Source organism: Pongo abelii, chromosome 23 (genome assembly GCF_028885655.2).
Source record: "Pongo abelii isolate AG06213 chromosome 23, NHGRI_mPonAbe1-v2.0_pri, whole genome shotgun sequence".
Lineage (NCBI taxonomy): Eukaryota > Metazoa > Chordata > Mammalia > Primates > Hominidae > Pongo > Pongo abelii.
This window is the reverse complement of record NC_085929.1, coordinates 30,073,535-30,124,502: the sequence shown is the minus strand read 5'-3', so window position 1 is coordinate 30,124,502 and position 50,968 is coordinate 30,073,535. Positions and strand designations below refer to the sequence as shown.

General features: G+C 53.9%; 2 protein-coding genes across 3 annotated transcripts in view; one reads left to right on the top strand and one right to left on the bottom strand.

The window, feature by feature from the left end:
• Positions 1-3,855, bottom strand: part of LOC100441416 (glutathione hydrolase light chain 1) — a 5,785-nt gene extending 1,930 nt beyond the window's left edge. Inside the window, exons 1-3 of one of the 2 annotated variants that reach the window (XM_063722926.1) lie at positions 3,732-3,855; positions 1,560-1,709; positions 897-1,033 (exon numbers count right to left, since the gene is read on the bottom strand). In XM_063722926.1, the coding sequence (XP_063578996.1) occupies positions 897-1,033; positions 1,560-1,617 (195 nt within the window). In that variant the 5' untranslated portion in view covers positions 1,618-1,709; positions 3,732-3,855. Of the gene's footprint in view, positions 1-896; positions 1,034-1,559; positions 1,710-3,731 lie in introns of those variants that run through there. The other variant, XM_054543147.2, reaches the window with a different exon arrangement.
• Positions 3,856-13,022: 9,167 nt separating this feature from the next.
• LOC100443613 (leucine-rich repeat-containing protein 75B-like) lies at positions 13,023-34,357 on the top strand. The gene is given in 8 exon segments (XM_063722940.1): positions 13,023-13,075; positions 13,283-13,396; positions 16,101-16,252; positions 23,803-24,152; positions 24,155-24,175; positions 27,094-27,222; positions 28,711-28,826; positions 30,639-34,357. Coding segments are annotated over 8 exon segments (1,461 nt in total). The 3' UTR covers positions 31,165-34,357.
• Positions 34,358-50,968: the final 16,611 nt, after the last annotated feature.

Below are 50,968 nucleotides of genomic sequence, written 5' to 3'. Positions count from 1 at the left end.
CACAGGGAAAGCGCTGAAACCACAAGCCAGGTAAGGGGAATCAAGAGGCATGAGGTATGGGCAGAGTGGTCAGGGAGGGCTTCTTAGAGGAGGCAACATGTGAAAAGAGCCTGGAATGCTGCCTAATGGTCAGAGGCAGCGAGTGGATGGAAGAGCTGGCCTTAGCCAAAAGGGAGGGCAGAGGGACATGCTGTAGTGGCCCTGTCCCCTCAGAGAGACAAGACACCAGGTCACTGGCTGCAGAGGGAGTCAGAGGTGCAGAATGCTCACGGGGAAAGAGAAGACACCACCAGGGCAACTGAGGCTCCTCCTGGGAGGTCACTGGTCAGTGTTGGGGGGTCTGCAGATCCGCCCAGGAATGCCAAGGACCCGAGTAGGTGAGGAGGGATGTGAGGATCCTCAGTGGGAAGAGATATGACAGGGTCTCACAGGGACCCAGCATGGAGCTGGGGCACCTACTGAGTGAGTGGGTCAGGCAGTGCAGGGCTGAGGGTGGCATCTGGGAAGCGTTAGTTTGGAGTGACAGGGAGTGGGTGGCCGAGGTCTCTGTACACCTGGCTCTCTACCTTTCACCCATCCATCTCACCATGCCTAAGGGCTGCAATGCCCCCATGCATTCCTCATCTCAGCACTGAGCACTCGAGAACCACAGCATGTGCAAAGGACCTGAGGTAGGAGGGTGGTCACTAATTCCCCACACTGTCAGTTCTGTGGGGCAGAAGCCAAGACTGGGGGTCACCCACCAGTCCATCCGAGCACACAGTAGGCCTGCAATCAAAGTTTGTGGCAGCAATGGATACATAAAGCATATGTGAGGTTGCAGCTGCCCTGGGGAGCCCACCTGGTACCTCTACAGCAGTCCCCATGCCTACAGTGGGCCAGCTCTTGCCCCTTACCTCAGTCACATCCACAAACTTGGGGTCCCCAAGCAGGGTCCTCTTGGCGTAAGCAAACCGGAAAGCCTCTACGATGCGGTGGTACGTCAGGCCCTTCTGCTCGGGGGTCTCCACGCTCTCCCGGGAGAAGTTGTACCCTGGTTGATCAGAGCCAGGTGCATGTTGCTGAGCCCCGGAGGCTCTGAGGGGCTCAGAGGGTTAACACCTGCCTGAGCCACTTTGCCCACCTCAAGGAGCGTTTAATAACCAATAGCAGCAGCTGCTTCAGAAGGCTGTGGTGAGAGTGAAGTAAGGTGAGGGCTCCTAAGCCTGGACCTCGCATCACGCATCAGCTCTGGCCATGCAATGACCAAGTGGCAGGGCCACCTACTGGACCAGGGTTGCCCTCTGGACCAGGCCCTGCAGCCCTGAGCTCCTGCACCTCTCTCCCTCCTGATGACTCCTGTTCCTCCTCCAACCCTTGAGCATTGCCCGCTTCAGCCCTGTCGCTCTGCACTGCCTCCTTCAGGACATGGTGAGCTGTGACGCAGGGACACTTCCTCCGGAGCTCAGTGATGGAAAGATGTGGCATGGGGGGCATGCAGAGATGCAGCAGGGGTGGGGCGTGGGGAGAGAGAGGCAGTGTCATGGGTCCTACCACACGGCTGTGGTGCGACCACTCACTTTTGAGGATGTTGAGGATGAGGGCCAGCACGGGCCCACTGAGCGGCGCACTGGGCATGTACAGCACCGCGTCTCCCAGGCTGATGTTCAGTGGGTGCTCGATCAGCTCAGCACGGTAGTTGTTCAGGTCCTCAGCTGTCACAATGCCCCCTGCAATGGGACAGCAGCTCGAATGGGCGCTGGGATGGGGCTGCACCATCGCGTGGAGGACGGAGCTGCAGCAGTGGTGTTGGGGGCAGGCACGGCTGCACCACGGTGGTGGGGAAAAGCCTGTACCTACCAGCGAGGACAGAGTGCACTACTGGAGGGGTGGGACTGTGCCCTGGGAGGGGGCCACAGGCAACCTCACCTCCTTGGGAATCTCACCCCCTCCTGAACTCCTGTTTCCCTGACACTGCTCACCACCCCACAGCCAGGCCGGGGCCACCTGCCCTCTGCCCGCTTGGCTTACTGGCTTCCTGTCTGCCTTCTCTCACCTGTGGCCAGAGAGTGTTTTCTTTTTTCTTTTTAGAGATAGGATCTTGCTCTGTCACCCAAGCTGGAGTGCAGTGGCTTAATCACAGCCTTGAACTCCTGGGCTCAAGTGATCCTCCAGCAGATCCTTCCCAGTAGCTGAGACGAAAGGCGGCACCACCACACCCAGCAAATTTTAATTTTTTTGTAGGGTCTTGCTATATTTCTTTTCAGTATGCTTTGAATTTTTTATGTCTTCTGGTTCCCCACCTCCACCCCCAATATATTTATGTAGAGTCTCAATATTTTTTTGTAGACTTGCTATGTTGCCCACACTTGTCTTGGACTCTTGGCCTCAACTTCTACCTCAGCCTCCCAAAGTATTGGGATTACAGGCGTGAGATACCAAGCTTGGCCTCAGAGGGCCTTCTTTTTTTTTTTTTTTTTTTTTTTTAGATGGAGTCTCGCTCTGTCACCCAGGCTGGAGCGTGCAGTGGCGCGATCTCGGCTCACTGCAACTCTGCCTCCTGGGTTCATGCCATTCTCCTGCCTCAGCCTCCTGAGTAGCTGGGACTACAGGCACCCACCACCACGCCCAGCTAATTTTTTTGTATTTTTAGTAGAGACGGGGTTTCACCGTGTTAACCAGGATAGTGTTGATCTCCTGACCTTGTGATCTGCCTGCCTTGTTCTCCCAAAGTGCTGGGATTACAGGCGTGAGCCACCGTGCCCGGCCTTTTTTTTTTTTTGATATGGAGTCTCGCTCTGTGGAGTGCAGTGGTGCAACCTCACTGCAACCTCAGCCTCCCGGGTTCTAGCGATTCTCCTGCCGTAGCCTCCCAAGTAGCTGGGATTACAGGCACAACCCACCATGCCTGACTAATGTTGTATTTTTAGTAGAGACAGGGTTTCACCATGTTGGCCAGACTGGTCTTGAACTCCTGACCTCAGGTGATCCACCCACCTCGGCCTCCCAAAGTGCTGGGATTACAGATGTGAGCCACCGTGCCTGGCTCAGAGGGCCTTTTCTAAGTGGAGAATTCCTGCCGGTGTCCCTGCCGCTTGGCCTCTTCTCCTCATGATGAATGGATAGAGGGAGGGAGGCTGTTAATTCTCCCAGAGTCAGCTCCAGACAGACAGGGTACTGGCATGCCAGTTTCCAGCCTCAGTGGTAAAGGTCAACACGCTGATCACCCTCCTCCATGAAACAGTGACAAAAATTACCTGAAGAAAGCCACAGCCAAGCTCCGGGCCCCTGCCCCACAAATCCCCTTCCCCATGCCTCTCTCAAGATGACCCTCATCCCTTGTAACCCTCTTGGTGAATCAAAGCCCCTCCCTCTACCTGGGCCGTAGCCCAGCTGTTCCTCTGCTAGGAATCCCTTCCTCTCTCTGCCTAACAAAGTTATCTGTAGCCCAGCCGCCACCTCCTCCAAGAAGTCCTCCTGGATCTTCAGGCTGTATTCTAGTGCTTCCCTAGTCCTGGCTCTTGCCTGCACCTGCATTTACCCCACCAGGGACTTGCTCTCCTGGACTGCATGGCCTCTCTCAGTTTTGACATAAGCAGGAGCTGTGGACCCACATGGCCAGTCACTGACCCTCCTCCACCAGGAACTTCCTGCAGGCTCAGGCAGGACAGGAGGACCCCATGGCTCTGGGCCACAGCTCAGGGTTTCCACTGCAGAGTTCCTCACCCAGGCCCCTGAGGTTACCCACTCACCGGCCGCCTGGATGTCCTTCACAATCTGGGCCGTGAGGCTGCCGTTGTAGAAGGCCTGGGCACCCTCGATGGCCAGTGTCTCGTAGGTGTCAGCCAGCTGCGGCAGGGTCAGTCTCTCCCCCTCCCGAAGCACCTTTCCATCCCGGCAGAACACCTCACTGGGGCAGAGGGGGCTCATGTGAGGCAGCAGGTGGGGTGGACTCAGCTAGACCACCCCCCACACCTGTCCACACAGGAGAACGGAGCAGAACAGGGGCAGCGCTTGTCACAGGTGGGTGACCCTGTCACTCAGCACTCATCCTCCCAGTGTCCCTTCTGGGAGCCTCCTAGTGTCCCTTGCCACTCAGGACACATGGCCAGCCACAGTGGCCACTGGGACCCCAGGCTCAAAATGTGTCTCCACACGTGGTGGGGAGGGTCTGTATCTCCTCATCCCATTATCAGCGCAGGGTCCTGAAGGCAGAGGGCCGCTCCACTGCTGCTATAGCCTGCAAGGTCCTTGGGATGTGCCTGCACTGCCTGTGTCAGGGGCCGCACCCACAGACATACCACAAGACAGGCTGCTGCTCGATGACGGTCCGCTTGTTTTCCAGGGCTGCCGCCAAGCTCTTACCCACGGGGAAGCCCTGGCGGGCCAGCTGGATGCTGGGCTGGAAGAGGCGAGCCCAGGGCAGCCGCCCATGCCGCTGGTGTGCCAGCTCAAAGCCTCGGATCTCCCCAGGCACCGCCACCGACAGCCCCCCTTGGAGAGAGGGAGCCACAGTTAGTGTCCCTGAGTGGGGGATATCGGGATCTCTCGCAGGCAGCATCCCAGGCACAGTCCTTGACTTGCTTTACAGATGGGGCAGAGGCTTAGGAGGAAAGATATATTTTTTTCTTTTTTGAGATGGGGTCTTGCCATCTTGCCCAGCCTGGTCTCGAACTACTGGACTCAAGTAATCCTCTCACATCAGCCTGAGTAGCTGAAATTACAGGCGTGAACCACCATGCCCAACAGAAGGGGATGTTTAAGGCCATATTTGGGTTCGACAGGTAGGAGTGTACATGGACCAGGGATGTCTGAGGAGGGCACAGGAGGGGAAGCAGTGGCATGCGGCTGGGTTTTGCTGTCCCAGGATGAGGTGTCTGTCTGTGCAGGTGCCTGCATGTCTAAAATCCTGTGCCAGGCCAGACCCCCTCCCATCTCGCTGACCACAAGGCCTTATCCTGTAAGACTCATGGGCTCCACCAGAATGTGCCAAAGCAAGAGCAGGTCCCACCCTGACCCAGGTCAAGCACAGGCCACCCTCAAGACCCAGCCAGCCCCAAGAAAGGGCTCCCTTCCTCTTTTCTACTGCCCCAGAGAGGCAAGGCTGAGCCTTAACTTCCGTCCTGTCCCCTCTCCCAGCCTCAGTTTCTCCATCCAACTATAAGGGATGTCTGTTTTGAGACAGGGTCTCACTCTGTTGCCCCAGCTGGAGTGCAGTGGTGCAATCACGGCTCACTGCAGCCTTGGCTTCCCAGGCTCAAGCGATCCTCCCACCTCAGCCTCTGAAGTAGCTGAGACTACAGACATACCCCACCACACTGTCTATTTTTTTTCTTTTCTTTTCTTTCCTTTTTTTAGATGGAATTTCACTCTTGTTGCCCAGGCTAGAGTGCAATTGGCTTGATCTTGGCTCACTCCAACCTCCACCTCCCGAGTTGAAGTGATTCTCCTGACTCAGCCTCCCGAGTAGCTGGGATTACAGGCATGCACCACCATGCCTTGCTAATTTTTATATTTTTAGTATAGACAGGGTTTCACCAGGTTGGTCAGGCTGGTCTCGAACTCCTAACATCAGATGATCTTCCCTCCTTGGCCTTCCAATGTTCTGGGATTACAGGTGTCAGCCACCATGCTCAGCCTAATTTTTTTTAACTTTTTTTGTAGAGACAGGGGTCTCGCTATGTTGCCAAGGCTGGTCTCAAACTCCTGGCCTCATGTGATCCTCCCACCTCAGCCCCCCAACATGCTGGGATTACGGGTGCACCTAACCTATAAGGGGTTTTGCCTTCCAGTTCTGACTTTCGAGGAGGTCATTGGAAACAGACCCCTGGGCCTGCTTCCCCCACTGAGCCCCACTGCCCATAGGAACACTACAGACACTGACCCTTTGCCCAGAAAGGTACAACTATGGCCTCTGCCCCCGGGTACTCTCCTGCTCTTGCCAGAGATGATGGGGCCATCTGGCTACTCCCAGGCTTGGCAGCTGCGGCTCTAGAACTGCCTCTCCCACCCTGAAGCCTGGCACAAGTTTCCAAGAGCTGGTGGTTTCAATTCCTAGAAGCAGCACATACATCCCGGAAGGTCTGACACCCAGCACATGATTCCTTTCACCCTGCAGTTAGACTGAGTCTTGCTCTGTCTCCCTGACTGGAGTGAGTGCTGTGGTGCGATCTCAGCTTACTGCAACCTCCGCCTCCCTGGTTCAAGTGTTTCTGCTGCCTCAGCCTCCCAAGTAGCTGGGATTACAGGCACATGCCAGCATGCCAGGCTAATTTTTGTATTTTTAGTAGAGACGAGGTTTCGCCATGTTGGCCAGGCTGGTTTCTACCTCCTGACATCAGGTGATCCACCCACCTCAGCCTCTCAAAGTGCTGGGATGACAGGCATGAGCCACTGTGGGCCCAGCCAAGACAGGAGAAGTTCTAATGTTTGATAGCAGACCAGAGTGACAATGCTTAGCAACAGTATTTTGTATATTTCAAAGTAACTGGAAGAGAGGACTGTGATGCTAACATCCAGAAATGAAAAATATTCAAGGTGACAGAGACCCCAAATACCCTGCCTTGATCATTATATACTCTATGCATGTAACAAGCACTCACATGTACCCATAAATATAGAAAATATCATGTATCAATATCAGAAAAAAATCTTCTCCTGACCTCAGGCCAATCAGGCTCTCATGCCACCACACTTGCCAAGCTCTCCGGCAACCCCCACACTGCCAGACCCAGTGCCCCCTCTCAGCTTTACTGGGCTCATCACTCTCCCTGAGAGCCGCCCCTGCATCCCAGCATCTGGCTCCATGCGAGTCTCCCCCGCCTGCCATCCTAGCTCCTACTCTCCCCTCTGTCTTTGCTCTCTCTCCTGGTGGTCTGCCAGACATCTGAGCTTCAGCCTCCATTTATGCACTGACAACTCCCAAATTGACCTGCTGGCCTGGACTGCTCCTCTGATCGCCAGACCTGAGTATCTACCTGCCTGCTCGAAGGAAGCATCTCAAATTTCAACGTGCCCAAAAACAAGCTCCTGCGTGTCAGCTCAACCTGCTTCCTGAGAACCCTGCCTGTCTCCATTAGGGTCATCCCATCCTTCCAGGTACAGACAAAAGATCAGGGGTCCTCGGGGATGCCCTACACAAGCATCACACCCAACCCGTCCTCAAATCCACAGGCTCCACTTCCAAGTGTGTCTGTCCAGCGTCAGCCACTTCCCACCACCCTCTCCAAGAATTATTGCGGTGACCTCCGGACAGGTCCCCACATGCTCCCTGCCCCTTACACAGCAACCCAAGGGGTCCATAGGCCAGATCCATCCCCCTCCACTCACACACTCCACGAGCCCCCACTTCCCTCAGACAAGAAGCAGAGGTTCACCATAACCTAAGAGACCCCACACAACCTGGGCCGTTCCCCTCGGGTCACTTGCTGCAGCCTCCCCAGCTCCCCACAGGTCTCTGTCCCTGCCATCACACCTGGATCACTTGGTCTTCCCCCAGACACCACACACCACTCCCCTGACCCCACCTTTGCCTCTGGGTCTTTGCTCAGATGTCCCCTTCCCTAACTAGGTCACCCTCCATAGAGTCCTAGATTTTGAGGCCCTCCAGGTCTGTTTTTCCACAGCCCGTAACACACCTGCACCTGCCTAGTTTCTCCTCCCACCTGGAATGTCACAGATTTCATCTGCCGTCTTTGTTTTTCACCCCAGCTTCAGGAACAACACCTGATTCTTTAAGAGATGCTCAATACATTCTAGTTAAATGATTCTAAGCGTCCACAAAGTGCCAAGCCTGTGATTCCCGCATTCTCTTACCCTGAGCAACTTCATGTCTAAAGATGCTGAGTTTCTCAATGAGTATTAAAAAATAAAATCAAAGATTCATTGGGCGCGGTGGCTCATGCCCATAATCCCAGCACTTTGGGAGGCCGAGGCAGGCAGATCACAAGGTCAGGAGTTCGAGACCAGCCTGGGCAACATAGCGAAACCCCATCTCTATTAAAAATACAAAAACTTAGCCAGGCATGTTGGTGGGCACCTGTAATCCCAGCTACTTGGGAGGTTGAGGCAGGAGAATCGCTTGAACCTAGGAGGCAGAGGTTGCAGCGAGAGGAGATTGCACCATTGCACTCCAGCCTGGGAAACAAGAGCGAGACTCCATCTAAAAAAAAAAAAAAATCAAAGATTGAGTATGTTGCAGAAGACTCCAAAGGGCACCACCCAGGACCCCCACCTGAGGTCTAAGACTCGCTATGGTGAGTGTGCCCTGCCCTTCCATACTCCAACTTTTTTTTTTTTTTTTTGAGACGGAGTTTCACGCTTGTTGCCCAGGCTGGAGTGCAGTGGTGTGATCTTGGCTCACTGCAACCTCCACCTTCCGGGTTCAAGTGATTCTCCTGCCTTAGCCTCCTCAGTAGCTGGTATTACAGGCACACGCCACCACGCCTGGCTAACTTTTGTATTTTTAGTAGAGACAGGGTTTCACCATGTTGGCCAGCCTGGTCTTCAACTCCTGAGATAGGTGATCCACCCGCCTCAGCCTCCCAAAGTGCTGGGATTACAGGCATGAGCCACCGCGCCCAGCCTTTTTTTTTTTTTTTTTTTTCGACAGGGTCTCTCTTTGTTGCCCAAGCTAGAGTGCAGTGGTACAATCATGGCTCACTGTAGCCTCAACCTCCTGGGCTCAAGTGATCCTCCCACCTCAGCCTCCCGAGTAGCTGGGACCACAGGCACACACCACCATGCTTGGCTAATTTTTGTTCCCCATTTTTTGTAGAGACGGAGTCTTGCTATGTTGCCCAGGCTGGTCTCAAATTCCTGGGCTCATGCGATCCTCCTGACTTGGATTTCCAAAGTGCTAGGATTATAGGCGTGAGCTGTTGAGACCCTCCCATCCTCCAACTTTTATCCTACAATCTATTGTGCCTCCTTTGAGCAGTGACCCTGGATGGACAGTGGCTTCCCCTCAGGTACCTGGGGAATCTGGGGGCCTCCTCTCCACTTAAGACCAGATTTGAAAAGAGAGACTCCACCTCACATTCTAGAGCGCCATCCCCACAAATGAACAAATGAGTGAATGGGATGCCTGTTGAAAAGGCAGGATATAGACAGCCTGGGTTCAATTTTAGCTTCACCACCTCCCAGCTGTGTGACGCCAGCTGATTCGCATGACCTGTCTGAGCCTCAGCATCCCCACCTGTAAAATGGGAATCCACACAGCATCCCCTACCCCAAAGGAGCAGGGAGGGGTGTGAGGGGCTCATGGATGAAAAGCACAGAGCAGAGCGTGGGCCCCAGTGAGCCCTGGTCCATGAGGGCTGCTAGCATAATAATTATTTTCTCCATGTGCTGCAGAGGGTGGCCCCAGAGGCCTTAGCAGAAACAGCAGAAGCTCCCGGCCCTTTACCCTGGTGATGATGGTCCTGACCACTCATTGTGGGAGGGTGCTGTGGGGCCAGGAAGGGATGGGGGAGTGCTAGAACTGCCCCTGAACCCTGACAGGAGCAGGCTCCTGTGGGCAAGGCCCCTTCCCGGTGGCTCAGCCAGCTCTGCACCCACACCCCAAGCCTGCAGGACTGCTTACCATCTTGGCACTGCTCCGAGCTGTTGAACATGCTGGCAAAGGCCAGCCTGGGGGCCACCTCGCGGGCGTTGATGACCTCAGCTTTTCCTAGAAGGAGGAGCAGGTAGGCAGGCCCGCCCACCCAAACCCTTTATGCCACGTGAGCCTGGGGGCCACCCAGCTGTGCCTTGGTCCAACCCACACCCCCTGCCCCTCTCCCTCGCCTCTCCCGAGGCACTCACGCGTGGTGCTGTTGTAGATAGTGAAGAACAGGCCGCCCCCAATGCCCATGCTGTGGGCATTCATGAGCCCCACACACAACAGGGTTGCAATGGCTGCATCCACTGCAGAGCCACCGTCCCGCAGTGCGTCCCTGCCATGTGGCACATAAAGGCACAAGAATCTGCAGGCTTCCATCCTGGCCCCGCATACACACCCTGCTGCCCACTGGTCCAAAGGAGGATGAAAGAGAAGTCCATTCAAGTTTTGGGTTTTTTTCTCTCTCTCTCTCTTTCTTTTCTTTTCTTTCTTTCTTCTTCTTTTTTTTTTTTTTTCCTTTTTTTTTTTTGAGATGGAGTCTCACTCTGTTGCCAGGCTGGAGTGCAGTGGCACAATCTTGGCTCACTGCAACCTCCTCCTCCCAGGTTCAAGTGATTCTCCTGCCTCAGCCTTCTGAGTAGCTGGGACTACAGGCGCACACCACCACAGCTAGCTAATTTTCATATTTTTTAGTAGAGATGGGGCTTCACCTTGTTGGCCAGGATGGTCTCGATCTCTTGACCTCATGATCCGCCTCCCTCAGCCTCTTTTTTTTTTTTCTTGAGACAGAGTTTCTCTTTGTTGCTCAGGCTGGAGTGCAGTGATGTGATCTCAGATCACTGCAGCCTCAATCTCCTGGGCTCAATTGACCCTCCCATCTCAGCCTCCCAGGTAGCTGGGACTATGGGCACATGCCACCATGCCTGGCTAATTTTTTCTGTTTTGTAGAGATGGGGTTTCGCCATGTTGCCCAGGCTGCTCAAGAACTCCTGGGCTCAAGTAATCCACCCACCTTGGCCTCCCAAAGTGCTGGTATTACAGGCATGAGCCACTGCATCTGGCCTTTGTTTTATGAGACAGAGTCTCACTTTGTTACCTAGGATGAAGTGCAGTGGCATGGTCATGGCTCAATGCAGCCTTGACCTCCTGGGCTCAAGCAATCCTCCCACTTCAGCCTCCTGAGTAGCTGGGGCTACATGTAAGAATCACCACTGCCTGGCAATTTTTTGTCTTTTTTGTAGAGACAGGGTCTCCCTATATTGCCCAGGCTGATCTCAAACTCATAGGCTCAAGCAATCCTATCACCTCAACCTCCCAAAGTGCTGGGATTACAGTTTCCTCTTTTTCTTTTTCTTTTTTTTTCCTTTTCTTCTGAGACAGAGTTTCGCTCAGTCACCTAGGCTGGAGTGCAGTGGTGTGATCTTAGCTCAGTGCAACCTCCACCTCCTGGGTTCAAGTGATTCTCCTGCCTCAGCCTCCTGAGTAGCTGGGATTACAGGCGCATGCCACCACGCCTGGCTAATTTTTTGTATTTTTAATAGAGATGGAGTTTCACCATGTTGGCTAGGCTGGTCTTGAACTCCTGACCTCGGGTGATCCACCCACCTCGGCCTCCCAAAGTGCTGGGATTACAGGTGTGAGCCACCTTGCCTGGCCAGTTTCCTCTTTTTCAAGCAAACAAATGTACATGACTTTTATAATTGGGACAAAAAGGGAAATTGCTATATTTTATTAATAACATTTTTCTTTCTGGCTGGGGATAATGGCTTACACCTGTAATCTCAGCACTTTGGGAGGCCAAGATAGAGGATCACTTGAGGCCAGGAGTTCAAGACCAGCCTGGGCAATAGAGTGAGACTTCATCTCTCAAAAACAGTCTTTTTTAATTAGTCAGATGTGATGCACGCCTGGAGTCCTAGCTACTCAGGAGGCTGAGGTGGGAGGATTGCTTAAGCCCAAGAGTTCAAGGCTGCAGTGAGCTATGATCATGTCACTGCACTCCAGCCTGGGTGACAGAACAAGACCCTGTCTCAGAAAATCAAAAACATAACATTTGTTCTGTTTAAGTCTTTAGGAGGGAACTGATCTTTGTATGTAACATGAGATAGGAGTCTAAAATAGAATAAAATAGTAGAGGCCAGGTGCCATGGCTCACACCTGTATTCCCAGTACTTTAGGATGCTGAGGCAGAAGGATCACTTAAACCCAAGAGTTCGAGGCTGCAGTGGGCTATGATTGCTCCCCTACTCTCCAGCCTGAGTGACAGAATAAGACTTGACCTTTAAAAAAAGAAATAAGCTGGGCACGGTGGCTCACACCTGTGATCCCAACACTTTGGGAGGCCAAAGCAGGTGGATTACCTGAGGTCAGGAGTTCAAGACCAGCTTGGCCAATGTGGTGAAACCCCATCTCTACTAAAAACACAAAAATTAGGCTGGAAGCGGTGGCTCATGCCTGTAATCCCAGCACTTTGGGAGGCAGAGGCAGGTGAACCATGAGGTCAGAGGTTCAAGACCAGACTGGCCAACATAGTGAAACCCCATCTCTACTAAAAATACAAAAGTTAGCCAGGTATGATGGCACATGCCTGTAGTCCCAGCTACTTGAGAGGCTGAGGCAGGAGAATCACTTGAACCTGGGAAGTGGAGGTTACAGTGAGCTGAGATTGCACCACTGCACTCCAGCCTGGGTGACGGGGTGAGACTCCATCTCAGGAAAAAGAAAAAAAACAAAACAAAACACAAAAATTAGCTGGGCATGGTGGCACATGCCTGTAATCCCAGCTACTTGGGAGACTTAGGCATGAGAATTGCTTGAATTCGGGAGGCAGAGGTTGCAGTTAACTGAGACTGCACCACTGCACTCCAGCCTGGTGACAAAGTGAGACTCCGTCTCAATAAATAAATAGAAATAAGTAAAAATAACAACCAAACAACAAAACAGTGGAGTTTATCCAAAGAGACAGAGACTCTTAGAACTGAGAAGAGGAGCCCTGTTGGGTTCTAGGAGCCCCACACCCTGCTCTCAGGGTCACTGTCCCCTTCCCGGAGGCTACTGAGAGAGTCCAAGCAAAGCTTACATGTGGAGAAACTGAGTCTCAGAGGGGCGGCGGTATTGTCCAGGTCCACTCACCCAGTTTCCAGGGCCCATAACCCCATTCCCTGCCCTGCTCACCTTCCAATCTCCGAGCAGTGCTTGGCATCCGCAGCCACGGCAGCCCTGGCGTACACATGGTTGTCAGGTTCCTCGGAGGCCAAGGGCAGCGAGAGACAGAGGCCGACAATGTCCAGTGCCAGGACCACAGCCAGCAGACTCAGCACCATTAACTTCTTCATGGCTCTGTTGCACCCACAGGGTAAGGAGCAGGGTCAGGCCCAGCCTCAGACACACACACACACAACTGAGCCTGCCTAATCTAGGCTGAGCAGAGCAGCTTCCCAGGATGCAGCAGAGAGAGGAGTATGAGGAAGAGGTAGACATGGCAGCCAGTCTGAAGTTTCCTGGTTAATCCTTCAACCCAGCTTGATGGCTTTGTCACCACAACCCCAGAGCCACAAGGGTGAAACCGGAGCACAGCCCCAACCCCATTCACAGGCAGGAAACTGAAGCTTAGACAAAACGGATTTACTGAGGTCAGCTGGCCCCAGGAGGTCTGCAGACCTGCAGGTAAGCCCAGGACCCACCCACCCCTGACCCTGCCAGCCCCCAGCATGGAGTCACTATCCCTGGATATGAGAACGCACAGATCTCTGGCGGCTTCCCCAGGACTGTCTACACTCCTGGACTGGATGCTTACTACCCAGATGTGGAGTTGGAGTCCGTCTCCCACACTGTCCAACCTTGCGGCACAGACTTGAAAATTAGAAAAAACACCCCTTCAGTAAGATTTAATAACCACTACCTGCTGGAGACCTGTCGAAAGAACTATATTTATCCCTATATATATAGCTGAAAGGTGCCAGGCGCCCCCTGGAGTTTGGCAATGACCCCTTGCACGACCGGCCCTGCCCCACCCCAATCCACAGCCACAAACAGAGCTCAGGAGCGGGGCAAGCATGGCCCAAGGACACGGTGTCCCCCAACCCCATCACAGCTCTGGCTCTGCTCCAGAGCTGACCCCCCACCTCCACTCAGGGCTGCCAGATCCTCCCAGGCCTCAGTTTCACCATGCTGCACTCTTCCCTCTTAATTTCAAGAAGCCACAGCTCTCTCAAGAGCTTCTTGGCATAAGTCAGAGGACTCCCCCCAGCCCTCCTTCACCCACCCGCATACCTCACTCAAACCCACTCATCAGCCAAGAAACAGGCCCCCAGCCCAGACCCAGTCAGATAAAGAATCCAGGGCTTTGCCCACCTGTGGGATCCCTCTGCAGGATGCGCCCACATGAGTCTCATCCCCTTGGTGAGCTGAATGAGGCCGGGTTTCAGTGGAAGGCAGATTAGACCAAAGGTTCCCTGGGAGATGGGGCCACAGAGCTGGGGTGCAGCCAGATGCCCACGCCAGGAGGGGCTGGAGATGTAAGCATCTGAGGTCCCACAAAGTCTGAGGAGCCTAGATCACCTCTACAACCCCAGGGCAGGGGATGCCTCTCCTAACAGGCCCTCTCCCCAGCTTGCAGGGGTACAGGTGGGGCTCTAGGAGATGTCACTCCAAGGACCCTGGTCACCTGGACTGAAGGGAGTCACATGATCCAGGAGGGTCCTTCCTCAACCCCCAATTTCAGGGGTCTGAGCAGACAGGCTGACAGAGGACCCCAGACAGTGGGAGCAGGGGGATGAGGCCCATCCGTCCATCACGCCCTCACCTGCTCTGCCCCATTCAATGAGATGCGGTGGGTGCCCCCACAGGGCTGGCAGGCCCAAGCCTCTCAGCCCTCAGATCGAGGTCCACACATGGTCTGCAGCCTGCCAGAATTGTCACTCTTAGCAAGGTGCACGCTTACATTCCTTCTTTCATTCCTTCATTCATTCTCCCATCAAATCCTGCCCCCTCCAGATTCTTCTCTCAAGGAGCCCTGACCTGGCCGGGCAGGAGACAGTATGGTCACCCCAGGGGGAAGAGCCCTAGGGGAGGGGCAGACACCAGAATAGGGGCCTTGGGAATCCAGCCCAAGCTGGGATTGGATTTGGGGAGGACCTGCCAGGCGGAAGGAACCACCTCACCCTGAAGGCCAGGAAATGGAGCCTTTTCCAGGAAGTGAGAGCTGCAGGGGACCTCTTGACCATCCTAGGCCCTTCTTGAGCCCCAAGGTGTCAAGGCTGGAAAAGGAGGTGGCCGAGCTAAGACCTTCAAGGCCAGGCCAGTCTGGACTTTGAGAGCCCTGGGAGACTGGTGAATGTGTCACCGGCCCAGTAACCCATTAACCCTGGCTCACTCATTAAGACCCTGGTGGGTGTCCATTAGCTCCTTGGCCAGTTTCAGGAGCCAGGCAGAGGGCAGGGGTCACGGGAAGAAGGGAGTGCTGATTGGGGTGCTAGGTGGAGGCTGGCTGAGCTGGCTCTCTTGTGTCCTTGTTCCTTGAGGCGCATTCCAGGGCCAAGCTGGCCTCCAGCCAGGGGCAGCTGCAAACACAGCCCGGGGCGGGTGCCGCCCCACCATCCTAGTGACTTTCATCTCCTTATCACCCCTGTGTGCTGGCACCAGCAGCCCACACTGCCTTGGGGGCCTCAGCCTGACAGGAGGCTCAAGGGGCCAGTCCAGTGCGTGGCTCAGCATCCACCCATACTGCTCCTCTGAGAAATGGGCCCACTGTGGCCTCCAAAGCCCTGTCTGTTTCTACGGGCTGGGATCTGCCCCACCTCTGTATCTGGGAAAACAAGGCCCTGGTGGGGCAAGAAGGGAGCTCCTGGCATAGGAACCTGCAGCCTGAGAGGGGAAGGGACCTGCCCAAAGCCACTCGGCAGGACAGTGACCCATGACACCAGGAAGGCTGTGCAAACCACTTCCTGCAACTGGCGTCTCATTGCAGCCCCACCCCACTGACAGGTCCAGGAAGCTGACCACACTGAGTACCAGGAATCACCCGGAAAGCCTCGTGCCCTGAGTGGGCCATGGTGAGGGCCATGGCAGGGTGGGGTGGGGGGGCGCATGGGGGCGTGACATCCCGAACTACAGTCATGAGGCTCACAATGAGTGATCAATGTAGACGGGTCCAGATGCAAGCCGTGCCTGGCCCATACTCCAGAACCACTGGAACAACATCTCAGGGACCCCTGGGAGCCAGAAACCCAATATTATCCTGGACATTTTGTGTCCCCTGCTGTCCTGCACCAAGGAGACACTTGGTAAACTGGCTAAATAGAACTGACTTCAAATCCAAGCATCATAGCATTGGAGTCAATATTAGGATCACGGAATCTCAAGTGTTTGCTCTCTGATCTTCCAGCATCCCAGAAAGTTCGGCTTAGATACCTTCCCCAATGGGGAGCTCACTACCTCCAAAGAGAGCAGGACTGTGTTTGGCTGGCAAGTTCTTCCCCACATTAAGCCCCAATTTGCCTCTTTGTAACACCTGCTGCAGGTGGGCCTGGCCTCAGATCCTGCCCACTGTCAAAGGCCACAGAGCAGAGAAGCAGGGGCCACCCCAGATCCTGTACCTGGTCACAGCCTCTCTGAGCCACAAAAACCACACTGAAGGGATGGGAGGACGACTTCGGCTCAATGCAAGGACTGGTGCCACTCAGCTGTGATGGAGGGAGGTCAGCACAGGTCAACTGTGGGCATGGGCAGAGCTCCTGTGCCCCCAGAGCCTGGCCAACACCCCCAGTGCCATTTGCAGCATCTGTTATTCCAGCACCCACCTGTGATGTGAGGACACAGGCTGCAGCATGGCCAAGTGCGTGGGCCCTTCAGAACTGTCAGCTTGTGAATGCCTGGGAGCACCCAGCAGCAGGGCTGGCCTGGCACTTGATGGACCAAGTCCAACTCCCAAACTCAGAGGCAGGATGGCAGAGGCATGGGCCCTAGAGTCCCTGGGTTCAAACTCAAGCCCAGCCACTGATAGTGTGGGTATCACAGCAGCCTTTCCCTTCCTGGCCTCAGTCTCCTGCCTGAAGAGCAGGGATAACTAGAACAGTTGCTGGGTGGATTCCCTGAGATGGCTACGCACAGACGGTAGGAAGCACCTGCTACTTTCAAGGTCTCACAGGGTCTGGCCAGGTTCCAACACCGGGCCTGTAGGAGCTTCTCTCCTTTCCTGATGAGCAGCTAAGAGCAGGGGCCCAAAGGGCCCCCCTCCTGGCCACCCTGTCCTCCCTGCCCAAGGCACCCTCCACAGGTAGTATTTATCACATCACCTGGTAATTATCTGCAGTGTCTGAAAGCTCCAAGGAGGGGTTGGGGGTGGAGGTAGACTGTCCATGCCCCAGTCCCGACACCATCCCACAACCTGGTCTCCAGGAGAGCCAACCCGCTCCTGTCTCAAGGCCTCCCTGGTGACACGCCCAAGCCCACCTGTTCACCCACAGCCCCCTGTGACTTCACTGATGCCAAAACTGCGCAGCACTTTCCACGCATGCCATGCTCTCATCTGGACTTTTGGGGACCTCCCCCTGCCTCATAGCAGCACCTTCCCGACCTCCCTCGCTTCTTGGATGCTGGGATCAGGAATGCTCTCACTGACAAGTCTGCACCCTGCTGGCTAACGTTTCAGACACGCCAGGTGGACGTGCCCAAGCCTGAGCTAAGCAGCTGCCTCCCCAGACCTCCTACTGCCAGGGCAGTCAGAGTCTAGCCCGGGGCAGCCGCCCCTGCATCCTCACTGGTCCTATCCAGCTGCTCCCGCCGCTATACCTCACTCCCAGCCTCACCTGATCCCCAGTCCCCACGGGCCACCCCTCTCACCCCGAGACTTCCAATCACAGGTCCCAGCCCCCCTGCTGTTTCTCTACTGCAGCCTGGGCACTCAGCATGCACATCTGAGCATACCCCTCCCCCACTGGAAAAAAAACACTCCACTTCCCTACTGGGAAAAAAAAACACGCCAAAGACCCCCTCATCCTACCTTGCTGGTGCCCGTTCTTTCTTCTTTTTTTTTTTTTTTGGAGTGGGGCAGCTGGATATGAACCATCCTTTCCCTTTGCTCCTTCCCGGTCTTTGGGACTTTGCACCGACTCCATTATCATGGAGACACTCTTCAGACACCAATCACAATGCCACCTCCTCCTGAAGCCCTCTGGCACTGCACCTCACTCTGCAGGCCGGCTGCTACTGCTGCCTCCTCCACAGTATCCACAGTGCACAACAATCTTCACTGAATGGATGGATGCCAGCTGTCAGGTGGCTAGCTGTTTTTACTAAAATGCATCTTCTAGGACTTTACACTGAATCTACCTAGCCACCTGACAGCTGGCATCTCTAATCTTGTAATCCTAGCACCATGGGAGGATGAGGTGGGTGGATCACTTGAGACCAGGAGTTCAAGACCAGCCTGGCAACAACTTGAGACTAGGAGTTCAAGACTAGCCTGGGCAACATAGTGAGACCCTGTCTTTAATTTTTTAATTAATTTTTTTTTTAAAGGCCCAAGAGAACAGGGTTTGGGGAGCTTCATGTGGAGGGTGACAGGAAGGGGAACAAGAGCCAGGCACAACGGCTTGTGCCCATAATTCCAGCATTTCAGGAGGGTGAGGTGGGTGGATGGCTTGAGCCCAGGAATTCACAACCAGCCTGGGCAACATAGAGAGACCCCGTCTCTATAAAAATAAAAAAATTAGCTGGGCATGGTGGCACATGCCTGTGGTCCCAGCTACTTGGGACACTGATGGGGGAGGATCACTTGAGCACGGGAGGCAGAGACCGCAGTGAGCTGAGATAGTGCCACTGTACTCCAGCCTGGGCAACAACAAAGAAACCCAACTCATGTGTCCAACTCCACCAGGACAGAAACTTCCATACTTGGGAGTCTTCCAGTCCTCACCTTATGTATCTCTTCATCTGACTATTTATTTGTAGCCTTTATTTATTTTATCTTTTTTTTTTTTTTTTTTTTTTTGAGACAGTCTCACTCTGTTGCCCAGGCTGGAGTACAGAGGCGTGATCTCGGCTCACTGCAACTTCTGCCTCCCGGGTTCAAGCAATTCTCCTGCCTCAGCCTCTCGAGTAGCTGGGATTACAGGCTCCTGCCACCACACCCAGCTAATTTTGTGTATTTAGTAGAGATGGGGTTTCACCATGTTGGCCAGGCTGGTCTCCAACTCCTGACCTCAAGTGATCCACCTGCCCTGACCTACCAAAGGTCTGGGATTACAGGCGTGAGCCACTGTGCCTGGCCTATCTGCAGCTTTTAAAGTTTCCTTTGAGCTACTGACTTTAAGTGATGATAAAGTATGTCTGAGGAGAAAATAAAATAAAACATCCTTTGAAATAAACCGATGAACAGGTCTCCCTGAGGTGTGTGAGCTGCTCTAGCAAATTAATTGAACCCAAAGAGGGGGCCTTGGAACCCCAACTAGAAGCCGGTTAGTCAGATGTTCCCAATGCCCAGACTTGTGACTGGTGGGATGGGGGTTGGTCTTGTGGGACCAAGCCCTCAACCTGTGGTTTCTGAGGCCATCTCCAGGTAGACAGCACCAGAATTGAGTTGAATTGGAAGACACCAGCTGGTGTCTGCTGCAGAATTGATTCTTGCTGGGTGTGCGGGAGAATCCACAAATTTGGTTACAGAAGTCTTCTGTGATGATTGTTGTCTTGTGAGAACAGAGGCGAAACACACTTGTGTTGTGTGTGTGTGTGTGTGTGTGTGTGTTGAGATGGAGTCTCACTCTGTCACTCAGGCTGGAGTGCGGTAGTGCTATCTCGGCTCACTGAAACCTCCGCCTCCTAGGTTCAAGCGATTCTCCTGCCTCAGCCTCCTGAGTAGCTGGGACTACTGGCACATGCCACCATACCCGGCTAATTTTTGTATTTTTTTAGTAAAGATGGGGTTTTGCTATGTTGGCCAGGCTGGTCTCAAACTCCTAGCCTCAAGTGATCCGCCCACCTTAGCCTCCCAAAGTGCTGGAATTATAGGTGTGAACCACCACACCAGGCCAAAAAACACAGTTTGAGTTGGTTTTTCCTCACATGACCTTATTTGGAAATAGAGTCTCTACATAAGTAATTAGTTAAGATGAGATCATACGGGATTAGAATGAATGAGCCCTGTCGGGCACGGTGGCTCACGCCTGTAATCCCAACACTTTGGGAGGCTGACAGGGGTGGATCACCTGAGGTCAGGAGTTCAACACCAGTCTGACCAATATGGTGAAACCCTGTCTCTACTAAAAATACAAAAATTAGCTGGGCGTGGTGGCTGGCACCTGTAATCCCAGCTACTTGGAAGGCTGAGGCAGGAGAATCGCTTGAACCTGGGAGGTGGAGGTTGCAGTGAGCCAAGATCGTGCCATTGCACTCCAGCCTGGGCAACAGAGTGAGACTTTGTCTCAAAAAAAAAAAAATTAAAAATTAAAAAAAGAATGAATGAGCCTTAAATCCAGTAGCTTCAGTTTTGTTTTGTTTTTTTTTTTTTTTTTGAGACAGAATCTTGCTCTGTCACCAGGCTAGAGTGAAGTAATCTCAGCTCACTGCAACTTCTGCCTCCCGGGCTCAAGCGATTCCCCTGCCTCAGCCTCCCAAGTAGCTGGGACTACAGGCACGTGTCACCACACCCGGCTATTTTTTTTTTTTTATTTTAGTAGAGACAGGGTTTCACCATGTTGGACAGGATGGCCTCAATCTCCTGACCTCATGGTCCGTCCGCCACGGCCTCCAAAAGTGCTGGGATTACAGGTGTAAGCCACTGCACCCAGGCACTAGAGTTCTTACAAGGAGGCCATGTGAGCCGGGCATGGTGGCACTCACCCATAATCCCAGCTACTTGGGAGGCTGAGGCAGGAGGACTGCTTGGGCCCAGGAGTTCAAGACCAGCCTGGGCAACATAGTGAGACCCCACTGCAAAAATAAGGAAGGCCATGTGAAGGCCACACAGACACACAGGGTAGATGGTTTCAGAGACTGGAGTGATGCAGCTGCAGCCAAGGAAGGCCAAGGATTGCCAGGAGCCACCAGAAGCTGAAGAGGCAAGGAAGGATCTTCCCCTGGAGTCCTCAAAGGGAGTGTGGCTCAGCCTATACTTGGATTTCAGACTTCTAGCCTCCAGAACTATTCTGTTGCTTTAAGCCACTGAAGTGGCTTTGTGTAATTTGCTATGGCAGGTCCTTACTCTGTCTATGGTTACACATCCAACAAGTGGCAGCCCAGGGGATTTGAATCCAGGCCCTGAGCCTATACCTGTGGTCTCACACCACCCCGCCAAGCTCTGCTGCCTACTACAGCCTCATGACTATTCCTGGCTCTGCAGAAGGTTGACGACCCGTTCCTGTAGAGCAAACACAGAGGACATCCTGTCTCCACAGAGCATCCATCTGCTTCCTTCCTCCTAGTGAATGCCCCCAAACCATTCTGTGTCCTTTACAGTGGCTACCAGGAGCCTCAGTGCCACCCAGCTACTTGCTGAGGTAACATGAACCCTGAGCTGGCCTTTTTCCCTCCTGGGCTTGAACAGTACCACTGGGTGGGTAGAGAAGGGCCCAGAGGCAGTGCAAGGCCAGTTCCAGCCCTGGCTGCAGCCCTCTACCTGCCCATTGGGCCAGCTGGACCTTATGTTCCTGTCATTTGAACTAGGCCACTGCATGAGTGGCAGAGGGCTTGAGACTCCAAAGGTGTGACTGTCATCAATTCTTGTCTCCTGGCAGGTCCCACTTGGAGCCTAGTATGTTCCCCTCAGGGCCTGAGGTCTAGCTGTGTCCTCCCTACCTGATTCTCCAGCCCCCAACCTCCCACCTCACTGACTCCCTAGGGATGGCAGGGCTACCCTAAAGAATCCAGGGCAAGCCCTTGAGCTTCCACATCAGCCCTGGGAACTGAGAGGACAACATCGCAATCCCTCCACCCCATGGAGTCTCAACAAACACAGCTCTGCTGCTCAGGGTAACCCCAGGGAGACGGGCCAGCAGCCTTCCGTGAAGAACACATGCAGGCTGCCGAGGTGGAATCATGCCCCCATGCCTGAGGGGATAGCTCTGCCTCTGGGGGCTGCTGTCCAGGTCAGGTTAGGCCAGAAATTCTCTCCAAGAGCCCACTCACCCTAGGCGCCCCACAAGCAGGCAGAGAAAAGCCCATCCAAGGATCTAGGCCCAGACGCCACCCTCCCTCCCTCTTTTGCTGGAAAAATGTCCTCCAGGAACCTCTCGGCCAGGGACACAGAGGGTGGGAGATGAGAGGCGGGGGCTGGGGCATGCCTCTCATCCTTCCACAGGACTCTAAGCTCTGGGCACTCCTCCATACCGCTGCCTAGGTTGCCCCTTTCATGCCTCCAGGCTCAGCCCTCCATTCCCTCCGTCCTCCCCTCCCCCTGCCCAGTATTCTCACATTTGAGGGGACAGTGCCCAGGCCTGGCTCAGCCTCTGGGAGGATATGGTCAGGATCTGGGAGCCCTCCCAGCTCTGGCTCCAGCCCTGAAGCTGCAGGGGATGAGGGAGGAGGGCTTACCGGGCTGCCTGCTCTGGGCAGGGGGTCTAGGACGTCTCTGGGGCACTGTTGCTGCAGCTTAAAGCTCTGACCGGGTTGGTCGCCACTTCAGTTCAGCAACAGCGCCTTGGCCCTGGGGGAGGGCATGCATTGCCGTCATGCAGGTTTGCCAGGGAGGAAACCTGTGGTGCCAAGGTGGCCCCAGGACAATACTGGCTGTACTGGAGCGAGAGGACAGGCTGTTATGTCCAGCTGGCAGGTGCCAGGGGAGAAGGGGGTGCAAGCACTGCTCCAGCAGGGGTTCAGGGTCCGTGGATGGTCAAGAGCTAAGACATCCTGCTGTCCTCTGCCTTGTCTCAGGGGCCCAGTCCCACAGGATGACAGAGCCTAGCACCCTGCCCTCTCCCCACTGCCATCTCTGGGCAGGCAGTGCTTAACCCAAAGGAAGGAACCTTGAATCTTCACAGGGTAATTAGCAGACACACACACACACACACACACACACACGCACGCACACGCACACACACACACACACACACACACACACACACACACACGGGAGCTTGGCTGTCGTCCCTCACTATATGCCCTCGGACAGTGCTCAGCCCTTCCTGCACAACAGGTACCCTTCCTCACAGGCTAGACACGTGCTCCTTGCTTGGAGAAGTGGGGACTGCAGATCAGTGCCTCAAACGTCCCCCACGCAGGAGATGTGAGGCTCCCAGAGCCGGGATTGGGGCTGCAGGGGCCCAGCAGGCCTCCAGCAGAGACCTAGGCTTCTGCTGAGGGAGCCCTGGGAAGTGGGATACTCCTTGAGCTGGGTGGGTCCATACATCACCCTGGTCCTCAGAGGAGCCAGGGCCCACACCTCACCCGGCCTGTCCCCCAACCCCTTGTCAGGGAGGAAGACTGAAGCCAGTGGCAGATGCAGCCCACCTGCTGCCAGCCTGCCCAGAGCTGGGCTTTAACGGTTAACCTGACTCTTTATCCGGTTTATTTCCCAGGCTGGGGTCAGAGGTGGGGGCCTGCCCCAAAACAAGAAGCAGGTGGCAGTAAATATTTGCCAGTGCAGGAGTGTCCATGCAGTGTGAGCAGGTGCTACACCACAACTGCCCGCTGCAGAGAAGATTTCTTTTTTCTTTCTTTATTTTTGAGATGGAGTCTTGCTCTGTCACCCAGGCTGGAGTGCAGTGGTGCCATCTCGGCTCACTGCAACCTCCGCCTCCCGGGTTCAAGCGATTCTCCTGCCTCAGCCTCCTGAGTAGCTGGGATTACAGGCGCGCGCCACCACGCCCGGCTAATTTTTTGTATTTTCAGTAAAAACGGGGTTTCACCATGTTAGCCAGGCTGGGGGAACTCCTGACCTCAGATTCCGCCTGCCTCGGACCCCCAAACTGCTGGGATTACAGGCGTCAGCCACCGTGCCCGGCCTAATTTTTGTATTTTAGTAGAGACAGAGATTCACCATGCACGGCAGATTTCTAAAAGCAATGGGGGCAATACTTAATACTGGCACACGCAGCAGAACCCCCACCCCGCCTAGAATGCTCTTTGCACCGTCAAAGTGACTATTCCCCAGTCAGCACTGGGGCCACAGGGTAGAGAGGTGCCAAAAGCCACCTCGTCTTGGTCGAGCTCCGCGTCTCCCCTGGCGGCTCCAGGCCCTCGGGACAGAGCTCTAGCGCCAAGACTGACGCATGCAGGGCCCCCTCCAGCGAGATCAGGCCAAACCAAAGAACCCACCGGCCTCGCTCCCGCGCGGGGTGGGGCGGACGCTCAGCCTTCGGACCCGGAGGGGACGGGACGGGACAGGAGGGGGCGGGGCGGGGCGGGGCCGGGGTCGGGGAGGGGCGGCCCCGGGGAGCGGGGCGCAGACAGCCCGGCCTCCTGTGGGTTCGGCGCCGTGGGGGCGCGGCTGGGCCGGCAGGCCGGGCCGGAGGCTGGCTCCGAGGCCGGGGCGGCGGCCGGCTGCGGGCCCGCGCCCTACCAGCGCCGGGTGCGGTGGCTCCGCAAGATCCACCCCACGCTCCGCGAGCTGCCGCCGGAGCGCGCCCGGCAGCTCTGCGGCTGCTGCGCCTACTGCGCCAGGCGAGAGAAGGAGCCGTCCGCCCCGGGGCTGGCGGCCAGGGAGGGTCCGGGGGTCTGGGAGGCGCGGGGCTATGCGTTGTGGGCCTGTATCGGCCGGGAGGCGAGGCAGAGCTGGTCTCTGGTGCGCGCAGGCGGGTTCCGAGGCCGCGACAGGCTGTAGCGCGCGGGGTCTTGCGTGGGCGAGAGGGCTACAGCCTGGAGTGCGGGCTGGGTGAGGTCGGCGGACCGTGTGTGGAGGAGGGGGCCGCTGAGTGTGTCAGGGTCTCTGGGGTTTGAGAGGGGTTGTGTGTGTTGAGGGTGGCCCGGTAGCCTGGAGCTAAGAGCCCAAATTCAGGCCCTGGCAAGATGGGAGGGGCCCGGGAGGAGTGGCAAGTGAGGTCAAATCATCTTGTATTGAGAGATAATGGAAGAGGGTAGCTTCCCCCTCCTCCAGGATCCGGGAGGCAGTGGACCCTGGAGAGAGGACCCAGGGCTGGTCTACGGATGCAGCCTCACCCCAGGACACCATGGCAGCCCACAGAGAGCCACCACATGCGTCACCAGTTATCCAACAGGCAGCTCATGCCCTTAGAGTACACACCACCAGCATCTGTGCATCACAACACTCGTTCCCGTGGTGGCTCTGCTCCTACACACACCAGGTACACTAAACCCAGATCCCAACCCCTGGGTTGTCCCAGGATGCTGGTGCCCCCAATCACCTGGGCATGCCACTTCCCTCACCACCCCGTCCCCATCCCCTGCAGCAGCTATCACCACTACCTGCCCCATCCTGTGAGCAGGAAGTCAGCCATGCAGGTGTTCGGCCTGCGGAAGGTAGATAATTAGAAATGGGGAAACTGAGGCATGGAGCGACGTGGTCATCCCAGGACCCACAGAGAAAATGTGGGGCAAGCCAGGGCCAGAGCCCTTCTTCCTCTCTTCCCTTCTCCACCTCCTCCAACTCTGGATTCAGCAGGCTGGAAAAATGGAGCTGTCCCTTTAAGAGGAGCTGTCTAGACCCATGGAAGGCAGGCTGGCAGGTTGTGGTCTGGGGCCTTGTCTGGGTCTGCCAGGCTCATCAGCCAGCCTTCCTCCTGGATCTTCCCTAGCTGGCATCTGTGGCAAACAGCAGAGCAGCACTGAATCAGCCAGACAACCAGAGGCACAGATCTCAGTCTGGGATGCCGTCTGGAGCCCAAGACACCAGTTGGACATTTTAGCTGGGAAACTGGAGGGAAAGAAGGGTCCTCAGAGACCAGCTAGGTCACCTCTTTGTGTCTCAGAGGTTGGGATTTGAGGTCCAGCCAGGAGCCTATCCTGCTCCATAACCTTCAGGGACCCTGCAGCTGTGACCCATGGACTCCCCTGCCTGGCCCAACTTCCTGTGCTTGGGACCCACGCACAGAGCATATCACCTATGGATTGGAGAAGGCCCACATGGGGTCTAGAGGCCCCTGCTGGCTGTGGCTGCCCCATCAGCTCTCAATATGTCCTTTAAAGAGACCCTCTGGGCCAGATGCAGTGGCTCACGCCTATAATCCCAGCACTTTGGGAGGCCGAGGCAGGCAGATCACCTGAAGTCGGGAGTTCGAGACCAGCCTGACCAACATGGAGAAACCCCATCTCTACTAAAAATACAAAATTAGCTGGGCATGGTGGCACATGCCTGCAATCCCAGCTACTCAGGAGGCTGAGGCAAGAGAATTGCTTGAACCCGGGAGGCGGAGGTTGCGGTGAGCCAACATCGCACCATTGCACCCCAGCCCGGGCAACAAGAGCAAAACTCCGTCTCAAAAAAAAGAGACCCTCTGAAAGAGTGTTCAGCCCCACACCAGTCCTGTGGGAGTAGACAGGAGGAGAAAGTGGAGGAGTGAGGCAGGAAGGCCAGGGCAGGTCTGTGCAGGCGGTGGGGTGGGGGATGGGTAGGAGAGAAGGCTGGAGGCCTCAAACTTGGCAGGAGTGGTGGGGAGTGAGAAGGGATGACTAGGTGAGCTGGGGGAGAGAGGAGGACGGAAGAGTGCTGGGGGGTTCCAGAGCCTCTGGCCCCCGTGCCTGGGAAGATGGGCATGGAGGCGCCCTATACTGAGCTGGGGCATGGGTGGTGAGGCCAGCTTCAGGGTAGCATGCCTTTGAGACATCTGAGAGAGAGGTCTGCCCCCAAGGGAAGGATCCAGACCTGTCCGCAAACAGATGCTGGCCTCAGCTCAGGAAAACCAAGGAATAGGTGGGAAGGCAAAGGGTCTGAAGGGAACACTGGGGGACAGGGGAATTTGAGGGGTCATAAGAGCAAGCCCCCCACCATAAGAGGAAAGACCCCAAAGAATCCCACTGACAAGCCCTAACCCCAGAGAAGGCAGTGTCACAGCACAACACTTTACCTCGAGGGAACCGGTCTAAGGGTTCTGGGATTCACTTACCACTTCCCTGAGGGTTCCCATGTCCCTCCCCTCTACTTATCCAAAGGGTCCACCAAGGCCGAGTGGCTCACACTGCAATCCCAGCACTCTGGGAGGATCGCTTGAGCCCAGGAGTTTGAGACCAGCCTGGGCAACATAGTGAGACCCCATCTCTACAAAACTTTTTTTTTTAATTAGCTGAGCATAGTGGTGCCTGTCTATAGCCCCAGCTCCTCAGGAGGCTGAAGTGGGAAGATTCCTTGAAGAGGCAGATGTTACAGTGAACCGAGATCACGCCACTGCACTCTAGCATGGGTGACACAGCGAGACCCTGTCTCAAAAAATAAATAAGCAGAAAAAAGAAAGGGGCCACCCACCACTGGACTGTTGGCTCATGGCCGCCTGTGGGGAGAATCCAGCCAGCCTTAGGGAGGAGATGGAGAGACAGAAACGGGCATAAGCAGCATCTGGCTGGCTGGGGTGGGGCCTCGAGATGGGAGACCCAACGGGCTCACTCAACTCTCTCTTCACCACTCACAGGACCTGGGCCTTGAGAGGACCCTCCTTCCTGATATCCTCTACAGAGATGTGGCCTTCCTCAACCTGGTCGACCCCATCTCCCATGACCTGCTTGTGAACCTGGCCCGGGACCTGCAGTGCCCCAAGAAGGTGAGGCTGGCAGGCACGGGCCCTGGGCTGGGCACTGTGGTGGACAGGGGCCAGCAGAGCCCAGGGCTGGGGACTGGGAGGCTAGGTCCTTCTGCGGCTTGCTGCGTGGCCTTAGGCAAGTCACTGTCCCTGTCTGAGACCTGCTGCCAGCGTCACTATATTAGGCTGGCCACCAGCTGGAGCAAGTGTGAGCTGTGCTTTGCAGGACCCTCGAGTCCTGGGCAGACCCGTTTTCTGTGTGGCAGCACCGTGCGCCAGGCCTGGGGACCCAGGCAGGGGAGACTGTAGCTGGGCAGAAGTCATATGGGGACCCTGCGGGTCACAGACTGTTCTGAGAAATCCACCAACGGAAACAAACTCCCAGCCTCTGAGTTCCTGGGCCAGAAGAGAGCCGCTCTCGGCTAGAGCCCCTGTCTGTCCACAGGTCTCCATCCTGTACAGACACCCTTGGGGACGGGTGCTCACTGCTTTCCCCCACAACAGCTGGGGTCATAAGCAAGGCCCTCCTCATTGCTGGGGTGGAGTTTGTCACCTGCAGCCTCCACCCCACAGCTGCCCAGAACCCCACTCTGATGGCACCTGCAGATGTCCTGCCATGAGCATCGACACAGCCCCAGGATGTGTGGCTGTGACCAGCCACTGGACCCAGACTCCTAGTCACAGTGAGTCCCCAACCAAAACAAGGGTATCCGCTCTGGGCCCTGCCAGCTCTGAATGCCCAGGTCTGTGCACAGTCGGCCCCTAGGACTCTGCGCCTAGCCCACAGCCATCACAGGAACGGCCATGGCTTGCAGCTGCTGTGTGTGCTGCCTGCTCCTGGGGCTGTTCACAGAGGGACTGGATAAAGGATGCAGTGGAGCATGCTCAGTGCCAGCTTTGTGGGCCGCACACCTCGGATTCCGCCCTGAACTGGGCCTCTGCAGGAGCCCAGTTAGGACTAAGAGAGAGCCAGGTGATGGTGCTGTAAAACATTACATCCCCCAGCCCTGTCAGCCCAGACCCAGACCCCGCAGGCGCAGTCTCGCTTGGAGAGTGAGAGGAAGAAGAACATGCTGACCTGGCTTGTTCCTACTCCCTGGAATTGGCGTCAGTGGACCACGGCTCCCTCGAGGGGCCTGGTCTGGCCTCCTCCCCCTGTGGCAAGTCCCCGAAGGGTGCTGAGGGTGGGCAGGCAGCCGGCTGATAGCCCGAGACGCTGGCCCTGGGCCTGAGGACAGGGAACAAGGGCCCATTGTCTGGGCTTCCTCCCGCCGGGCACTGCGGGACTGGACCAGCCTGTCCAGCTCCCAGAGGGCAGCCTCCCCTGGCTCTGTGCCAGGCCACAGCCGGGTTGGGGGGTGGGAGGGGGAGGCCCTGGTGGGCAACTCGGTGATGCATGGTGCACGGCCGTACTCATACACACACTTGGCTGCCCGGGCCCCTCTCCCCAAGGCCCTGAGGTGGGCAGGAGGGGCTCAGATTCACCATGGTGACACTGCCCTCCCACAGGACTACGAGCTCTGGAAGTCCTCGGACAAGATCTGCCGACAACTCATCTACCACCTCACCCCTCACTCGAAGCAGCAGCAAGGGTCCAGCCTGCGCCAGAGGAAGACCCAGAGCTGGTAAGGGTAGCCCAGCCACTGCCCCTCCTCACTGCTGCTCCAAGGTCCCTTCTCAGGTTGACACCTGCACTCTCACCAAGAGGCTAGTGCTGAAATCCCACCTGGTGAGGCCCTCACCTGGTCCGCATGAGGGCCCTACCCTGGAAGTCAGCCTGGCCTGTGGCAGCAGATGCTCCCCAAGCCAAGCTGCACCCTCTGAGTGACCCGTTTGCCATTTCCCACAGGACGGTCCTGCCTCCTGCCATTCACACGTCCCTCAATCTCTGGCCTGTTACAAGACCTGGACACCCCACCCCTCCACCCAACAGCCAAGGTGACCTCAGCAGGCATCTTCAGCTGAGACTTCCCAACAGGTTGCAGGGGAGGCAGATTCTGGATCGTGATTCTCATTTTAGAGGGAAGGAAACAGGTTCGGAGAAGTGGCTTGCCTAAGGCCACACGCTACCCTGATTTTCCTGTACCCTGTTGGGAATTCTTTGCCACTGCCAGGCTGCCTAAAGCTGAGGCTTCCGTGGCTGCCCAATAGCTCCCTCTGCCATGGGTCCCTCTCAGACACTCCATCCTGGAGTGACTCCATCCATGGAGCCTCACACACAGGCTCAGTCCAGAGCTGGCCACAGGCACCAAGGCCCATGGGCCTGAACTGCTGCCGGGAGCTTACCCTAGCAGGCCTCCCCTGTCTGCCCTCCACCCCTGTCCCACCTTGGGCCTAACAGGCCACGCTGAGCTTGGACCCCACAAGGTTGTTCCCTGCCATGGCTGGTGGGGGTCCTGAGGGTGTGCTCACTGTTGTCAGTCCCCCAAAAGGCCCATCTGCCTCCTAGTGAGCTCTGTTTAGATAACTGGGGAGAGACCTAGAGGGTTGGTGTGTGGGGGGGTCCTTCTCAGTCTCTGAACTTCCCTTCTAACTGAGAAAACACAGGGAGACCTCCCCCAGGGCCGGTCCCCAGCCTGCACACCCAGGACCTCCCCTCACACTACCCTGGGCCTGTCCCTCTCTATCCCCAGTGCCCTGTACAGCCTAATAGCCGTCGCTTTGTAGGAGAATTTCTCCCTACCCTAAAAGAATTGACATCAGAAGGGGCACAAGGAAAAAAAACATGTGGGCTCAAGAGTCAGAGCATCTCACTTTGGGGACCTGGTTCCCCGCTTAGTGGTGTGTGGCCATGGAAGAGTTACTTCACCTATCTGAAAAATAAGTGAGATGTCAATAAAACAGGTGTGGGATGCTGGGCACACAGTGAGATTTCAAATAATAGTTCATGAAGATAGAGCCTTACTGTGTGTGTATTTAATCCGCACAACAACCACGTCCCATTTTCACCAAAGGGAAAACTGAGGCTCTGAGCATTGCCCATGGCCACCCACTTAGAAAGTGACAGTTGGCCCAGTTTGGCCTGGGTGCGGTGGCTCACGCCTGTAATCCCAGCACTTTGCGAGGCCAAGGCAGGCCAATCACCTGAGGTCAGGAGTTTGAGACCGGCCTGATCATCATAGAGAAACCCCATCTCTACTAAAAATAGGAAATTAGCCGGGCATGATGGTGCATGCCTGTAATCCCAGCTACTCAGGAGGCTGAGGCAGGGGAATCGTTTCAACGCGGGAGGCAGAGGTTGCGGTGAACCAAGATTGCACCATTGCACTTCAACCTGGGCAACAAGACTAAAACTGTCTCAGAAAGAAAGAAAGAAAGTGATAATTTGAACCTGGCTTTGCCAGACCGTAGACCTGGGCTGTTCCCAACAGGTCACTGTGGTCAGTGGGGGGACTGCCTGGTTGCCTAGTCCCTCCCCACCTGCCACCCTCCCGTAGCCTCAGGAGCAGCCTCCAGAAGACTCTGCTGGCAGGGGAGACTGTGGACCTCTCAGGCATCCCGCTGTCGACACTGGACGTGCAACACATCACACGCTACCTGAGCAGCCACGGTGCTGTGCTGGTGGTGCTGGACCTGAGCTTCACAGGGCTGAGTGATGAGCTGCTGCACCTGCTGCTGCCCAGCCTGTGGGCGCTGCCCCGCCTCACCCAGCTCCTGCTCAACGGCAACCGACTGACGTGGGCCATTGCCCGCAAGCTCACTGATGCCATCAAGGGCACCGCCAAGTTCCCTGCATTGGCCTGGGTGGACCTGGGCAACAATGTGGATGTGGCTTCCCTGCCCCAGCCCCTGCTGGTCGGCCTGCGCCGGCGGCTGAGCCAGCGCACCTCACTCCCCACCATCTACGAGGGCCTGGACCTTGAGCCTGAGGGCGGTGCGGCCGGAGCCACCACCCCTGCCTCCACCTGGCACTCCACAGCTGCTGGGCTGGGACCCGAGCCCCAGGCCTGCTGCGCCAGGTGACCCACCACCCACCTGACTCATTGCTACTGACTTGTGATGCTCTCAAGCACATGATAGTGGGCGATGAAGGTTGAGGAGGACTCACAGGCCCCCAGAGATCCAGTGCAAATGCTCAGCCTGAGATTAAGGGGACAGAAGGAGAATGGACTCATAGGTGGCCAAGTGGCCAGCCCCGGCTAGAGGCTCAGCCTTCCCTCAGTGGGAGGGGCCCCAGCACCCACAGTGTGGACCCGGCAATGAAGAGTGACACCTGCCTCTGCTTTTCTGCATCACCAACCTCAGGGTCACTGAGCAACAGCCCTGCTGCTGGGGTGGGGAGAAAGGGTGGCTGTGTGTATCCAAAAGGGAGAGACAAAGGTCACACTGACCTTCCCCCAGGTGCTCTTTGGGCAAGTCCCCCATGGAGTCTAAGATGTGGGGGTCCTGGGTCCATCCCTGTGGGCTGGGGAGTTAGAGGAGGCCTCCAGAGAGCAGGCCCTCACATCTGGGCAGGGCTTGGGCTCCTTGAGAAGGGGAGCTGCGAAGGAGTGGGTTGGGAGCCCCAGGAGGAGCAAAGCTCTATATGGAGCCCCACAGCAAGCTCATGTCTGAGCCCAGGCTGCCAGCCTCACCACCAGGGCCCTCTGGGCAGGGGACAAGGCTGCACAGACCAGAGGCAGGGGCCACAGCTGACTAAGTGGGAGGACTTGGTGCCTGCCTCCCACAGGGAACAGTGCTGCTTGCCACCCCCAGTACCCAGCCCCAGGCCTCCTGTACTTGGCGAGGGGCAGCTCTGTGGGGTTAGGAGACACAGCAAGCCAGAGACAAAGTGCTTGTGTGTTCCCTCCTGGCCCTGGGGGTCCCCATGTGGGAGAGCATGCAGGGGGTGGATGTGCGCATCGTCAGCAGCAGGGGGCCTTGGGGGCACAGTAGTCCTAGGGCTGCCCCTGGCAGGGGAAACTGTCTCCCTTCCTCCCCAAGCACCATCAGGGTGGGCTCCCAACCAGAAGCCTAATGCCACAGTCACCCTCAGCCGTGTGTGGGGAGTTACAGTTCAGCCCAACCAGAAGACAGGCAGGGCAGGCGGGAAAGGAATTTAGAGATGTCCAGGGGGATACTGAGGCCCAGAGTGGGGAAGTCATGTGCTAAGCCAGGAGGTAAGGTCTGGGGGCAGTGGGCCCCTGCTAGATGAGGAGAGACTCAGCAGCGGAGGGAGGCTTCAAGACTAAGGAGGAGGCAGCGGTCCTCCTGGGCCTACACACCCCAGACACCAGCTCTGACTTTCCCTCACAGCCATGGCCCACAGGGGACGGTAAGCGGCGCATCCATCCCCCATGGTGCATGGATTCCAGCACATTCCCAATCTGGCTGGATGCATAACAGCTTCTCAGGGCAGAAGGAGATGGCCAAGGAGGGTGAGGACAGGATGGTGTTGGGTCCCAGGACTGGGATGGAGGCAGTGAGGAAAAGGATTTTCCTTAGACCCCACTGATCTCACTGCTTTAGGTGGACTTCTTACCCAAAGGCTTTGGAGAGATTGGAGATCTCACAGTTCAGGCCCGCTCCGCTCCTGACTTGCCGTGGGACCTGGCCAGGCCTTTCCCTTCTCGGGATCTCTGCTCCCTCCCCTCTGTTAAATAGGACTTCCAGCTCTCAGCACTCCATCCTGGGGTCCAGCTCCCTCCCAGCTCTCCTTGTTTTAGGGACTGGCCCTGCCCAGCAGCTCAGAAGCCATAGAAGTGTTTCCCTATGCCCCTACTCTGGAACAGGGTGTTCAGGCTCCCCAGAGTGAGGCAAAATGGGGTAGATGGTGGGAGGGGCCAGCAGAGAGGATTATGAGAAAATGAAAGCTTAAACCAACATGCACTTATTCTGTGAGCAATCTATTACTTAAATCAAAACTGTATGAGAGCCGGCCCCAGGCCAGGCAAGCTGATAAACCTGTCACATAAGCAGGCCTCTGAGCCCTCCCTGAAACTCCTGTTGGAGAAATGCCAAGCCCTCCAGTCCCTTGTGCCCTGCTGACTCCCTGCCTACCACTGGCCCTAAGCCAGCCCTCAAACCCTCCACCATCACTGAGAGATTCCTACCAGGATGGTGTGCGAGGACCTGAGCGGTGTTCCAGACAAGCTCTGGGAGAATCCAGACAGCAGCAGATAGTTTCAGTCTCTCTGCCTCTTGGACAGAAGCACACGATGCAGTAGTGGAGCCAGAGCCTGAAACGGATCAAGTGGGGAAGGTTGGCCTCACTGCCATGCAGGTGTTAACAGCCTTCACGGAGCCTTCACGACCACCAGTAAGGCCATCGAGGGCAGGGGCACCGAGCTCCAGGAAGTGGGAGCTTGTGGCTCATGCAGTCTGGTGAGGCAGAGAGCACTGGCCAGGACAGCTCCAGCCCAAGCTCTAAACGGAGGAGGAAGCAGGTGGGCCATACTCAGGCCGGTCCTCACTCAGGCCTAGTCTAGGAGGCAGACAGGCCTGGCCTTGGTCCCAGCCCATCACTTGCTGGCGATGTGCTCCTCTCAGAGCCTGTTCCCTCATCTTGAGAATAAGGTACACCAAGCCTCCCATTATCCCACTGGAGTGAGGATGACGTAAGTTTTGGAAAGTGTCTACCGCATTGAGGGGAGGAGGACAGGCACTCTTCAATGTCAGCAGGGCCTCCACCCAGGGCTCTCTGGGTGGCAATGGCAGGAACCCAAACCTTTGGGATTAGGCCATAGATGAAGCCATTTTTTTAATTCAACAAGCACTTCCATAGCCTCCCTTGGGCCAGGTACTGTTCCAATGGCCTTATACTCCTTTAATTCTCTTCTCATTTGAAGGAGGTAGGTGCTCTGTTTTCCATGTGAGCCGACTGAGGCAGAAAGAGGTTAAGAAAGGGGAGTTGTCAGTTGGGCGCTGTTGCTCATGCCTATAATCCCAGCACTTAGGAAGACCCAGGCAAGCTCCTGACCTGAGGTCAGGAGTTCGAGACCAGGCTGGCCAACATGGCAAAACCCCGTCTCTACTAAAAATACAAAAAAAAAAAAAAAAAAATTAACCAGGCATGGTGGTGGGCACCTGTAATCCCGGCTACTTGGGAGGCTGTGGCAGGAGAATTGCTTGAACCTGGAGGGCAGAGCTGAGATCATGCCACTGCACTACAGCCTGGGCGATGGAGCGAGACTCTGTCTCTAAAAAAAAAAAAAAAGAAAGAAAAAAAAAGAAAGGGGACTACTTGTCCAAGTTCAAAGAGCCAGGAACTAGAGGAGCCAGAGTGTAAGCCCGGGTGGCCTGGTGCCAGTCTGTGACGTTAACGCCTGCATGCTGCTCCCTCTCCTACAGCCATCCCAGGGACTGTCACTGGGGCTACTCGGTCCCAGGAGTCACCTAAATGAGCAAGCCTCTTCCAAAGAGGCCATTTGAAGCAGAAGAACCATCATGGTCCCCCTGTGGGGAACAGGCCTCAAGCCTCGTTGTCCCTGGAGCAAAGCCAGTCAGGACCTCCCTGGACCTCAGTTTCCTGATCTGCAGCTACATGGTGGAAGGAGCCACGATGATCTGGGCTTTGCCCTCCCTCAGGATTGTAAGAGACTAGCAAGGAGTGGGTTTGGAAGTACTTCCCAGGCTGAGCAAAACCCAGGCAGCCCAGGCCCTGGGGTGTGGCATCCACACCCAGCTCTTGGAGTCTGCCTTCAGCTTCCTGGGCCTGAGGCTCCTCATGCCTCAGCCTGCCTTGCAGGAATGCTGAGAACGTCAAAAGGAAACATGTAGAAAAGATGATGTGCTCCACAGGCCCAATGTGACCAAGAGTCGGGAACCTCTTTTCTGTCGTAAAAGGGAGGATATTGAAGCCCAAATAAAGTGCTTTAGGACATAAGCCTGCAGGAAAGGTCAGCCTCTGCTGACGGTCTTTATCTCAAGAATCCAGAGTCTTGGGCAACTGATCCTAGCTGCTGCTATCAACCCAGCATGGAGGTTTTTCTCTGGGACCTGGAAGGAAAGGAAAATGCATGTCTTCCACTTACAGCTAGTTGCCAATCACCTATGAAAACTAGTATTTTCTTTTCCAACTATGCACTACATATGGTTTTTTGTTTGTTTGTTGTTGTTGTTTTTGAGATGGAGTCTTGCTCTGTTGCCCAGACTGGAGTGCAGTGGCACAGTCTTGGCTCACTGCAACCTCTGCCTCCCGGGTTCAAGTGATTCTCCTGCCTCAGCCTCCCGAGTAGCTGGGACTACAGGCGCCTGCCACCATGTCTGGCTGATTTTTGTATTTTTAGTAGAGATGAGGTTTCACCATATTGGCCAGGCTGGTCTTGAACTCCTGACCTTGTGATCCACCCACCTCAGCTTCCCAAAGTGCTGGGATTACAGGCATGAGCCACCTTGAACGGCCTGTTTTTTAAAAATAATGTTTTATTTTTTAAAATAACCCTTCATTGAGGTATAATTGAAATACGATAAAGTGGACATTCCAAGCATTATAAGATTAATGTGTGCAATATGATACATTTTGCCACATGTATACACCCATGAAGCCACTATCACAATCAAGATAGTAAATGTACCTGTCACCCCAAAAGTTTCCTCATGCCTCTTGGTAATCCCTCCCTCACACCTCTCCCTGCCCACCACCATCCAAAAGCAACCATTGATCTGCTTTCTGTTTCCATAGTTTTTTGGGATATATGGAATCATATAGGATATAGTCTTTTTTTTTTTTTTTTTGAGGTGAAGTCTCACTTTGTCACCCATGCTGGAGTGGAGTTTCAGCTCACTGCAACCTCCACCTCCCAGATTCAAGCAGTTCTGCCTCAGCCTCCTGGGTATCTGGGACTATAGGAGCATGCCACCATGCCCAGCTAATTTTTGTATCTTTAGTAGAGACAGGGTTTCACCATGTTAGCCAGGTTGGTCTTGAACTCCTGACCTCAAGTTATCTGCCCACCTCAGCCTCCCAAAGTGCTGGGATTACAGGTGTGAGCCACCATGCCCAGCCAGAAGTACTCCCTTCTATCTGGCTTTTCACTCAGCATAATTATTTTGAGACTCACTCACGTGTACCAGTAGTTCCTTTTTATTGCCGAGTATTGCACTGGACGGCGTGCCACAATTTATCCATTCATCTGTTGATGGACGTTTGAGTTGTTTCCAGTTTTTGGCTATTACAAATAAAGCTGCTTTGAAAATTCATGTGTAAGTTTTTGCATGGATATATATTTCCTTTTCTCTTGGGTAAATACCTAGGAGTGGAATGTGGGGATCATAAGGTAGATGTATTTTTAATGTCTTAAGAAACTGTCAAACTGCTTTCCAAAGTGGTAGTGCAGTTTTACATCCTCATCAGCAGTGTTTGGGAGTTCTTGTTGCTTTATATATTCAACAGCACATAGCATGGTGAGTTTTTTAAACATTAGCCATTCTTCTGGGTGTGTAGCAGTATCTCTCTGGCTTTAACTTGGGTATTTCCCTAATGACTAATGATGTTGAACATCTTTTAATGTGCATGTTTGCCATCTGTATCTTCTCAAGTCTGTTCATATTTCTCCCCATGTATTATTTTATTATTGAGCTTTGTGAATTTTTTTTTTTTTTTTTGAGACAGAGTTTCTCTCTTGTTGCCCAGGCTGGAGTGCAATGGGGTGATCTCAGCTCACCACAACCTCTGCCTCCTGGGTTCAGGTGATTCTTCTGCCTCAGTCTTCCTGAGTAGCTGGGGTTACAGGTATGCACCACCATGCCTGGCTAATTTTGTATTTTCAGTAGAGACAGGGTTTCTCCATGTCAGTCAGGCTTGTCTCAAACTCCTGATATCAGATGATCCACCTGCCTCAGCCTCCCAAAGTGCTGGGATTACAAAAAGTTAGCCAGGCATGGGGGCAGGTGCCTGTAAGGCCCAGTTACTTGGGAGGCTAAGGCAGGAGAATCACTTGAACCTGGGAGGCAAAGGTTGCAGTCAGCTGAGATTGCGCCATTGCACTCCAGCCTGGGCAACAAGAGTGAAACTCCATCTTGAAAAGAAAAGAAAAGAAAAACCACAGACAACCTAAGAAATCACTGACAAAGAATTCAAGAAGGTTTCATAGAAATTAAGGACAAGAGTCCACTTGGAAAGGGGCCTGGCATGGAAACAGACCATCACCAAGGCAGGTATTAATACATCATTGTGAACTTTTGAAACACTGGTGACAGAAGGGGAAAAAAACAGTCATATAGAAAGAATCTGGACTCAACATCACTTCAGACTTCTCTACAGCAATGCTAGATGACAAAGTAACCATACCTTCAAAATTCTGAAGGATACTAATTCCAGCATAGAATTTCAGACCCAATCAAATCAAGTGTGAGCACATTTTTAGACATGCAGTTACTCTCACAAAATAAGGTGATAAAAGAAGAGGTTACACAGAAAACAGAGATCCAACAGAGGAACAGTGTGGGGAGTGCCCAGGGTGACAGCGACACACCAAGCACAGGGAGAAACCAGTCCAGATTGGGGTGGGTCAAGAGTAATAACTGATAAATGATGTGCCATGATCTTTAGACATGATTGGGGTTGAATTAGTGACAAATAGAAAACTAAGCAAATAAAAATGCAAGAGGATTACTTTCAGGGAAAAGTTCCACAGTAATCTAGTTTGTTGTATGACTCAGCTGTGATTATTATGACACCATCATATTTTTAAAAAGTTTAATCACATCTTAATAATTTAACACTGAATATGATCTAGCCAGAATTACAGTATCAGGGAGATGGGTGAGAGGAAATATATTCATGGTGGGCAGGAGGAAGAGAGGATTCAAAAGATAATGGTGGCCGGGTGTGGTGGCTCACACCTATAATCCCAGTGGGCTGAGGCGGGCAGATCGCTTGAGCCCAAGACTTCAAGTCCAGCATGGGCGACATGGCAAAACCCTGTCTCTACAAAAAATACAAAAATTAGCTAGGCATGGTGGTGCGCACCAGTATTTCTAGCTACTTGGGAGACTGAGGTGGGAGAATCACCTGAGCCAGGGGAGGTCGAGGCTGCAGTGAGCCATGATTGTGCCATTGCACTCCCGCCTGGGGGAGAGTGAGACCGTCTTAACACAAGCAAACAAAAAACCATCAAGGAATAGTCATGAAAACATGTTCATATTGTGACATGGAGGTAAATACAAACAAATCAGCCAAGAATTGGAAGGACTATCACGAGGCAAGGAAAGTGGGGTAAAGGCAGGGTAGGAGGGCTACTGTTTTTCATAATAAACCTTAAGGAACAACTAGTTTTCAATCTGTGTTAACTGATTTTTCCCCCTAAGATGCAGGATATAAACTGTTTACAGGCCGGGCACAGTGGCTTATGCCTGTAATCCCAGCACTTTGGGAGGCCGAGACGGGCGGATCATGAGGTCAGGAGATCGAGACAATCCTGGCTAACACGGTGAAACCCTGTCTCTATTAAAAATACAAAAAAATTAGCCGAGCACAGTGGTGGGCGCCTGTAGTCCCAGCTACTTGGGAGGCTGAGGCAGGAGAATGGCGTGAACCCAGGAGGCGGAGCTTGCAGCGAGCCGAGATTGCACCACTGCACTCCAGCCTGGGTGACTGAGTAAGACTCCGTCTCCAAAAAAAAAAAAAAAACTGTTTACAATGCTACATATTTTAGGTTGATCCTGATCCCCCTTCACTTTTCAGGATCTAGGTAGGGTTATAGCCAGTTTCCGTTGTGTGGAGAATCTGCAAGGCTGATGCTTCTGCACAGGTCCAGGGTGAACTACATCAAAAGCTGCTTTTGAGCTCGAGGATGCAGTTCACTACTATTAAGTGTAATGTGTTATTATTCAAAGTACTGTTTACTGTAAAAGTATGATGAATTAATGGTTATACTAAAATAACATATTCTAGTACAGGGTCAAAATATGGCTTCAGGTCTACTTAAGATAGAATACTTAAGAATCACTTATCTGGGGGAAAAGGGAATTGTTTAAAATGCAGATTCCTGGGCCCCACTCCAGGCGTGGGGCTTACTGTCTTCATTTCTAACAAGATCCTTAGCTGATGTTGAAAACTACTGTTTTCATTTGTTTTGTTTTTTTAAGAGACAGGATCTCACTGTCATCCAGGCTGGAGTGCAGTGATGCAATTATAGCTCACTGCAGCCTTAATCTCCTGGGTTCACATGGTCTTCCTGCCTCAAGCTCCAGGGTAGCTGGGACTGCAGGCATCAGCTATACTGCGCTACTCCGCGCCCAGCCCCTGAATTACTTTTTAATATTTGATTACTTTTCCCAAATGCTGAACCACTAGGATATTCAGACTATAGGGGTCAGAGCATTGGACTTTATCAAGGGCCAAGGTCACCTGTGTTGTTACAGCTGAGCTGATGACAGTTCCACAAATGTTAACTGGACAAAGTGCCACACTAAGTGCCTGTGTCTGAAGACGAATGAGACACAATCTGTGTGTTCTCAAAGCTTCTCCAAGATGAACTTTTCTGGGGCTTAACCTGCAACTGGCCAGGAACAGCAGCTTAAACTCTTATCAATAGCTGTGCTACTTCAAAGTACTGGCATTCTCCCAGGACACCCCGCGGGTGTCAAAATTTAGCCAAAGCAAACTCCAAATGAACACAAAGTCCTTATTTTCTCAAAGGAAACAAAACAAAACAAAACAGAACCAAAAACCCCCCAGATTTATTTAGCTTAAACGTTTCCCCTGATCTAAAGAGAAAGATGTCAAAAGATACCTAGTACATATGCACAAGCACCCACTCCAATGAACTCAGATAACCTGAAAGAAAAAAGGGCAAAGTTCTGTTCAACTTAGAAAATTATCTTCGCTTCTGAAAGATGTTTCCACGTCCCATTCCACGTCCTCTTCCTCTTGCGGCCACTGAAAGGGAAGAAGAGAAAATATGAGGCCAGGTCAGTGTGGTCAGTGAGTGCTCATAGCACAGAGTAGCCAGGGCCCTAGGACGCCAGTTAGAAGCGTTCTGAAGTGTTACCTGGTCCAACACCAGCCTGGCCATCGCATTTCTACCACCTGCCCCCGCCGCCGCCTTTTATTTTTTGAGACGGAGTCCCACTCTGTCACCCAGGCTGGAGTGCGGTGGTGTGATCTCGGCTTACTGCAATCTCCACCTCCTGGGATCAGGTGATTCTTGTGTCTCAGCCTCCCGAATAGCTGGGACTATAGGCTTGTACCACAACACCTGGCTAATTTTCTGTATTTTTAGTAGAGATGGGGTTTCACCATGTTGGCCAGGCTGGTCTTGAACTCCTGACCTCAGGTGATCCACCCACCTAAGCCTCCCAAAGTGCTAGAATTACAGGCTGAGCCACTGCACCCAGCCGACAGCCACTGCATTTCACAGAGGGGATGGAGACAGAGGGGCAGGGGCTGGGGACTGGCATCAGAGTAGGACCTAGTACCACACTCTTGCCTTCCAGTCCCACACTGCTCTCTACAAGAGGCTGGTGGGTAGCATGCTGAGGGCAAAGAAGGTGGTCTGAGAGCTACAGAAAAGACAAATCCCTGGGGCTGGCCTCAGGTGAACTAAGAAAACATTATAGATGCAATGAATTAATTTTTTCAATTCTGAAACAAATATAGTTAAGTGTTAACGTGTTAGATCTGGGAGAAGGGTTATATTATTTTTTGTGTTTTTTCTAAGAAAAGAATTATTTCAGGCTGGATGCGGTGGCTCATGTCTGTAATCCCAGCACTTTAGGAGGCCAAGGCAGGCAGATAACTTGAGGTCAGAAGTTCGAGACCAGACTGGCCAACATAGTAAAAGCCCGTCTCTACTGAAAACACAAAAATCAGCTGCACGTGGTGGTGTGCACCTGCAATCCCAGTTACTCGGGAGCCTGAGGCAAGAGAATCACTTGAACCTGGGAGTTGGAGGAGGTTGCAGTGAGCTGAGATCAAGCCACTGCACTCCAGCCTGGCAATGGAGACTCAATCTCAAAAATAATAATAATTATTTCATAGTAGCAAGAAGAAAACACTCTCCATATAAGCTGCATGATAAGACTGCTGTTCTCTTCTGTAACCCGGGGGTTGTAGAAGACAGGCTTTGAAGGACAGATAAAATCTTCTTCTTCAGGCTGGGCACAGCAGCTCACGCCTGTAATCTCAGCACTTTGGGAGGCCGAGGCGGGCGGATCACAAGGTCAGGAGATCGAGACCATCCTGGCTAACACGGTGAAACCCTGTCTCTACTAAAAATACAAAAAATTAGTTGGGCGTGGTGGCGGGCGCCAGTAGTCCCAGCTACTCAGGAGGCTGAGGCAGGAGAATGGCATGAACCTGGAAGGAAGAGTTTGCAGTGAGCCGAGATCGGGCCACTGCACTCCAGTCTGGGTGATAGAGCGAGACCCCGTCTCAAAAACAAAAAAACTTCTGCTTCTTCTTTTTTTTTTTTCTGAGATGGAGTCTAGCTCTGTCGCCTGGGCTGGAGTGCACTGGCATAATCTCGCGGCACTGCAACCTCCACCTCCTGGGTTCAAGCGATTCTCCTGCCTCAGCCTCCCAAGTAGCTTGGATTACAGGGACCCGCTACGACGCCCAGCTAATTTTTGTATTTTTAGTAGAGACAGGGTTTCACTGTGTTGGCTAGGCTGGTCTCAATCTCCTGACCTCGTGATCCACCCGCCTCAGCCTCCCAAAGTGCTGTGATTACAAGCGTGAGCCACCACGCCCAGCCCAGGTGAAATATTCTGATGGCTACTAACTGGAGCCTCATCCCTCTGCTCATACAGAGCTTGGAGTTGTCCTGAAGAGGAAGGGAAGAGAGCTCACCCCCCAGCTGACAGGACCACAGCGAAGGGCTGGCAGGCACAGATGGCTCAGGCAGAAGTCAGTGGGCCTGGGCACACTCACTGCCAAGGGCCTTGCAGTGCAGAGCCACAGGGTCCATCTTTTGCTAAAGATGGTGTAACTGCACAGTGACAATGAGGGTGGCCCTTCCCTGAGGAAGCAGAAAGAGCAGCAGTTCTAGTCATAAAGCCAGAATTTCTGAAAATTGTTCCTTCCCCAAGACAAAAGGTGCAGAGCTTCCAGTTCTATCTCTTCACAACTGCCTCTTGTCTGGGAAGGGCAGGGAGATTCTGTGATTAGCTTTTTTGGGGGAGGGCATTTCAAAGAATTACACACTATTACATCTTTAAACTCGAGCTTTCATCCATGGTTCCCGGCTCAAAACTCCTATACTTCTTGTTACAGTCTTTTGCTATAATATTGGGGCACTTTAGGCCTCAGAAGCAGGACTCAGGAGACAGAATATCTCTCTTGAAACTTCTCCTGCCCTCCTTTTACCTGCCCAAGGCAGGACCCTAATCTGATTGCGGGTCCTAAGACCTCACTCCAGAGAAAGGTCCTGCCCTATACCCTGGAGGAACAAATGCTGCAGAGGCCAAAAAGAATCTGGACAGGCCTTGTGGGGCTTCCCCACCCTGTCTATTAGTGTTAGATCACACCCATTTTGTCTAATGGCATTTCCACATGGTTGTCCATCCTTTAATCATGACTATCCAATGAAGTCTCCATAAAAGGCCCAAGAGGGCAGGGTTAGGGGAGCTTCAGGACAGCTGACCATGCGGAGCCTGACAGGAAGGTGAACAAGAACTCATCCATGTGCCAGGAGGAAACTCCATGGGGCTAGAAGCTCTTGTGCTTGGGACCCTTCCAGATCTCACCCTATGCATCACTTCATGCAGCTGTTTATTTGTAACCTATAAAATATCCTTTGCAGCAAGAAGAGGCAAAAGGCTGCATCCGCTCAACCCTGCAGGGTCAGGAGAAGCCCCCTGGGCACGACTGCCCTTCAGCCACCAAGTCCTCTATCCCACAGGTGGGGGTCCTCAGAGGGCCACAGTAGCCGGAGCCCTCGACCTCTCTTGGCTCCCCAGGGTGTCTGTGAACAGCACGCCTTCTGGGGGCCCTGAAGCCTGCAGAAGAACCCCTCTTGCTTGCCTGGACTGGGGTGGGTGATATGGCTGCCAAGAGTCTCATTTGAGGCCTGGTAGGGAATGGTGCAGGGTCTGAACTTGACCCTTCTCACTCTCCCAGGGGCTGCAATTGAGACCCCAAAGACAGCTCCGCCCTCAGGGCAGAAGGCCAGGGCTGTTCCCCTCCTTTCTGGGGAGAGGAGGAACATTTCAAGCAGGGGTCCCAGCAGTGGGGAAAGGGAAGTGGGGTGCACACCGCGAGGGGCTGTGGGCGCCGGGCCCAAAGCTTCTCCTATGGGCCATGAGACCTGTGGTAAGGCCATATTTCCAGGGGCTGGCATGAAGGAAGGGTTGCAGGGAGGGACTGGGGCGGGTGCGTGCACCCAGGCCGGAATCGCACTTCCCTGGCCCTTCCCCATCCCCCATCAAAAGAGGCCAGTCGAGGGCCAGGCCTGGGCCTGAGCCACCCCGCTGGCCCCACTTCACCAAGTGCAGTGCCTGCCCCTTAAGAGCAACAATAAATATGTATTGGCCAAGGATGTGGTGGCGCACAGGGGTCGGGGGAGGAGGCCGAGAGATGCTTGCAAGTGAGATAAGTTGCAGGAGGGCGGATGGGAAATGGGGTGCGGGGCCGGGGGCGGCCTAGGGCCAGTGTCCTGGTTCTGGAGTTCGGGGCTTTCCCTAGACTTTCCTGGATTCAGCCCCATCCTGATGAGGACACACAATCCTGGCTTCCCGTCCGGGATCCTGCCCTGTCAGGGCTGGGGACACAGGCTGAGGCCTCTGCTGGTCTCCCCCACCTCCCTCCTAGCTACCAGCTAGGAGGGCCCGGCTCAGACCTCCCATCCCCATGGGCTGCCCCTCCACATGGACCCTCAGAATTTCTTCCCATCACCCCTAGCACAGCCACAGATGGCCTGACAGATGGACAGAGGCTGAGCCCAGAAGGACGTCGGCCCAGGCCTGGCTGCAGACAGATGGACAGACAGACGGGGGCACAGAAGGGCAGGGAGGCATACCTGCTGCGGGTCCGGGGCCTGGGCCGGGGGGCTGTCACCAACAGCAGCAGGGCCCAGGGCAGGAGGGCTGACTTCATGGTGCAGCCTGTGTCTGCAGCCAGCAGTGCAGTGGCTCCGAGGCGAGGCGGCCAGACAAGCTCATTCCCCACCAGCCTGGCCCTGCCCACCCTGCACTCTGCAGCACCGCCCAACCCTGCCCTGCCCAACCCCTCCCCACCTAGTCCTCTCTCAAAGTCCACAGGTGCTTGCATGGACCAGCAAGGCCCAACCTGCCCCGTTAGCACATTCCTGGCCAGCAGGCCTGGGACACGGAGCAGGGGGCTGGACCTCTGCCCTGGAAACCCTGTGGGAGGGCGAGGAGGCCGGAGCCTCCAGCTGTAGGACGTTTGGCAGGCTAGTAGCAGGATGTCCAGAGGCCAAAGCTCAGACCCTGGGTCCCAGCCCCGCCTTGCATGCAGGGCGTGCTGGGTGGGGCTGCAGCAGAGGATGGGATGTGCAGGGTGAATAAGGCAGGGCTGTTTTAGCTCCAGGCAGGATTCCAGCCTTTGTGGCCCTGACACTGACCCCGTCTCTAGCCCTCATCTTCCTGCAGGAAGGAGGTGGTCCCAACTCATCCTCCAGGGTAGGCGGGAGCTTTCGGGTCAGACACAGGCTGAGCCCTGGGGCCGAGGCAGCTCTGCAGGGGTCCCCTCTGGAGGGAGGGAGGGAGGGGAAAGGAGGTACCCAAACCCAGCTGGGGGCCTGGAAGGGAGACAGGGCCCATCCTGGGACTCCAGAGATGCCACCACCCTGGGGAGCCTTGGCTCTCCCAGCCACACCTAATCCTGCCACTCAGAGTTTGCATAATTTAATCAGTGTTCCCCTCCCCTTCTTGAGCAGATGAGGAAACTGAAACTCAGATGCAGACAGGCAAGGCCGAGCCAGGCCCTTGGTGGCTTCTGGGAGCCCCTGCAGCCAGGACGGGTGGTAAGGGCTGTGGTCTGGGACTGGTCACTTGGGCCCTGCCACCTGGGCTGGACGTCCAGACAGGCAGGTGGTCCTCTCCCAGCTGCAGCTTCTCAAGGTGTCCAAAAGGGACTCTTGCCACACTTGCAGGGAGTCAGAGCTGGCCCCAGGGCATGAGCTTAGGCCATCTGGTCTGTGATCTGCCCCAGCGCTTGCTGTCAGGCCAGCCCATTGTTCCCTGGCCTGTTCTCTCTCTTGCCTGGGTGGTGCCTGCTGGGAACCACAGGGTGTTGGCAGCCACCCGTGGCTCCAGAGAGGTGGCCCCTACTGAAAGTGTTAGAGGCGTGTGCTGGGGGACTTGGCTCCTGAGTCCCCACACAGAGCTGCTCCAGGGAAGCCACACCCGCATTTGATGTCTTCCCACCTCCCAAAGACATTTGGTGAGAGGCCCCCAAGACCTTCAGCTTCTCAGGGACTGTTTCCAGAGGGGAGAAAGTCCCTTAACCCACAATGGCATTCAGGGCACCTCTGCAGGTGAGTGTCCTGTAAGTGGACGCTCAGGTGCTGAGCCAGGGAGAGCCTGTCTCCTGGCCCCAGGCTGGCGAGGACACTCATCCCAGGCCCAGGGCTGAGGTTGCTCCCTACAGCACTGGGTGCAGGGGAGGGTCCCAGTTGTCCGTCCTCCTGTAGGTGAGGCTCTGGGGAAGGGTGCTGGGGGGTCGGCTGAGACAGTTCCCTGGAACTGGAGGAGGGAGAGCTGCTGCTTCCTGTTTCTGGCCTGGGAACCCTTGCTGCACGTGTCTGGAGACGATGGAAGTGCGGTAGGGGCTAGGTGTGCAGTCTGGGAAGCTCCACACCCCAGGCCCTGCAGGGAGGGGGCATCAGCTGAGTAACTGCAGCTGGCTCATCTCAGCCCTCTGAAGGTGGGTTCAGCCAGACCCATCTAGGGCCGCCAAGCCTCTGGTTCCAAAAGGGCAGTGCCCAGCCCTTTATGCCTTTCTTCCTGGGTGGTGGGTGTGTCCAGCCCATGAGGGGCACAGGGCAGTGAGAAGGATCCCCCATCCTGGACAGAGAGCCTGCTCCATGGGAGGTCCCGGGGCCAGGAGGGCCCCTGTGGTGCTGGGAGAGGAAGAGAGTTGTGAAGGGTGGATTTGGGTCCCTGGAACCTGTGCATCCCCAAGACAGATGGGCCTGGAGCCTTTGGGGGCGGGGCCAGCTCTAGGGGCTTGTTTAATGCTCTGTGAGGGCTGCCTTAAAGTCCTTAATCATTTTTGGTCTGGCACAGTGGCTCAGGCCTGTAATCCCAGCATTTTGGGAGGGCAAGGTGGGTGGATTACTTGAGGTCAGGAGTTCGAGACCAGCCTGGCCAACATGGTGAAACTCCGTCTCTACTAAAAATACAAAAATTAGCCGGGTGTGGTGGCGTGTGCCTATGGTCTCAGCTACTCAGGAGGCTGAGGCAGGAGAATTGCTTGAACCCAGGAGGTGGAGGTTGCAGTGAGCCGAAATCGTGCCACTGCACTCCAGCCTGCGAGACAGAGTGAGACTCTGTCTAAAAGAAAAAAAAATCCTTAATCATTTTTGAACAAGAGGTTCCATATTTGCGTCTTGCACTGAGCCCCACAGCTATTCTGTGACCGGCCCTGTTAGGGCGGCTGTGATGGTAGTAAGTGCCCTCCCTGCCTGCCCCATCTCCCCTTTCCCTCACTGACAGCCCCCTTCTCCCAGCCCTGCCTGCCCTTCCACCATACAGCCTCCCACCCAGGAGTTTGAGACTGCAGTGAACTGTGATTGCACCACTGCACTTCATCCTGGGCGACAGAGTGAGACCCTGTCCAAACAAAAAGAAAATAAGAGCTTCACAGGAGGAGGTCCACATGTATAGATTGGGGAGTTCCTGCTCCCTGGTGTCGCACAACACACCCCTCTACCCTTCCTAGACTGACCTGGGCTGATGCTGACCATGAAGTGGATCATCCTGCACTGTGCAGTGTGACTGGCAGGGGGCGCCAAAACCGCCTTTTCTGCCCCACATGGTGCGCATGCGTGTTCTCACCGCAGAGGCTTCGTGGCGTGCGTGGTGTAAACGGCTCCGGTTCCTTCGGGACTCGCTAGAGGGGGCACCGCGGCGGCTTGGGGATGACTTAGGGACTCGTCCTGGGGAGGAAACAGCTCCTGCCTGTGGCCCTGACTGTTTAGGTGGGAGCTGCCTGCAGTTCAGATTCTCCAGGGCACTTTTTTCTACACGGTGACTGCAGAAGCTTGTTTCCTGGAACTTTCCCTTTATGTTCATCTTCTCACTAGTTTTCCTCTTTCTCTTATAGTATTTTAGTATTTATTTTACCATTAATTTTGTTCCCTGAGGGCTTTTGAGGGTGGCAAGTGTAGCGGACTGTGGTATTTTTAGGGTTTGAGGACTTTTTCTGAGGGAACTTGTCCTATATAGATGGGGAGAGGAAAGCCCCAGGAGGAAGGGGAAGCCGGGCCCAGGTGGGAGCGGGGGGGGGCCAGGCCTGGGTTTTTGGCCGCCTCCTGTCCAAGCCTCAGATGGAGGAAAAACGATCCCAGCGGCCTCCAGGATTTGATGAATTTTTAAATTTGCCTTCTCGTCATCGGGACACATCGGGACTCTTTGACTCCCCCACCAACCCCCCGGCCCCAGAGAAGCCTGTGTCCCCTCCTGTCCATCCGGTCGCGACCACCTGACCAGAGGGGAGGGACACCCAGGTGCGAGCCTGACGGGGACTTGCCCCTGATGACGGCGATGCTGAGGACCTGGTTCTCTCCATGCTGCTCAGTGTTACATCCCCTGTGCAGAAATGTCTGTGCAGGGTCCCTGCCCAATTTGGGGTTGATTTTCTTGTTGTTACTGCTGCTTAGCACTGTTAACGTATTGCATATTTTTTATAACAACCCTTTGGGAGATATACGCTTACCCCAAACTTTCTCCCCATTTGTAGGATTCCTTTTCATGTAGTTCATTGTTTCCTTTCTGTACAGAAGCTTTCCAGTTGGATGTAGCCGCACATGGTTGTTTTTGCTTTTGTTACTTGTGATTCGCTTTCCCAATTTAAAAAATAAATATATTCACAAGCCATTCCATTCTCCACGAGGTTTTACCTTTCTGCTTTCTTTTTTTTTCCATTTTTTCTTTTACCGTTTCCAACCTGTGAGCTTACATGCAAGTTGCCCCAAAACTAAGTGCTGCATCATCTCCCCCGACCTTTTCCCTTACAGGTGATGATGATATATAATTTCAGGTCTTGTGTTTGGGTCTTCAGTCCATTTCGAGTTGATTTTTGTGTATTGTATACCAGAAAGGCCCTATTTCATTCTTTTTCATACAAACATCAGTTTTCTCAAAACCGTTTAATGAAGAAAATCTCCTATCCCCATTGAGGCTTTGTGATCTCTGATACTGTTTTCATTTGCTTTGGAAATATACCCAGTAGTGGGATTGCTAGATCGTATGGTAGTTGCATTTTCAATTTTTTGAGGAATCTACAATTTTTCTTTTTTTTTTTTTTTTTTTTTGAGACAGAGTCTTGCTCTGTCATCCAGGCTGGAGTGCAGTGGCATGATCTCGGCTCACTACAAAGTCCGCCTCCCGGGTTCAAGTGATTTTCTTGCCTCAGCCTCCTGAGGAGCTGGGACTACAGGTGCATGCCACCATGCTTGGCTAGTTTTTTGTATTTTTAGTAGAGGTGGGGTTTCACTGTGTTAATGAGGATGGTCTCGATCTCCTGACGTGCTGATCTGCCTGCCTCGGCCTCCCAAAGTGCTAGGATTACAGACGTGGGTCACCGCACCCGGCCTACACCTTTTTTCCATAGTGTATATTCTAATTTATCTTTACAGCAATAGTGTATAAGATTTCCCCGTTATCCAAATCCACACCAGCATTCTTTTTAATTTTTAAGATATTTTCAGTAACATGTATTCCAGTAGGTGTGGGATGGTATCTGAATGTGGTTTTGGAGTACATTCTTTTCTGATGAATAATAATGTTGAGGACCTCTTCTCTTACGTGTTTGTGCATTTTATGTTGTTTTTGCAGTGATGTCTATTCAGGTTTTTTGCCTAGTTTTAGTTTGGATACGTGTTTTTTTATGCTATTTGATATATTTTTTTCTGTGTACATGTTTGATAACAACCAGTTATCACTTCTATGATTCCCTCATATTTTCTCACAATCTTTTTCTTTTTTGAGACAGGTCACTCTCACCCAAGCTGGAGCACAGTGGCAAATCACATGACCATGCAGATTGGAATATTGGCTACCTACAGCTTGCAACACAATATGATATCAGGAATTGTGAGTCTTCCAACTTAGTTGTATTTCTCAGGATTCCTTAGATGTTCAGGGCTGTTTGTGGTTCCATGTTCATATTAGCATTGTGTATTTACATTTTTTGTTTGTTTGTTTTTGGACAGAGCATTGCTCTTGTCACCAGGCTGGAGTGCAATGGCACGATCTCAGCTCACTGCAGCCTCCACCTCCGGGGTTCAAGCAATTCTCCTGACTCAGCCTCCTGAGTAGCTGGGACTACAGACGCGTACCACCATGCCTGGCTAATTTTTTTTTTTTTTTGTATTTTAGTAGAGACGGGGTTTCATCATGTTGGGCAGGATGGTCTGGATCTCCTGACCTCATGATCCACCCGCCTTGGCCTCCAAAAATGCTGGGATTACAGGCATGAGCCACCACGCCTGCCCACTTTTTTTTTCTTTTTTTTTTTTAGACAGAGTCTCCCTTTGTCACTAGGCTAGAGTGCAGTGGCGTGATATCAGCTCACTGCCACCTCCGCCTCCTGGGTTCAAGCAATTCTCCGGTGTCAGCCTGTTGAGTAGCTGGGATTACAGGCATGCACAACCATGCCTGGCTAATTTTTGTATTTTTACTAGAGACTGGGTTTCACCATGTTGGCCAGGCTGGTCTCGAACTCCTGACCTTGTGAGCCACCATGTCTGGTCTAGGATGCGTAGGATGCCTTCTCTTTGGGTTCATTTATTCTGTCCTGTGCAGAGGCTCTAATGTTGTACTTAGTCCCTCAGGTTTATATTTGCATTTGTTGGCAATGATTTCAGTGTCCCATACAAAAAAAGAGATTGTTAAGCCATTTTATTGTCTACAAGTATTTATCCCCTCATTTTTCCTTCTCTTTTTCTTTTTTCTTTTTGCAATCTATGTGCACAGGGCCACGTTTTCCCCAAATATATGCTAATCCCATGTTTTCTCCTTGGAGTATTTTGCTTTCAGGATTGAATTTAACTGTTTGATTTATTTTTCATAGATTTTTGCGTATTGGGCAACATAGGGGTGCTATTTCAATCTTGTGCACGTGACTACCCAGTTTTCTCAACTGTTGTGCCTTGGTGTGCTTTTGCGAAATGTGTGCCCTAAATATAATTTTGGGTTGATTACTTGGCTCCCTCATTTTGTGCATTCGGTTGTCTTTCTATATTTATGCCAGTCAGTGATTGCCTGGATGACTGTAGGTTTTGTTTTATCTATCATCCATGTATGTATGTATGTATCTATCTATAATATATTCCAATCCTATTTTTTTTGTTGTTTGCTTTTTTTGAAACAGGTTATCGCTCTGTCACCCAGGCTGGAGTTCAGCGCTGCGATCTTGGCTCATTGCAGCCTTGACCTTCCGGGCTCAAGTCCTCCCTCCTCAACCTCCCAAGTAGCTGGGACTACAGGTGGGCACCACCATGCCCCACTAATTTTTTTTGTACTTTTTGTAGAGGTAGGTTTTGCCATGTTGCCCAGACTTCTCTTGAACTCCCAGGTTCAAGTGATCTGCCTGCCTCAGCCTCCCAAAGTGCTGTGAGTACTTATGGGAGCCACTGTGCCCGGGGAAACCCTGTTTTAAAAAATTTATATAATCAACTTATTTTGATTAAATTGCAGATTAGCTACATGTGAACCTTTG